Genomic DNA, 68,882 nt, shown 5'->3' with positions numbered 1-68,882 from the left:
GGGAGCTCCCAGCAGGGGGTGCTGGCTGGGGGGCAGGGAAGGAGGCATGCTGGCCCAGGGGGAGCCCCCAGCTGCTCACTATCGACCCAGCCATCAGGCAGCCGGCTCAGCCGGCCCTTTGCTCCGGGAGTCAGCTGCTTGCCCCGATGCTCTTTAAATTGCTTTCTGCCAGCCCAATTTAACCAGCGTGAGGAGACTGTAAAGAGGGGCTGGCCTGACAGCTCAGGGACCTGCCAGCTCCTTGGGAGCCCTTAATAAAGAGAAACCTCCCTGAACGGGGGTGGGGAAGCAAACGCAGAGCACGCCAGCAGAGCGCCAGGGCGAGTGGGCAGGAGTCGGGGCAGGGGAGCCCCTGGCACAGCGCGGACACTGCTAATTACCCCGGGCGCCTCTGGGGAGCCCCGGCTTCTGATCACCAATTAGGGGTTGCGCTTTAATTGATACTGAGCGGCCCAGGAGAGGCTGGAGCAGGGGACTGCCCAGGGGGCAAGGCGCGGACGGGAGTGTGCAGGGGCACACGCGTGGAGAGTGGGCACTAGTGGGGGGTGCTGGTGAAAGATGCAGAGGAGCGTGTTGGCGAAGGGATGGGGACTGGGTTGGGCCCGAAAGGGCCTGGCTGGACCTGGGGTTGAGAATCCAGCCCCATAGGGGCAGGGTGTGGGCAGGATGGGACGCAGTGAGCTGCCAGGCAGTGCCCAGCCCGGAGGGGCAGCTCCACCCCCACCTACCCACCCCTGGACAGCGCTAGCCAACTGGGGCGCACACACGGTGCACGCAGCTTGCACGCGCTCCCCCGTCAGCCTCCAGGTCGTTTTACGAGCCCTTACAACAACCAACCCCGCAGCTAGCCCCCCGGAGCCGCTCCCCTCGGCGGCCAGCACCCCTCTTTGCGCCTGGCCCCCAGCACGGGCAGCTCAGTGGCAGGCTGGTGGCGTTGTTGACGGCAGCCCCCGGGGGCCCGGTTTGTGATGTACGAGTGCACCCAGGCGTGACACTAACAGCTCCCAGCGCCGGGCTCGATTATGCTAACAAATCTATTACTCCCGGCTTGTTCCGGGCCACGCACCGTGAGCCCGACAATTGACTCAATTTTCATTTCAATACAGCCCAGGCTGCTCCCCCTTTGGGGGCCTGCCTTGTTTGCTCACCTCTGGCCGGGCGGAGGGCTTGCCGGGGGTCCCGAGGGAGGGCTGCCTCCCGCCCGGCCCTGGGCCCACCCTGGCCCCAGCCTCCCCCTGAGCCAGGCCCTACCCCCCGCCCCCGGCGCCCCCTTTAGTGGCGCTGCTCAAGGACAATTTTCATCCAATTTAGGCCCCGGCCCGGCAGTATTTGCTTTATTGCGAACATGCCCTGGATTACGTGGCGTGGCGGCCCGAGCGCCGCAGCCCATCTGTATTCATTTGCACCGTTCTCCTGCCAAGCCCACTCCAGCTGCCGCTGACAGGCCCATTTGTCTCCGGGTCCCGGCACAGCACAGTCACTGGGAGGGAATGGGTCGGGCTGGGCCCGGAGAGCAGGAGGGTCTGACATCCTCCCACCCCAGCAACTGGCTGGCTCAGGGGGCTGGGAACGGGACGTGGGGCCTGTCCCCACTGCATGAGCTGAGTTGGTGGGTTCTCAGCCCAGGGACTGGGCCTGTTGTCAGCAGCGAGACCAGCGAAGGGGCCCCAGGGCAGGGCCCCTAGGGGACCCTCTGGGACAGCTCTGGGCTCACCCGCCAGCCGGGAGCACCTGTGCCAATCCCCCTAGGCATAATACAAAGCAGGTAAGGATCAGACACGCAAGGAACATGCGTGTGCTCCATCCAGCACACAAGGGACACGTACGTGTGCTCCACTGGACAGGTGGATAGAAAGTTGGCTAGATTGTTGGGCTCAACGGGTAGTGCTCAATGGCTCCATGTCTAGTTGGCAGCCAGTATCAAGTGGAGTGCCCCAAGGGTCGGTCCTCGGGCTGGTTTTGTTCAATATCTTCATAAGTGATCTGGAGGATGGTGTGGACTGCACCCTGTGACAAAGTGGGACTGTTCTTAATGTTCCCTCTGAATAGTGTGGGGGTGCCTCAGTTTCCCCTATGCAGTTCTTAAGTGTCTAGGGGGTGGGATAAGGGTGTATGGTCCTTGCAGAGCCCTGGAGGGCAGGTGTGTGCAGGGGTCTGGACACAGAGAAGGGCTGACACCCTGTTTCCTGGCAACTGATGGCCTGGGCCCTTCCCCCCTGCAAGGTGAGAGCTAAAGGGTTGGAGAAAAAAGGAATCAGGTGACCTCCTGGCCCGGAAAGGGGAAAGCCCAGAGGAGGAGGGGCTGGAGGGAGTTTCAGTTTGGGGCTGGCTGGGACATGGAGTGAAGGGTAGACGGGGTTGTCTGGCTCACTGCCCCCCAAAATGGACCTGGCTGAGGGGTCCTGTTCTCTGCACCTACAAGCTCTGTGTTACACCATGTTCCTGTTGTCTAATAAACCTCTGTTTTACTGGCTGGCTGAGAGTCACGTCTCACTGCGGAGTTGGGGGGCAGGACCCTCGGGCTTCCCCAGGAGCCCGCCTGGGCGGACTCGCTGGGGGAAGCGCAGGGAGGGGCAGAGGAGGCTGAATGCTCCGAGGTCAGACCCAGGAAGGTGGAAGCCGGGTGAGCTGTGTGTCCTGCAGACAGGCTGCTCCCAGAGAGGAGACTCCCCAGAGTCCAGCCTGGCTTCGTGGGGAGCAGTTCCCGAGCATCTCCCAGGGATTCCATCACACACCCTCAGCAAGTTTGCAGATGACACTAAACTGGGAGGAGAGGTAGATACGCTGGAGGGTAGGGATAGGATACAGAGGGACCTAGACAAATTGGAGGATTGGGCCAAAAGAAATCTGATGAGGTTCAACAACGACAAGTGCAGAGTCCTGCACTTAGGACGGAAGAATCCCATGCACCGCTACAGACTAGGGACCAAATGGCTAGGCAGCAGTTCTGCAGAAAAGGACCTAGGGGTTACAGTGGACGAGAAGCTGGATATGAGTCAACAGTGTGCCCTTGTTGCCAAGAAGGCCAATGGCATTTTGGGATGTATACGTAGGGGCATTGCCAGCAGATCGAGGGACGTGATCGTTCCCCTCTATTCGACATTGGTGAGGCCTCATCTGGAGTAATGTGTCCAGGTTTGGGCCCCACACTACAAGAAAGATGTGGAAAAATTGGAGAGAGTCCAGCGGAGGGCAACAAAAATGATTAGGGGACTGAAACACATGACTTACGAGGAGAGGCTGAGGGAACTGGGGATGTTTAGTCTGCGGAAGAGAAGAATGAGCGGGGATTTGATAGCTGCTTTCAACTACCTGAAAGGGGGTTCCAAAGAGGATGGATTTAGACTGTTCTCAGTGATAGCAGATGACAGAACAAGGAGTAATGGTCTCAAGTTGCAGTGGAGGAAGTTTAGGTTGGATATTAGGAAAAACTTTGTCACTAGGAGGGTGGTGAAGCACTGGAATGGGTTCCCTAGGGAGGTGGTGGAATCTCCATTCTGAGAGGTTTTCAAGGCCCGGCTTGACAAAGCCCTGGCTGGGATGATTTAGTTGGGGATTGGTCCTGCTTTGAGCAGGGGGTTGGACTAGATGACCTCCTGAGGTCCCTTCCAACCCGGATAGTCTATGATTCTATGCCAGGAACCTGCACGCACACGCTCCATGCACCAGCCTTGGGCACCTTGCCCTGCCCTCGGTGGAGGCGGGCGGCTGGAAGCAGCAGGAACCCGCAGCTCAGCCCCCGCCCCCAGCACCAGCGCAGTGACGGAGATGAGAAGTGACCGGGTTCATTTGCAGGGCCAAGACACCCAGCGGAGCGGGGGCTGCAGCTCTCCTGCCCAGGGAAAGAATTGGCCTCAGCGGGGCCAGGGTAATAGGAAGTGACGGATACAGCAGGCAGGGCCGGGGGGGGAAGCGGGTCTGTTACTGGGAACACAGGAGCAGCTCTCTGGGTCCCCCCCATTTCCACAGGGCAGCCCAGGCCTCAGGCTCCTTTCAGGGCTACCAGCCTCCCTAGCTGCGAGTCCAGGGGAGCGGTTCCATTCCATGGGGAGGGAAGGCCAGAGAGCAGGGTGATGGGCACGTTAGCCCTGGCTCGAGGGGATGGTGAATGCTGTGCGAGCCTCTCGCTGCGTCTGTGCAGCACCTGGGCTCTCTGCTGGGGTCTCTCGCTGCTCCGGTAATCCACGTGGACGGATGGACGCTCCCAGGAGCAGGGCCTGGCCGGAGCGCAGGGCCTGCTGATGGGGGGGCCCTGACCCAGCTGCTAGGGAGGGGCAGGACCGGGGGAGCTGTGCACACTGGCCAAGGTCATAGAGGCAGGTACTGGATCCCTCCAAAGACAGCTTCCTGCTGGGGAGCTGGGGGGGGCAGCCCGCACAGAGGGAAGATTGAGTGGCCCCAGCACACTGCATCAGCAGGGGGGCGACCGGGGGGGGGCATCAACCCCCCCCCTTCAGATATTGCTGGATGGGAGGGGGGTTGTAGGGGCGGCCGGGGGGGGGGCGGGGGCTGGGATGGGAAAGGGGGCCCAGCTGAGGGGGACTGGGGACGCCGCACAGGGTGGTGAAGGAGCCCAGCTATACTGGGAACTATCGTTGGTGGCGATTCCCAGGGCCCCCCGCCCGGTGCCATCTTCGGTCCCCAGCCGTCTCCCCGCAACCCACACCAGAGCCGCAACCCACAGGGCCAGCATGCTCCGGGAAGGGAGCTTGCTGGGGAGCCGGCCCCCCTGGGCCAGCCCAGCCCGCTGCTCCCCACCCCCCCGGGGCGTGTGCTTCTCGCCCCAGCTTGCTGCCACACAATGCTGGCCGCAGAGGGGCACCAGGCCATGCCCGTTGCGGGGTGGATGGCGCAGGACCAACGGCCAGAGCGGGGGAGGGGAAAACCAGGATGCCTGGGTTCCATTCCCTGCCCTGACTCAGTGGTAACCCTGGCTGAGGACAGTCCATCCCCCGCTGCGAGACAGGGCAACGCCCACCTCGGGTGGGGGAGGCCGAGAGACTTAATTCAAGGGGGAGGAAGGTCTGGCTGGGGGCTGAGGCCCCAGCATTCATCACATGCTTGGCTGAGACACCCCAGAAAAGGGCAACATGCTGCAGCCTGCCCCCCATGGGCACTGACTAGGGCTCCCTACAGCTGGGGCTGCCCAGGCCTGCGTGCCCTCTGGGGCAGGGGCAGAGTGGGACTTTTGTCTCCAGCCCCTCTGGGGCAGGCTCAGAGCAAATCCCAGCCCCTCGGTCTGGGGAACTGGCCAGCAGGACCTCACTGAACAGGGAATAGAACCCAGAAGTCCCCGTTCCCAGCCCCCTGGTCTAACCCACTGGACCCCACTCCCCTCCCAGAGCTGGGGAGAGAACCCAGGAGCCCTGGCTCCCAATCCTAGGTCATATTCAGTGGCCCCGAATGCACCATGTAACCTACCCATAGCGTGAGTGGAGCCCAGGACTCAGCCCAGCTCCTATTCCACCCGCGGAGACCTTGGCCAAGCCTGGGGGACCCAACCCTGCAGCCCTGGGCCCCTTCCCCTCACTGCCTCTCAGCGCCCCTTTGGCGGAGAGGAGGGAGCCGAGCGACTCATTCATCTGGAGGGCAGAAGGGGGTAGATGCGGCATTATTGCTCAATCTATCTCCTGGGCAAGGGTGAACTGCCAAGGGAGGGGGCTGAAACCCGCCGCCCGGGGGGATCGAAGCATTTCACTCCCACGGCTGGGGGTCTGGCCCAGGCAGAGCCCAGAGGGGAAAGCAAAGCAGCCGATCACATCTTACTCACCTGGAAATAATAAAACCATTGCCAGAAAGATCAGAAAATTCAGCACAGTAACTCCCCCCCACCCCCAGTGAGTGGGGGACCCAGTGCCCCAGGCCAGCGAGCGAACTCCGGGTGTGACGCTGGGCAGCAGGCCAGGACACTAGTCACACCATCAATACAAATTCCCAGTCAAGGTCTCCATCACAATTCATCTTCTTGGAGGAGGGGTCGGGGGGGGGGGGGCTCTAGGAGCCGGCCAGGCGCTGGCTGGTGAATGCATAATTGGCAGCTGCCTGCCCCTGGGGGGCCTGTGATGGATGGCTCAGAAGCACCAGTGCAAAGGTTGCTCTGTGAGCGATTCCCTCCTTCCGAAATCCAGCCCCCCTTTGCCATGGGACAAGGGACATGCCTGGCTCCCTTTGCTGGGCACCTGGGGTGGGAAGCCAGGCCTGGGCGAGGGGCTGGGGAGATGGTAAAACTTCATGAATGTATTCATGCTCTGCTGGCAGGCCCCCCTGGGCTGGTGATCAAGAATCCAGCCCCCTCCCCCGCAGCTATGCTTCAGGGAGGGGCAGCCCACCTTTTCCTTCCGGGGTGGAGGGAGCCCCACACAGAACCAGAGAGAAGCGAGCAGCAAAGCAGGATTTGGACTCGCAGGCCCCTGTGCTGGGGGAAGGGGAGATCGGATGGGGGAGGGGTGCATAGGACTGCAGAGATTGGGGTTCAGCTCTCTGCCACAGACTCACTGCGGGCCCTGCACCCCTCCCCCCCCCAGGCCCCAGAACCCCCAATTGAAAAACTGGGACAAGGAGCCTTCCTTTGTGTGGTCACACAGAGCTCTCTGGGCCACGAACAGACCCCAGTGGGTTTGCATGGTGGGACGGGTTCCATCCCCCAAGGTGCCACCTGGAACTGGGGTACCACTGAGCCCCCCAGGTCCCCCAGCCTGGGCTCCCTCTCACACTGTACTTCTGTGACAAGCTGCAAAGCCTTCCAGCCTGCACTTTCACCAGCATTCACACACGTAGGGACACACCCAGCTGCAGTTACATGCAGGCTCTCTGACCAGCCCCTGCACGGGAAGGCTACAGCTCAGGCAACTCCCAGCTCCCCAGGCACGAACCCACACTGGAGTGTAAACCCCGAATTATACTGTCTTGCGCTCCACAGGGAACTGTACAGTGTAAGCTCATAAAATGCACCCCCTCCCTCAATGTGGAGAGGAATATGCAACAGCCTTTGCCCTGAGCTATGATTCCCACACACTTCAACTCACTGGTTTAACGCAAAACCAAGTTTATTCACTACAAACGATAGATTAAGTGATTCTAAGGGATAGCAAACAGGTCAAAGCAGATTACCTAGCAAATAAAGAAAAAACGCAAACTAAGCTTAATATACCAAATAGATTGGGTCTGAAGAGCAGATTCTCACCCTAAGAGATGATACAAGCTGGCTCCAGATCCTTAAGGGGCCAGCTGCACTTGCTTTACAGCTTGGAATCCCCAGGTGTGTCATTCACAGGCTAAAATCCCTTTAGCCTGGGTCCAGCACTTCCCCCAGGTCAGCCTTTGCTCCTCAGGTGTTTCCAGGAGTCTCCTTGGGGAGTGAAGAGCACCTGATGATGTCACTCCCCACCTTATACAGCTTTAGCATATGGGGGAACCCTGGTTCCCCGACTGGTCTGTGGAAAAATACAGACATCCCAAGATGGAGTCCATCATCCTGTGGCCTGGCCACATGTCCTTGCAGAGTCATGGCAGCCATCGCTCACAGGCTGGCTGCAGCGCTCTCAGGAAGGCTCCCCAGGTGGGGGATAAGCTTCCCCTGAGGTGTGTTGTTTACCCTGATGGCCCGTTGCCCTGAATAGGCCCTTCCCCACCCACTGTCTCGACTGGAAGCATCTTGGCTAGTGGGCATTCCCAGGTGCAACTGCATGTGAAATACAGATACAGAGTCAATATTCCTAACTTCAGAGAGAGGGCGACCTGCATACAAACCGGAGAATCCGATTCAGCAAGTCCTAACTTTCCCAGGGACACCTCACATGACTTATCTTGTACCAAATACATCGTGAGCATGTAATAAGAATATCACTGTGAAGAATATTGGGGTGCAGCATCACACGCAGCCCCTGGCATAACAGGGGCCCCAGTTGCAATCGAGGGGGGGCCCCCCGATCTCAGTCACGGCCATTAGGTGCTACTTGAATACAAATAATTCAGAACCCCAAGTTCCTCCCCGCCCAGCTCACCGTTAAGACCCATTCGTTCCGGGTCTTTGCGCCACGGCTGGAAGACGACAGCGCCCTGCTGTGGAAAGGTGGCTGGCGCTCCGAGAGGAGACCCCTCCGCTGGGCTATAGGGCTCCTCTCATCTGGGCGCCCAGGCCAGCATTGCCCCACACGGCAAGGCACAGTCTGCATCACCGCTCCCCAGGCCCCCCACTGACCCGCTGCCGTGGGGTCACCTTCCCAGCTGGGGAGCTGCGGGCCACAATCCTGTGCTGGGCCCAGCACCCCAAGCCTGCAGTTCTCCCAGGCCTGACTCCCACCTTGTTATTCTCTGCCCATGTGTCCAGCCTTGGCCGCCGTGCCCCTCGCGCACCAAGCGCGGATCTCCAGAGGCGAGTGGTGACGTGCATTCCTGCTACGAGCACCCCAGTGTGCCGGGAGAGACGGTCCCAGTCCCTGCCCCCCCAGAAGCTCACAGGATAAAACAGGACACACTCCGGGAGCAGCAACAGCATCCCCATTTCACAGAGGGGGAAACTGAGGCACAGAGCCACTTCAGAGCCAGATTGTCAAGAGCGCTCCCTGGAAACCTGGCCCCAGTTGCGGGTGCAGAGCCTTGAAAGTCCGCCCGTCCGGTGACTTGCTGAGGTCGCCCAGGGAGTCTGTGGCACAGCTGGGACTTTGCCAGCCCAGCGCCCCCAGCCACGTGGGGTTACATCCACCTGTCCATGTCTCTCAGTCTGACCGGGGGACAGCCACCGGCCCCGGGGAAAACTCCTCCCTTGAAGCTCAGGGTTAGTTTTGCCCAGAGCTCCCACAGGACTGGGTAGCTGTGCACTCGTACTGGGCCCACTGTGACCCCCAGCCTAGCCCGGCCCTTCTTCTCAGGGCTGAGCTGTGGATTGCAGCCCCAGTCTGTGGGGGCTAGCTGAGAGCTCTCTTCCGTTCCCACCTGGCCTTTTTTCCCTCCAGACATGTGATGCTTCTGCATGTGGCCAGCACCAGGAGCTGCCAGGTCTCCCCGCAGGGCAGCGGCTTGGCTGGGGTTTGTGAGCGACTCTGGTTCTTGGGAAGGCGGCCCTAGGGGATGGAGGCAGCCTAGGACAGGCCGTTTCAGCACACGAGTCTCACCCACCCCACGTGCATTTCACCCTGTGACCCGAAAGCACTTGGGAACCCACAGCCAGGTTCCTAGGGCTTGGAGGGCCAGGCCAGGTGCTGTGCCCTGCAAATGAGTCCATGCCCAGCTCTGTGCAGCCTGGGGCATCAGACGCAAACCAGTGGCTTTAGTTTGTGGCTGGGGCTGGCCACGGGCTCCCAGCCATCTCGGCAACGGCCACGAACATCCGTCCCCGCCCTGCTGCGGACCAAACCCTAGAATCCTAACCAGAGAACGTGGCTCCTAGAGCGGGCGGTGAAGTCCCACGCTGGGTGTTTTGAAGCCAATCTCCTGGCTCTGGGGTCTGGATTGTGATTTTTAGAGCACTTAGGGTGGCAGCAGCGTGGCCATGGCCCTGTCGAGCCAGGAGCCTTCGCACCCGTTGTACCGCAGATTAACTGATTGCCAGCGAGTGCCCCAGCACAGACCCCTCCTCATCCGTCCTGCAGCCTAAGATAAAACAGTTATTTTAACCCTCCAGAAGAACAATTCCCACCTCACTTCCTTTGTGCTCCCTGCCCCCAACCTGCACCCCCAGGGGAGAAAAAAAGGGGACACCCGCCAGCACCAGATGCTAGTCACAGCACTTAATGCACCTCTGGTAGAGCTCATATGTTAGGGGGCTTATTCCTTCACCCACCTACTTCCCTGGTTCTTCTCGCATGAACAGAGAGCAACAATACCCGAAGTCCAAAGGTGCAAACAATTCGATGTTTATTGGGGTGAACTTCCAGCAAGCATGATTCCAGTTTCCTTCCTTAGTATCCTCCTTCCCAGCTCTGACACCACAGAGCCTTACCTGTGTCCCTGTTCCCATTCCTTCCTTTAACCAAACAGGATTCCAGTTTCCTTACTCCCATTCCCTGTTCCCATTTCCCCCTTTAGCAAAACATGGTTCCAATTTCCTTACCCTCATTCCCTGTTCCCATTTCCCCCTTTACTTAACTTACTTACTTACTTACTTACTTACTTACTTACTCTCTCTCTCTCTCTCTCTCTCACACACACACACACACACACACACACACACACACACACGCCCCCTCACTTCCTCATTGACTACAGATTATATAGTAAAACCACACACACACACACACACACACACACACACACACACACACACACACACACACACACACACACACACACACTTCCTCATTGACTACAGATTATATAGTAAAACTTCAGTTCTGTTTAGCTATACCTTAACCAATCATTTTCCTGAAATTTAACTAACCAATCCTAACATATTGTAACATGATTGTGTAACCAATTATATCCCACCACCTTAATTAGTTTACACCCAGCAAAATTAATTATACAGCAGACAGGAACAATCACAGAACCAGACAGAGATTATACAGACAAACAATAGCAAAGTGGGAACTATAATGACAAAACAATACAGAAGTGAGGATTTCACATCCCAGCTATTGATAAGTGAGTTCTTGCCAGACAGGATGCTGTTTCCTTTTTACATTTTCTAGGCACTTCCCTTTCTCTGGAGGTGATAGGCATTATCAGGACAGGATTGTATCCTAACAGCCCAATAGCACCTTCTTTCAATGTGACTAGTTTGGAATGTGAGGATGTGACCAGTCACTTCCCAGCTTATGGCTGCCTCTGCTGCTTAGCCAAAGGCCTTAGCCTAAGCACAGGGCCTCAGACTGTCACAGTAAGAGAAGGCCCTTACACCGGCAGACAGTGATTTTGATTCTTTCTTTTATACTCACATCCTCACATTCCAAACTAGTCACACACACTCCATTCCTCTCCCCGCATGTCCCTTTTTATCGTGGAATTCCTTGCACAGCTGGATGGGTGTGGCCAAGGCAATGCATTCTGGGAGATGTAGTTTCCCAGTGAAGTGGGTGGGGCATGCATAGTGGGCGGGGTTAGATCTTTACTTTGTACCTCTTTTTGTCATCCAGTTTGGGGCGGGGGCCAGGTTACAAGAAGGGACTCCGGGCTCCTTGTGGGATTTGGGGTCCTGGATGCACTAGGGGCTGCTCCATCCCCTGCCCCGTGTACAGTGATTTCCTGCAGGGCGAATGGGGTGCGAAACGCTGCCATGCAGACAGGCTCGTTGCCCCAGGGTCAGGGACTACACAGGGCAAGGGAGAGCAGGCGTCAGCTCAGATCTCACCTTGGGGCTTCCCAAGGTGAAATAAAACCTTGTCCAAAACCTCAGATCCCATCCTCCCTGCTGTAAATCCAGAGTCGCTCCAGGAGAGGCCTGGGGGAAGTCTGGATTGACTCTGTAGGAGCTGAATGCAGAATCCGGCCCTGGCCCTACTGCAGCCAGTGGCTGACTGGATTTCCCCCCTGGTGACAGAGAGCAGAATCCAGCCCATGAGCACAAGCCCCAGCACTCAGCACCCCCATCTCCCCTCTGCCCTAGGCCCCTTTTTCCACACCCAGGGCCCTGTCCCTCTGATCTCATTGTTCTCTGCTCTGGTTTGAACTCCTTTTCACCAGATTTTCCTTTGCAGCTCTGACCTTGCTCTTCTCCTATGCCTCTGTTTTTACCTTCAGCATTTGCTGTCCCCTTCCTTCCCTCCCTCCCCTTCCACTCTCCATCCCCCGGTGTTCCCCTCCCCTGTCCCACCTCTGGGGTTAGAGCAGGGGGATTGAGAGTCAGGACTCCTGAGTTCTATCCCCAGCTCTGGGAGTGGGATCTAATGATGGGGGGAGGGGAGGGGAATCAGGACTCCTGGGTTCTCTACCTCGCTGTGTGATTTTAGGCAAGTCACATCCCCTTTCTGAGCCTCAGTTTCCCCATGCATTGGACAATCCCTTTGAGCACCGCCAGGGTCACTGGCTGGCGTTCTCTGCCATGGCCCCGTGCTCCTTCCTCTCAGTCAACATGCTCTGACCTTCCTGGATGGAAGGCAAAGGCTGGAGCTGATGGGGCCAGAGACCAGCCCCAGGGAAGCCAGGCTGCAGTCTCCTCCCTTCCTTGGCTTGGTGCCCCGAGTGCGGCAGCTCAGCAAACCCCTCCCCTGAGCCCCCTTGGGTCAGAGGAAAGCCCCCCCAGGGCAGCTGGGCAGGGATCGCCCTTCACTCCGGGGCACCAGGATCCTACCACGTCCCAGCCAGCCCTCCCTGTCCTGCTAATTAGCACATGGCTCCGCAGGGCTCCCCCTTGCTTTGCTTGCTAATTAATTCGCTGTTGCTGCTCATTAGGATCAGCCCCTGGAATAGTCTGGGGCAGCAGGTCCTCTGGGCTAGGAAGGCAGCAGCTCTGGTGGCCCACGGAGCAAGCACCTCCCCCCGACTAGGGGCAGCTGCTGCTAAGCCAAAGCCGATGGGGGTGGGGGGGCGCGGCCTCGGTCCAAGGTGGGGAGGAAAAGCAGCCCGTTGACTGGTGCACCCCCCCCGGATTCTTCTCCTCTCCCTGCCTAGGGGAGGGGGACATTCCCGCCGCTGTAATTTGTTGCACAAACATTGTTCGAATTTTTTTTTCCAGAATTGCATTGATCCCGGTGCACAAAGCGCCCATAAATCCGTCTAATATCCCGGCTGATTGATTATTGCCCTTTGGAAGGGGGCTGGCCCGGCCTGCAAATTAAAACCGATACGGCTAAATCGCAAGTGCTGGTACTGCAGGCCGCTCCGGGGCGCGGGAGAGGGCGGGGGCACTCAAACCGGGGCACGTCGCAGCAAGACAGACAGACACACAGATACCAACACACACACACGTGCAGATTTACACCAACGCACAGACAGACACAAGTTCACACCGTAACATAAACACACAAACACAGAGGGAAACGCGCTCAGAGACACACTGACAATCCCATTAACACGCACACGCATAAAGGCGAGACCCACGAACGTCTCACATTGAAACCCCCGTTAAAAGTGAGAGTCTGTTGCCAGCGGGGCAGGGCAAGGAGTGGACAAAGAGACGGAATCGCTATCGAGCGCCGGCCCAGTTCCCAGCCCGCCGGCTGATCTGAAAGGGGCCGGGTGTCAGGGAAAGCTGGAGGTCGCCACCCTGGAGAACCAGGCAGCCCTTTGCACAATATTCCTTTCTGTCCTAATTGCTCAGAAAATGCAGATTTGACTCTCTCTGGATGGCGAGTCTCCGGAATCAGCACAGCTCCCCGGAGCTCTGAGGGCAGGAGCTACATTTGCATCAAAGGAGCAAATTCAGTAAAGATTCGAAAAGAGCAACCATAAATCAGATCCCAAAGCGCAAAATGTCCCCTGCTCTTCTGCCAAGATGAATGTGGAAGCATGGGAGACGACTGCTAAGGGCCAGAGACTGGTAGCTATTGAGATGTATTGGAATAGCCAGACTCTGGCTCCGAGCTCGGCCTAAAAATTAACTACAATTCCCCCAGGTCCTGAGGGCGATCAAAGAAGGAACCTTTGCTGAGAAAGGTTTTACGTGTGCAAACAAACAACGGGAAAGCGCCACGGCACACGTACACACACGCACTAACTACACAAACTAACAGACAATAAGCAGAGAGAGACACTAACACACACACACAGAGTCTAGGGGCAATCCTAACACACACACACACGCTCACACACCATGGGGATTTTTAATCCTCTGTAACTTGATTTTGTTTCCAAGATTGCGCAGCCGGTGGAGACCAGACCCATCGTGACATTTCACTGGCTTAAAGTCACCGGAGGCCCCTCAAAATGCATTTTAATAAGGGGGGGGGGTTTGTCAGGGGAGCAGAATACGTGTCAAGCTCTAAAAAGCTGTCTGTGAAATTTCTAGTGCTACTAGCTCGAGATACCTGTCCAGGGGGGTTAGGAACCTGCCTAGACTAGCACAGAACGGGACCGTTGGCCATCCAGCTAGCCGAGTAGTGACATCCTGACAGAGGGCTGGCCAGGGGACCAGCTGTCTCTCTCTCACGCACCCCCCTCCCACACATGCAGAGCTCGCTCTGTCGATATACAGAATTTTTGCACCCTCCTAACCGTACAGCCATATTGCTCTTCGGCTGTCCCTCTGCATGTTACACGCCCCAGTCTCCTCGCACTCCCCAAATAGCCTCACCCCCCCACAGAACTGACACACACACATTGTGTATTTATTTGTCTGTGCAACAGCCGTAAGAATAGCAAGGTACCACCTCTCTACAGGGTGTATCTAATGAACCCCTCTACACAGACGTGCCCTGCAAAGAGGAGTGTGTATGTTAAATAGATTTATACTCACACTCACACACACACACACTTTGGCCAAGGTTTCCAGAAGGAACCTGCGAGTTCTAGGAGCTTTGATTTGGGGGTGCTCGGTTGAGGCTCAGTGCCTCCTGCTCTGAGAAACAGGCCCCTTGAAGGCCGATGAGTTGGGTACATCACTACGAACTCCCCCAGAATCATGCTGAAAGCCAGCGCCAGCTCGGGTAGCCAGAGGACGCAGCCCTGGCCAGGAGGTGAGGCTGTGTCACTGACAGTCCTGCCATGCCCTAGCTCGGCGATGGGGGAATTAGGGGCTAGGCCAGGCTGAGCTGAGCTGTGCATGTCACGGGGGCTGCGGCCTCTGCACCCCGCTGCCAGCTGAGACCCAGAGCATGGCCAGGGGTGTCACATCCCCGCATCCCTCATGTCTATGGATGCGTGGTGTAAACACGCCGGCCTGGCTCCTCTGCAAGGGTAGTTTAGTTTACACGCGCGCGCCTCCCTGCCCCTCACGCCGGCTACGGCATCTTGCAAGATGGAGCCTAGGATCCCTGGACGGGGTGCGGGGGTAATTGATTAATTAATTACTGTGATGCTTTGCAGCCCCTGTAGCCGATCTGTCAACTGTTAATCAGTCTCTGCAGAGAGAGGCGGGGAGGCGCCAAGGTAAAGCGCCTTAATTGCACAGGGGAACGGTACAAACCCAGCACATAAAACACAGCCTGAAACACGACTCCAGCTGGGGGGGGGCCCGCTGGAGTGGCAGGATTAGCAGCCCAGAACGGGGGCAGGGGGGTAAATAGCAGTAATAGGAACCAGGATAACACCAGGCCCCAGTGGGGCCAAGCAGCACGCGCACAGCGGGGTCACCCCCCCGCCGGCTCCGCGTCTTGTCGGAAGAGAGGTGACGCTTCCCTGCCTGAGCCGCGTCTCCTCCCCCGCGGCACTTGGGGACGATGCCCGCGGACCCCCGGCCCCGCCAGCCTGCCCCTCGCTCCTGCAAATGCCCAGGGAGCCCGGCTGCTCCGGACGGGATCCCACACGCCGCAGCTCCGGGCACCCGGGGCTGGGGCTGGGCCTCGCCTCCGCGCCTCCCTCCTGGGCCCCGAGGTGGCCCTGCTGGTCTTCGAGCGACCGTCGGCCTCTCCCGCCGCTCCGGCCGGCCTCCTCGCTCCCTCCCCGCTGAGCGCCGGGGGAGCTTGGGGTGGGGGCGCCAGGGAGGCGAAGGGGTGGGGGGACCGGAGGCTCCCGCTCGGGTCTTGCTGCGCAGAGATGATGCCCATCTGAGCTGGCACGAGGAGAAGCCTGGAGCTGCCGCGGTCACCAGCTGGGCTCTCCAGGAGACAAGAGGGGAAGACAAAACCTCTCTCAGGCTCTCCCCCCCCCCTCCTCCCAGCTCTCGCCGACCCCCCCCCCGCCGCCCGCTCCCGCTGCCGCTGCGTCCAGTGAAGCGCGAGCAATCCGGAGCGTCTCCCGGCAAGGAGAGCGCGTCTCCGGCGCGGTGCGGGGCGGCGGCGCGGGAGGCAGGGAACGCGGGCGCCCCGCTCCTGGGCAACTTGGTGGGAACTTTCCCGTCCCTCGGAGCCGAGTCAACAAGTGCGGCGGCCGGCTGCGGAGCGGAGCCAGCCCGGGGGCGCCGCAGGTCAGCCCCGTGGGCGCCGCGCCGGGGCCGCCTCTCCTCCACGGACTCGTCGGGGGGATCCGGATCCGCCCCGCCCGGGCCCCGTCCCTGGAGAAGCTGCCACCATTCCCTCCAAAAGCGAAGACGGCTTCCTAGCCCTGGCCGCGTCCAGGCTGAGCCGCAAGAAGAGGGTGGTCGGGGCGGCCATCGGGGTGGCCATGGTCCTGCTCCTGCTGGTGGCCATCCCGCTGCTGGTGCATCGCTCCAGGGCCGCCTCGCCCTACGACGTGCTGGGCAGCTGCCACATGGTCTGCGAGCCCCACACGCCCCAGACCCACGGGGCGGCCTCCGCCGAGGCCAGTCCGGAGCTGGCCGTCGTCTCCCCGCCCCCGGTCCTGCCGGGGGCAAAGGGGACCCAGGGAGGAGGGGCAAGTCCGGGATCCGGGGGCCGCCGGGCCCCCCGGGGCCGCCGGGGCCGCGCGGTCCCGCCGGGGAGCCGGGCAGGCCGGGGCCGCCGGGGCCAGGGCCGGGGGGCTACGTCCCCTCGCTCTACAGCCCCCGGATCGCCTTCTACGCCGGGCTGCGGAAGCCCCACGAGGGCTACGAGGTGCTGCGCTTCGACGACGTGGTGACCAACGTGGGGAACTACTACGAGCCGAGCCGCGGGAAGTTCACCTGCCCCCTGCCCGGCATCTACTTCTTCACCTACCACGTGCTGATGCGCGGCGGGGACGGGACCAGCATGTGGGCCGACCTCATGAAGAACGGGCAGGTAGGAGAACCCCCCCCCGCCCCTCCCCCGGGCCCCGCCCACCGCACCTGGACCCCGCCCCTCCCCCACTGGCTCCTCCCACCTCACCTGGACCCCGCCCCTCCCCCGGGCCCCGCCCACCGCACCTGGAACCCGCCCCTCCCCCACTGGCTCCTCCCACCTCACCTGGACCCCGCCCCTCCCCCGGGCCCCGCCCACCTCACCTGGACCCCGCCCCTCCCCCGGGCCCCGCCCACCGCACCTGGACCCCGCCCCACCCCCACGGGCTCCTCCCACCTCACCTGGACCCCGCCCCTCCCCCACGGGCCCCGCCCACCGCACCTGGAACCCGCCCCTCCCCCACTGGCTCCTCCCACCTCACCTGGACCCCGCCCCTCCCCCGGGCCCCGCCCACCGCACCTGGACCCCGCCCCTCCCCCGGGCCCCGCCCACCGCACCTGGAACCCGCCCCTCCCCCACTGGCTCCTCCCACCTCACCTGGAACCCGCCCCTCCCCCACGGGCCCCGCCCACCTCACCTGGACCCCGCCCCTCCCCCGGGGCCCCGCCCACCGCACCTGGACCCCGCCCCACCCCCACGGGCTCCTCCCACCTCACCTGGAACCCGCCCCTCCTCCGGTCTGCGGCCTCCCCCTCAGCTGGACCCCGCCCCTCCCCCGGGCCCCGCCCACCGCACCTGGAACCCGCCCCTCCCCCACTGGCTCCTCCCACCTCACCTGGAACCCGCCCCTCCCCCACGGGCCCCGCCCACCTCACCTGGAACCCGCCCCTCCCCCACTGGCTCCTCCCACCTCACCTGGAACCCGCCCCTCCCCCACAGGCCCCGCCCACCTCACCTGGAACCTGCCCCTCCTCCGCTCTGTGGCCTCCACCTCACCTGGAACCCGCCCCACCCCCACGGGCTCCTCCCACCTCACCTGGAACCCCGCCCCTCCCCCACGGGCTCCTCCCACCTCACCTGGAACCCGCCCCTCCTCCGGTCTGCGGCCTCCCCCTCACCTGGACCCCGCCCCTCCCCCACGGGCCCCGCCCACCTCACCTGGACCCCGCCCCTCCTCCGCTCTGTGGCCTCCACCTCACCTGGAACCCGCCCCACCCCCACGGGCTCCTCCCACCTCACCTGGAACCCGCCCCTCCCCCACAGGCTCCTCCCACCTCACCTGGAACCCGCCCCTCCCCCACAGGCCCCGCCCACCTCACCTGGAACCCGCCCCTCCTCCGGTCTGCGGCCTCCCCCTCACCTGGACCCCGCCCCTCCCCCACGGGCCCCGCCCACCTCACCTGGACCCCGCCCCTCCCCCACGGGCCCCGCCCACCTCGCCTGGAACCCGCCCCTCCCCCGCTCTGCGGCCTCCACCTCACCTGGAACCCGCCCCACCCCCACGGGCTCCTCCCACCTCACCTGGAACGCCCCTCCCCCACGGGCTCCTCCCACCTCACCTGGAACCCGCCCCTCCCCCACAGGCCCCGCCCACCTCACCTGGAACCTGCCCCTCCTCCGCTCTGTGGCCTCCACCTCACCTGGAACCCGCCCCACCCCCACGGGCTCCTCCCACCTCACCTGGAACCCGCCCCTCCCCCACAGGCTCCTCCCACCTCACCTGGAACCCGCCCCTCCCCCACAGGCCCCGCCCACCTCACCTGGAACCTGCCCCTCCTCCGCTCTGCGGCCTCCACCTCACCTGGAACCCGCCCCCCACGGGCCCCGCCCACGTCACCTGGACCCCGCCCCTCCCTCACTGGCTCCTCCCACCTCACCTGGAACCTGCCCCTCCCCCGCTCTGCGGCCTCCACCTCACCTGGAACCCACCCCCCACGGGCCCCGCCCACCTCACCTGGAACCTGCCTCTCCCCCGGTCTGCGGCCTCCACCTCACCTGGACCCCGCCCGCCCACGGGCCCCGCCCACCTCACCTGGAACCTGCCCCTCCCCCACTGGCCCCTCCCACCTCACCTGGAACCTGCCCCTCCCCCGCTCTGCGGCCTCCACCTCACCTGGAACCCGCCCCCCACGAGCCCCGCCTACCTCCCCTGCACCCCGCCCACCTCACCTGCACCCCGCCCCTCTCCCCCCTAGCTCCGCCCAGCCCACTTGCTCCTCCCCCTCACCTGCTAGCCACCCCCTCCCCATTGGCTCCACCCAGCCCTGGTCCACTCCCCCACTGGCTCCACCCACATCACCTGCAACTCCCATTGGCTCCTCTCACCTCACCTGCAGGTCCCAGCTCCTGCCAACCCACCCATGGAAGACAGTAGCTTTACCTGCAAATCAGCCAAACCTACCTCCAAGCATATGCTCCCCGGCTCCACCCTGCCAGTGTGCACACCTGCCCTCTCACCTGTGCCCAGCCTTGCCAGAGCTGTGTGTGTGTGATGGATGGAGGGGAAGGGCAGCAGCCAGGATCTGATTCCTCAGACCATCAGTCCATAAACCCCATGTGGGAAGGGCTGCCTAGACCCCTACAAACAGGGCACGTTCTAAAATCCAGCGACTTCCTATGACCCCTTTACACGCCCTGGGCTATAATCCTTCTGTTCATAATGGTATTTCATTATTAACATTGGTAATAGTAACGTTTATGTATGGCAATGCTCGGGGTATTGTTTAGAGAATGCTGACTGTACGGCGGGTTTTCAATTGTATAAATATATTTTAGATAGATAGATTAGATAGATAGAGGGGGTGTGTGGGGATAGATAGATAGAGGGGTGTATGGGGATAGATAGAGGGGATTTATGGAGGGGGGGGTATGGGGATAGATAGATGGGGTGTATGGGGATAGATAGAGGGGATTTATGGAGGGGGGTGTACGCAGAAAGATAGATAGATGGGGTGTATGGGGATAGATAGATAGAGGGGATTTATGGAGGGGGGTGTATGGGGATAGATAGATGGGGTGTATGGGGATAGATAGATAGAGGGGATTTATGGAGGGGGGTGTATGGGGATAGATAGATGGGGTGTATGGGGATAGATAGAGGGGATTTATGGAGGGGGGTGTACGCGGATAGATAGATAGATGGGGTGTATGGGGATAGATAGATAGAGGGGATTTATGGAGGGGGGTGTATGGGGATAGATAGAGGGGATTTATGGAGGGGGGTGTATGGGGATAGATAGATGGGGTGTATGCGGATAGATAGATAGATAGATGGGGTGTAGGGGGATAGATAGAGGAGATTTATGGAGGGGGTGTATGGGGATAGATAGATAGAGGGGATTTATGGAGGGGGCATATGGGAATAGATAGGTTCTTTTTTAAAGGACAAAATAAAGAGTTTAAAAAATTGAAATGCAAACAAGATTAATTTTGCTGGGAACCCTCCGGTTCAAGAAAGTCCCTTTAGGTTTGTGACCCAGTGTTGAGTTAGGATTAGTCGCCAACTCCTCATACCAGACACCTTAGCTTGGGAGCTGGCCGGTTTGTTTGTATTATTCCTAAAGTAAAATACAGAGAACAAGAAGGTCCGGGCAAAGCTATTCAGTTCTATTCAGTCCTTCAGAATACAGAGGGGCAGGGTTACCCGTTCCTTTAAAAAATGAAAGCAAACATCGGAGCATCTGGAATCCGAGAGGCATTTATTTTTAAGATAGCCATGGGCTATTTTATTTGTAAAATATTGTGTTATCAGAGTCCGGGCGTTATTGCAGCAATTGTTAGAAGAAAAATAGATTTCCCCCCTACCCCAAAAATAGCAAAGAATAAGATACATGCAACAATAAAAGCAACACACAAATACACACACTCCTTCAGAACACAGAGAGATGGGTTTGTAAAGTTTAATCAAATGTGGGGGGTTGTGGTGTGGGAGAGAAGTTGTTACATTTTTTCAGATTAGCAGGAGTCAGAATACCGGAGATGGGTTTTCAAAATGTGCTCTGTGTTGAGCCAAAAAATAAAATAAGATGAGACGTATCTGCACAGTCGTTGATCGTTCAAGAGGAGAGATGTTATAGAAGTGTAAGCAGGTCTTACGTGTGTGTGTGTGTGTGTGTGTGTAATAGATATTACATATGGCTGCTTGCATGTGTAACGTATGCTATAATATACTGAGAGTGCACAGGGGAATCTATACGTCTAGCGGGGATATTTATTAACTATACATTCAGTGTGTGTTTGTATAATATGTAATGCACATCAGCGGTTGAACAGTTTATATAGAATAGTCTATAGTCCAATATATGCTATTAAACTGCGATTCTGTGCGCCCTGTACAGGATATTATAAACACAACCCTACCGCCTGTGTGGGTGAGTGTGTATTATGGCTACATTTCAGTGTCTATAATATAAATACTTTACAGAATGTATGTACCCTATTTAATAGTTTAGTGGTGTGTAGACACGTAAGTAGAAAAGAAACATTTTATGTACACATATCCTGCACAGACTGTATGATACACAATACTTTGTACGTGTAGCTGAATAGTAAATCTATGTGCACATGATGGTTAATAGTTTATCTGCATTTCAAAGTGTCTCTAGAGCACTACATACTGTCACGCTCCTAGATTTACTATATTGCATATGTTTACCAAGGGTGTTTCTATAGAGAGATCGTCGGTGTCGATAGATACACACTCACCACGTTGACAGATTTACACTCTCAAAATTTCCTCTAAAATCCTCCCAAGTCTCCCCAACAGGGGGGATAAAAACCTGAGATTTTTCATCTCTGGAGAATCATTTGTCTTTTTCTCCCTTCCTCTTCTACTCCACTGTCAATAAACTCATATCAAATCTTCTCCTCACCTCCACATGCTTTATTAGCATTCGCTCCAAAGCGGGGTCGGGTGCTTTAAAATCCGCTGCATAGAACCTGGCCCAGAAACAAACAAAAATGCCCTGTTTCAGAGGGGCAGCCGCGTTAGTCTGTATCCGCAAAAAGAACAAGTCCTTGTGGCACCTTAGAGACTAACAAATGTATTTGGACATAAGCTTTTGTGGGCTAGAACCCACTTCATCGGATGCATGGAGTGAAAATACAGTTATCTTCCTATTGTATTTTCCACTGCATGCATCCGATGAAGTGGGTTTTAGCCCACGAAAGCTTACGCCCAAATAAATTGGTTAGTCTCTAAGGTGCCACAAGTCCTCCTCCTGCTTTTTTCAAAAATGCCCTGAGAAATATTGTTTATTTCCTATTTTATGGGGTTGATGTTCACATGCCCAGAGAACCACGCGAAGGCTGGGATTAAGATATTTAGTATCATGTGATTCTTTCTTTTCTTTTCTTTTCCTTTTTCAATAAAGAAAATAACTTGATGGTTGAGCTAAAATGACACCGTTTAAAAGCTCGACCTGGACACCCTCCATTTATTAAAGATAAATAAGCCATTGATCTCAAACTTTAAATGCATCCCCCTCCCCCTCCCACCGGCTGCCTGGACTAATGAAAGCAGCTCCTCGGAGAAGCCGTCTGTGTGTCTCTTGAGCGAATCAATAGACATATTTACATTTGGTCACCAAGCGTCTTTAGCCGTGGGATTAGTAGGCGCTAATGCCCAAACCCCACTGTTTTCCTTTCGCCGTGGGGCCCAATCCTGAGCTGGTGCCGACTGAAGCCCCTGGGCCTCCGTCACCGTGTGCGATCCTTTACATCCAGACCAAACGCAGCCAGAATTGAAACTTTTCACACCCACCGTGCATTGGTGTAAACCCGGGCGCAAGGTGCCGGGCAACAGAGAACAAGGCCCAGTGGTGCTGCAGCAATGTCGCCGGGGGGCCGTACAGTCCTTTGCCTGTGTCAGTTTCTCTCCTGTCACCTGCAGGCTTTCCTGTCCCGTGTCACAGCAGCGAGGTCTGTACTGGGGTGCTGGGACTGGCTTTCTTGCCAGCTACCACCTAAAATGAGTCTGGTGTGAAAAGTTCCCATTTGGCTCACCCTCTCCCCTTCAATCAGCAAAAGAACCTGGCCCTTACCATCACTCTTCTGTCCCCTGCCAGAGGATCAGTTCGTTATTCGGGGCTGTTTGGCCGGCACCTCGACTAGATCAAAGGCTATTGATAATGAATTCTGATCATCTCCAGGGGCCAGCATTGTAGCTGGTGTAAACTGACATGGTTCCGTCAACTTCAGTGCTGAGGGTCTGGCCTGTAATATATTAAAAAAAACATCCTAGCCCCCACCTTTATACTACAGCTTGGAAATCTGAGATCATTGTAGGTCTGGCCGGTTTAGTCCTAGTTTAGAATAAAAGCAGAGGCTGGAATAGCGCTGACCGGAAAACGGCCCCAAAGGTCAGGTTGATTTTTTTGAGAGAGAGATTAATAGGGATGCTTTGGGTGTATCTATGGGGCAGTCACATCTTGGGACACCCTCCTATCTCCCTCCGCTTGCAAACAGGAAGAATCGCCTGGTTATTAAATAATAAATATCAGGAGGGCTAGAAACAGACATCGCTGCTGGTGAGATCGGTTCATTCCATGAGTCCCCGGGGACCTGTTTGCAGTCAATTTGTCAGTGGGTTGTTTTTTTTTTAATTTTATTTTTAATACCAAAACACTCTCCTGTCAAACAAGATCAGACAGGAGACGTCCCCTCCCGCACAGACACCCCACCCGGCCTTTCCGTCTAGGTCTAATAAAGGCCCTCTGCACTTTTTATTTATGTAGCTTATTTTACCAGGGAATTAAAGCCTTGGTGGTATTTATGTCCTATTGGCAAGACAGTGACGGGCAGCTGTTGTAAATCTGCCCTCAGGCAGTCAGATTTGGGTGCTGATGGGCCCTTAGAGAGACTCACCATAAAATGTTTGTATCCATTGCCTTCCATCACTCCCCGCTGCCCAGCGCCACATCTCACAGGATCAGGCCCAGGGAGACCACGGGCTCTTACCAGCTAGGATTCCTTCACCTCTGCCAGCAAGACACGAACTCCCTTCCCCCTGAAAAGCCAGATGAAACTCTTCCTTTCCAATCCCCCCCCCACCGGAACCCACTATTTTCACTGCACCGTTTCACAGATTATGAACACGCAGGATGGGTCAGTGTGCCCCAGGAGTGGGAGACGGGTGGATTTCGGAGGCAATCGTACCATGCCAGAAATTGTTTGAAGTTGCTAGACACAAATACACTCACAGACACACACACCCGCAGGGTCGAGAAGCCACCTTGTCATGGCAGGGTCAGGTTTGGGGAGGGAATCTGGGCTCGGGGGGGATCCTGGAGCGAGCCCCAGTTGATCGGCCAGGCTCTCCCTTCCTGAGCCGACCAGACTAGAAATCGGAGCCCGGGCCCCAGTTTCCACATCTCCTCCACCAGCTCCCCAAGTGACAGCCGTTTGGCCCAGCGTGTCTCACATCCCAGAGCTGGTGCTGCCGAGCGGTGACAGTTTGAAGGAGTGAGATTTCAAAGTAATTACGAGCCAGCTCTGAGACATCGCATTGGGAGGGAGCAGGACACGGAGCCGGCCGCCCCATGGGTGCCAGCTCCCACCTGGTCCCTGTCTGACAGGCATGGAGATGAGTTTGCGGGGCCTCAGCTGAGCCCCTAGGAAGGGAGACAGCTGTCCAGGCCGGTGCTAATTGGCAGCTGCAGCGAGAGGCCAAGGATTAAATGGGCCGTGGAGATTTGACCCCAGTCCTGCCCCTTGCACGGGTCTCTCAAGGGCAGGGGTGCTGGCTGCAGGAACAGCTGTCCCCGGGGGCGAGTAAATAGGCACAGGTCTCTGCAGCTGTCAATCAAGTGCTCTCCACCAGCGTGAAACTCACAGCATCAGACCACTCCGCTCGCAGCAACGCCGCCGGCCCGGGGGAAGCTCTGCCAGAGGCCCTCAGCGTGGCCCCAGGACGGAGGCATCTGGCTCCTCAAGGCCACATGCTGCCCATGGGCGGAGGGTGCAGGGCACGTTTAAAGTAGCCCTGAACGATGACCCGGCTCCTTGCCAGGCTCGGTAGCGTTGGCCTGAATTTACACACGAGGAAGAAGAGATGGGCGGGGGGGGGCGGGAGGTGGCTTGTCTAAGGTCGCACATTGAGCCGCGGGCAAGGTCCTTGCTCAGCTCTAACCACTAGACACCACTCCCCACCAGAGCAAAGAGTAGGACCCAGGAGTCCTGACTCCTAACCCCTGCACTGAGAGCAAACGTCCTGCACCGGATTTAAGTCAGTCTCTAGCGATGCGGGATCAAGAAGAGACCTTCCTGGGGGCCAATTACCCTCCATCTGCTGTGGCAGGGGTCTCCCATCTCACCCCTTCGTCCGCCACAGGGTGCCAGCCACAGTCAGAGCCGGGACACTGGGTTCAGCGAACCTGGGGCCGGCTCTGGTCTGGCAAAGCCGCTCAGATCAGAGCCCTGAAATAAAGGAAAGATCCTTCTACTTTTGCAGAAGACAGGAAGCTACGATAGATATTTTCCCCTCCCTCCCCCCCCACAAGAGTTTCTGCCTCTAATGGAAATCTGCCCCAGGAGCGCGTCAAAGCTGCATTCCTCACCCTGGGGAGGTGAGAAAACGCTCGAGGAATTACAGTCCGTTCATCAACAGGCAGCAAATCCTCTTGACTTCTCTCCAGCGGCATTTTAAAAGCACATATTCACCCCCCCGCGCCGCTCACAGACACTGTCAGAAACTCCTCCAAGCCCTGCCAGCTCGGCTGTGATCCTGTCAGCTCAGCCAACCTCAGCCGGCTCGCTAGCTGGACGGGCGAGCGCGAGGGGAGAGCCGGTGAGTCAGCAGGAGGCCGCCCCAGTCTGCCTCCCTAAAATGCCTTTGCGGTTGCAAGGGGGCGAGTCCTTGTTCACAGCCTGTCCTAAGCCATCAGGCAGCCTTAAACATCTGCCGCGCTCCACCCCAGAGGTGGCTGCGTTTCAGAGCTGGCAAGCGCTCCCTGGGCATGCTGCTTGTTGCTGTTACAGAGCCGCTGCGCCCACCCTCGAGCAGCTGCAGATCAGTGCCGGCTGATCGGTTCCATCTCTCGATAGGTCTGCAAAGGGCTCCGGGCGGAAAGGGGCTCCGGGCAACTGCAGGCCTGGCCCTAGCAGCTCACTTCACGGGTAACACGGGTGTGAAAAGCAGAACAAGGGGCTATCTTTGCACACGTCACAACACGTAACGTGGCATTTCAGCCGACCACCGAGGTGCCTCCATCTTGGGGCGCTCAGCGTAGATTTGCCGGTGCTGAGCCCCAGAGCGAATCTCAGGCCTTGGGTGCGATCGCTCTCTAAGCCTCCCTCTGCCCAGGGCGTGCTGGATCCCCCTGCACCGTCGCAGTCTCTGGGCATCCCTGACGTGAAAACCGTCGCATCAGGCACCAGGGGCGGGGGGACCGAGGGGGTTTAGGGAGGCAGGCAGCAACTTACCAAGCTGCAATGACCCCAGCACTCCGGGGTCACGGGCCCAGCTCTGCCAGCCAGCACCTGGGCCGGAGGACTGACGCTAGTTCCCGCAGCACAGCGCCCCCTAGCACCACGCTGGGGCGGGGGGGGTCAGCGCTGGCCCAGGGGTCAGAGCACCTCTTGTGGAGCCCAGGCCTGGGCCGTGGAGGTCTCCTGTCCACGTCCTGACCCGGTCCGGCCCTGCGGCGTGCGAGCTCTGATGGGCTCCCAGCACAGGGAGCTGGGGGGTGGGGGTGGAGCCTGTAGGTTAGAACTGGGGAGTTGGAGCCAGGACGTCTGCCGTCTATTCCTGGCTCTGCAAGTCCCTTCCCGGCTCTGTGCCTCAGTGTCTCCATCTGTGCAATGGGGATAATTATATGGCCCAGCTTTAGCTGCAGGGTAATTCATTAAAATTGCCTCTTTGGGGGTGGAGGGGTTTTAGCCACATAAACCCAGCAGTGCAGAATGGGAAATAGCTCCCCAACTCCCAGCGGACCCAATGACCCTCTCCCAAGGACAAGCTCCCCCCCACTCCACCCCCCCGGCCACTCCAGTCTGCTCCTTTCTTGGGTTCTGGCTACTGAATCCCAGCACGAGGAAGAGGAAAGTGTCAGCTCCCAGCCAGCCAGAGGCGCCCCTGTGTGTGTGTTAGATGGGGTGTGAGCACGGGCATTAGTCTTGTGTCTCTACATTGGTGTGATTCCATGTGTGTGTGGCCAGGTGTGTAAAAGGGTCACCCACTCTGTTGCTTATGTATTAATATTAAGAACAACCAGCTCGCCTCTCGGTCTGTCCAGCAGGAGCGCTCAAAGTGCTTCACAAAGGTCAGGGTCATTATACAGATGGGGAAACTGAGGCACCGGAGGGCATGACTTTTGATGGTTACCCAGCAGGCCAGTAACAGAGCCAGGAACAGAAATCAGGTTTCCTGAGTCCCAGCCCAATACTCCGGCCACGGGGTCAAACTCTGGACCCCACCAGCGACCGTGGCATTTGAAACGGCTGCCTGTGACAGGTGTAGGCAGGAGATGGGGCGCTCGAGAGGCGCGTGGCACCAAACGGGCCCTTGGGGGTGGGGGGCGGAGTTTAGCGGAAAGGGGTTTTCCCGTTTTCCCCAGAATGACTCGGGTTCTGCTCACCGATGCCTGGAATAGCCCCTGAAATCTTGGACTGGCTCAAAACTTGCGGCATTCGTAAGTTATCCCGTTACCGACGGACGCCTGAGACAGGCCGTCGACCTGCGCCGAAGGCAAAGAGTTGAGTCACCGAAAAATGCAATTTCCTGACAAACTCAGCAAATAATTTTGCCCCTCCCCAAAAAGGGGGTGAAAAATTTCTAAACAGTCAAACAAACTAGTTTTCGCTTTGACATTTTCAAAACAAAACAGTTCGACGTGTTGTTTCCAAACCGCGGTATTCTGAAATTTCGCTGGATGTAACTAAAAATAAAAAGGTGAAAAAAACACCCAAAAACTGAGCAAAATATTCCACCTGAGACAAATTTATTTTTCGGATTTTTTTTTTTTGGCCGCCAGACCAAACCAATCAGTTATTTCCCCAGGTCTACGCCAGGCCGTGCAATGACTTTGGCGGGGGGGCGGGGGGGTCTGGCGAAGCGTAAACATCTGTGGATTTATGGGGATGTCTGGAATTGTGTTACTTGCTTCTTCCTGCCGCCGGTCACGATGTTACTCGCGGGGTGTCAAACCGTGTGTTGTTCAGCGTGTCAGCGTTTGTGTGACTGTGGGGCTGTTGTGTTATTCTCTGCGTGTGTGCGGTTATGCAGGTCTCTCTCCCTGGGGGCCGGAGCGCGCGTGTTGTGTTATTGGGTGTGTGGCTGGAGGTGACGGGAGGGGCAGAAGCACATTGTGTTATTCTGCATGGGAGGGGTGCAGGAGCCAGCGTGTTTGCCTGTTGAGCTCCGTGCGAGGCCGCATGCCAGGGACCCACCGGCGGGGTGGAGAAATTCCAGCGAAACAAGAAGAAATCTACCCCCTCCATGCAGTTTTAATGTGGAGAGCTCAGCGGGGGGAGCAGCAGGCTGTTAATCGCTCGTCTCCGCGGCGGACACTTCCATGGGCCCTGGCTGTTTTATTTTCAATTCTTCAGAGTGGGGGTGGGGAGAAAGACGCCAGGTTTGGGGTTTCCAGGGAGTTTTAGTGAATTTCACACTGAGGCCTGATTGAGCGACCCAGAGGCTGACCCCTCTGAGCCAGGACAGCAGCAGGATGAACTTTCCACAGGCCTTTCCCTGCACCCCAGCCTACCCTGACGTGGGAAAAGGAGAGCTCTGGGGGACACAGCAGATCTGCCACTGATTGGCTGTGTGTCCTTGAGCAGGTCACTGTGCCTGCTCTGTGCCTCAGTTTCCCCCAGTTGTAAAACGAGGCGCACTGGTGAGGCTAAATTCCTGGATGTTAAGCAAGGGCCTGGGCTTGCCAGGGTGGCAGGACCCACCCAAGCCTGGCTCGGTCCACAGAGGGTTGCTCCGTGGCCGACCTCCTGCGCAGCATTCGGACTGGCGACTGAGAGGGAGCCCGTGGGGGGAGCGGAGGAATCGAGGCAGAGACGGATTCAGAGAAAGGGACCTAAATCCACCCCATAAAGCCCTGGCCGTGCCCAGTGGAGGCTGGTTCCTGTTTACGGCTCTGCCATAAGCTGCCTGCTGGCAGTTTGATCCCTTTCTGCGGGATGACAGGCAGCCGCTGAGCAGAGCTTTATCCCCTGCTGTGGCAGCTTGATCCGCAGAAAAGCCTCGGCCCATTGTCAGAGATTTTCTAGCAGGGGCTCAGGGGACGCCCGGACAGCTGAAGCGAGGAGGCTGGGGGTGGGGGCAGGGCGTGGGGTGACTCGCAGGCACTAGTGAAGGCCCGGGGCCCGCTGCGCAGAGAGGGGCAGGCCGCAGGGGCCAGGGCCTGCAGTGCAGTGAGCTAGAGGACCGACCCCCTGCATTGCACAGGGCAGGTGCCCAGGTGCCAGCAGGATGCCAAGCATCCCCTGCTGCCCCTGGCGGAAGGGAAACCTCTGACCGAGCAAAGGAGCTGATTCCCCGGACGGCTCCGTCTCGGCCGGAGACCAGAGGGGGGCCGGTAGCTGCAGTGGTTTAAAGCAGGGTCACCCCTGCCTGCCCACAGCCACTCGTTCGACAGCACCCCAAACCCAACCACGTTAACGGGACGGGGGCTGGGCCGCACCCAGGCCAGTTCCCTTTGGCACTGGGATGCTTGGCACCAGAGCGACCCACACCCAGCCTGCACCATCCCCCAGCAGCCTCCCTCCGGCTTCTCGCCCGTCCACACCGTCAGTTTCGCTCTCTGTATCTAGTCATGGCAGCAGCAGGCGGGATGCGTTTGAGGGTCACGTGCACCCCAGGGAAAGGTGACAACAAGGAGAACAACCAAGCTACAACCCCCCTCCCCTCGGGTCAGATCCTGCAAACACCCGAGCACCAAGCCAGTGGGAGTTAGGTGCCTAAATCCCTTGGAGGATCAGAGCCAAGGAGGCGCGGGAGCATCTGCAAAACTCTGGCGTGTGCCCTTCCCCCCTCCCTACCCTGGTTAGGTTTTGTTTTACATTTCACGGGCTGTATTCGGATTGTGTGCAATCTATTACTGGGAGTGATTAATAATGAAAATATGACGATGATCAAATACAATTATCAACAGACCTTAATTATATTTCCTATTAATATCCTAATGGGAAAAAGTGACCACTGACCCCAGCGAATTCTTTGAAAAAAACCTTCCTCGTCGTCTCGGCTGGACTCGAGATTTGCCTCCCGGCCGTTCCCGGGCTCTGCGGCGTGGTTGTCGCCGGCTCGGTCCCTGGACATTAGCAAGGCCGGGTGGACGAGGTCACATCTTTACTGGTTTTGGCGAGAGCGGCTGAGCAGCGCTTGCTCCCGCCCGGCCAGACGCCCACGGATCCATTTCTTAAATGAGCTTTTTAAAATTCATTGTAACTCACGCAAATCCTTGAACCCCCCCCACCCCCAGCACCCGGGCTGCGGTTGGGGGCCGCCGCTCTGCCGCATGCTCCACACATAACAAAGAGAGCAAAGCCCGACGCATCCTTAAGCAGGGCGCGGAGACCGGCCCCTCCCTAGAAACCCACCTTCGTCGGAAAGGCCGGGCTCGTGCAACCATTTCGGTGGGTAAATCTGTGTCAGTCAGGGCTGCACAAGCTTAAAGCGGAGCAGGATCGGGCCCCATGGCATTAGTAATGGGCACATCAGCCGTATCGATTATTTCCACGGGCTCCGGCTGAGCTCACAACCCCTCATACCAGGGGCTGCAGGGAGTCAGTGAGAGATAGGCCCTGCCCGCAGAGCTCCCCATGCAAACAGAGGCAGGGCTGCGATCTGTCCCCTTTGGGTAAATGGGGCCGGAGAGATTCAAGGGACATGCCCAGATCTCCTGGGTCCCAGCCCAGGGCCTGTCATGGGCCTGCCCCATCTTCCAGCGTAGCCCTGCTCGGCTGCTGCTGCAAAGCACCAGGAGAGTGCGGCATTAGGGTTATCAGGACTTAACCCTCTGATCAAAACCAGGTAGGGTCCAAGTCCTGCCGTGCACGAGCCGTCCTAGGATCCACACACATTGCCGTGCAGAGATGCCCTCTGATCGCTAACACCCCGTGCATCATTAGCACCGACTCCGGCCCGTTCGGCACGCCGAACTAAGCTCCATTCGTAACGATCGTTCTGACGGCTGGATTCGGGAACAAGCGAGGCTGAAGAACCCGGCCCACGGGGAGGTGAAGGGAGCACTGATGTTCCTGGGACTGGAGGGCGGGTTCCTGAAAGCCCCAGCTCCTGGAGTCAGGAGATCCTGAATCTATCCCCATGCTGGTGAGGCTGCCTTTCTCTTCCTGCTAATTCTACTGTATGCTGACAAATACCTCGTATTAGCAACAGCCTCTGTCACCATCACTGACTGTGTGAGTGTCTGAATGTATGACACAGTTAATGATCATCTAGATTCATAAGGCAGTGGTTATATTAATTATATTTAACACACTATGCAATTAGTTCATAATTAATAATCAACAATAATATAGTGAGTCTATGATACTTATATGGAGCATTACATAATAATATAGTGATTATATTAATTATAGTTACATGGCGTCTCATACAGTAATACGATCCTGCATAAATATAATTACTATCCGCTATTAATTAAGAATTGATCTCTCAATTCAAAATATAGTTGTATGAATTCTGTGTGTAGATTACATAGAGATGAATTAGTAACCGTAACCCTATACTGACGGTCGATCATCAGGATCCCAAATGAATGGGGGGACTGGCCCCACACCCCAGATTCTGGGATGGTTTTAGTCTATTGAGCTTTGCCGACCCGCCCAGTCAGGGCGATGAGTCCGGCCCGCGCTGCAGGAGCTCTCAGCTTCTCCCCAGACCCCTAATGATTCAATTCAGCCCCCCCATGGCCCCACAACTGCCCCTCCCACAGCCCAGCAATTACTTATGCCCCCACATCAATTCTGCCCCCTCCCAGCCTCACCTCTGCTCCTGCAGCTGCTGGGGTCTTTACCCCCCTCTCCCAGGCCTGCGGGGGGGCAGGGATTCCCCCCCCCACAGGGAGGAAAGGGATGGGGGGGCAGACTGGCCCATTGTTCACAGGAGGGGGGGGAAGCAGAGCCACCCTGATCGGCTGGGCTCTTTCAGCTCCCTCCCCACAACCCAAAAGCCCCTCTTGGCTCCTGCGCGGGGAGGGGGGAGAGCTCTGCCAGCCTCCAGCAGCCATCCTGATTGGCTGCTCTTCCTCAGAGGGTGGGGCAGTGGGGAAGGCAGCCAGTCAGATGGGGGTCCCGCCCCCCCACAGCAGAGGTTCCCAAGGGGGCTGGAGTTCCCCAGTGCCGGGGCAGCTGCAGCTGGGGCGAACGCAGACGAGGAAACGGCTGCCCTGTTGCTGGGGGAGGGGATTAACCCCCAGACCCAGTGCCCCGGATGGGGGCGATTCAGCCCCCAGCCCGGGACGGGAAGGTTTGAACTCAGGGCGGGCCCCGCGTTAGTTCAGCCCCGGCTCTCGGCCCCTGGCCGGTGCTAGGCCGGGGTCGGACGAGAGGACCCCAGGGGTCCCCCTCCCCTTCCAGGCGCCGTCCCTGTGGCAGAGATGCCGAGGCCAGGCCCGCGGCCCTCAGGCCCCTGGGTTCACCGGGGCCAAGAGGCCAGGGGAGTGGATGGGTCCCTGCCGTGGGGCTGAACCACGCCCCGGGCGCGTCTTTGGCCAGCGCTGCCCCCCCATCAGTGGGGGGGGTGCCTCGGTGCCATGGGGGAGGAGTGGATCACCAGGGGCCTCCCACGCGTGAGCGGGTGCAGGACGGGGCCCATGATCTATTGCATGGGGAGCTGTGCTCTGGGCAGCGGGGCAGGGGCTCAGCAGCGGCCCCCCCCGTCTAACGCGCCCCCCCATCTCCCCCAGGTGCGGGCCAGCGCCATCGCCCAGGACGCGGACCAGAACTATGACTACGCCAGCAACAGCGTCATCCTGCACCTGGACGTGGGCGACGAGGTCTTCGTCAAGCTGGACGGGGGGAAGGTGCACGGGGGGAACACCAACAAATACAGCACCTTCTCCGGCTTCATCATCTACCCGGACTGAGCCCGTCCGCCCCCCAGCGTGGCCCCGGGGCCCCCGGACTGAGCCCGTCGGCCCCCCAGCGTGGCCCCGGGGCCCCCGGACTGAGCCCGTCGGCCCCCCAGCGTGGCCCCGGGGCCCCCGGACTGAGCCCGTCCGCCCCCCAGCGTGGCCCCGGGGCCCCCGGACTGAGCCCGTCGGCCCCCCAGCGTGGCCCCGGGGCCCCCGGACTGAGCCCGTCGGCCCCCCAGCGTGGCCCCGGGGCCCCCGGACTGAGCCCGTCGGCCCCCCAGCGTGGCCCCGGGCCCCCCGGACTGAGCCCGTCCGCCCCCCAGCGTGGCCCCGGGGCCCCCCCGGACTGAGCCCGTCCGCCCCCCAGCGTGGCCCCGGGGCCCCCGGACTGAGCCCGTCCGCCCCCCAGCGTGGCCCCCGGGGCCCCCCCGGACTGAGCCCGTCCGCCCCCCAGCGTGGCCCCCGGGGCCCCCCCGGACTGAGCCCGTCGGCCCCCCCAGCGTGGCCCCCGGGGCCCCCCCCGGACTGAGCCCGTCGGCCCCCCCAGCGTGGCCCCCGGGGCCCCCCCCGGACTGAGCCCGTCGGCCCCCCCAGCGTGGCCCCCGGGGCCCCCCCCGGACTGAGCCCGTCGGCCCCCCCAGCGTGGCCCCGGGGCTCTGCTCAGGGAAATGAACTGGGACAGACCCCCGGGGGGGCTGTGGGCAGCTGGGTCTAGGGGTGCAGGGGGACTAGGGGCTCAGGGCATCTGCTCTGGCACTCCCAGACGTTACCAGCCCCTGAAGACATGGGGGCGGGGGTGGCTGCGGAGCGGGGGGAGAAAACAGGCTGCGGTGGGGACCCAAACCCACCATCAGCTGGGGGGAGGTGCTAATGATCTCCTTGCTGGGTGGGGCCCAAGGGGGGGACCCTGGGAAGGGAGGGGTCGGGCACAGATGTGGCGTTGGGGTGGGGGGCTGCAGTTCTGAAGGGGCTGGTCTTTCCCACCCCAGGGGCCCTGCCCCTCCTGCCTGTCCCCCTGGGGGGAGGGGATGGCACTGGCAGGCTGGGCAGAAAATTCCCCCCCCCCCCCCGCCCTCCAAGCCTCTCAGTCTCCAGTGACTTGACCCTCATCCAGAACTGGGTGGATGTCAGGAGGGGGACCTGGGGAAACAGCCCCCAGATTCCTAACAGGTCTCGCCTCCTCCTCTGCTCAGATCCTACCCCCAGGGGCAGGAGAGAAGCCTGCCTTCCCCCTAGCATTGGGGTACGAATTGAGCATCCCAGCTCCCCCCACAGCTCACTACCCTTGTACAGAGGCCCCCCAGACCCCAAAGTGGGGAGAACCCCTCCTACTCCTCGTCTCTTCTCCCCAGATTATACTCTGCCACCATTTGCAACCCCACAAGTCTCTTGCATGAAGGGTTGTGGGGCAGCCCTAGATATTACGCTATATAGACTTCGGGGGGTTGCCCACTGGGTATTGCCCAAGGGATGGTCTCATGTCCTATCAACTGGCTGACATGCGCCTGTCTGTACATAATCTTGCCACTGCCCCCTGCTGGAGGCCATTGGAGCTGCTCGAGCGTGTGTCATAGACCCTGTATGGCTAAGGGCCTATGGAGAGTCCCCCTCCCAGCCAGCCTTCGGGAGCGGGAGGATCCGAGTCCCTCTGGAGTAATAGAGAGATGGGCCTGGCTGGGCCAGGGGTCTCCCCCATCACAGCTGCCTACTGCAGTGGGGGGCTTCCCCTGCCCCCATGGCTAGCTGGGGGTGTCACAGAGTCCCCGGGCGATGCTCTGGATCTGCTCCCCATGAAGCCAGGCAGGACTCTGCGGAGTCTCCTCTCTGGGAGCAGCCTGTCTGCAGGACACACAGCTCACCCGGCTTCCCCCTTCCTGGGTCTGACCTCGGAGCATTCAGCCTCCTCTGCCCCTCCGTGCGCTTCCCACAGCCAGTCCGCCCAGGCGGGGTCCTGGGGCAGCCAGAGGGTCCTGCCCCCCAACTCCGCAGTCAGACGGGACTCTCAGCCAGCCAGTAACACAGAAGGTTTATTAGACGACAGGAACATGGTCTAACACAGAGCTTGTAGGTGCAGAGAAGAGGACCCCTCAGCCGAGTCCATTTTGGGGGGCAGTGAGCCAAACCCCGTCTGCCCTTCACTCCTCGTCCCCAGCCAGCCCCAAACTGAAACTCCCTCCAGCCCCCTGCCCCCGCTTTGTCCCTGTCCTGGGCCAGGAGGTCACCGGATTCCTTTGTTCTCCAACCCTTTAGCTCTCACCTTGCAGGGGGGAAGGGCCCAGGCCATCAGTGGCCAGGAAACAGGGTGTCGGCCCTTCTCTGTGTCCAGACCCCTGCACACACCTGCCCTCTAGGGCTCTGCAACCATCATACACCCTTACCCCACCCCCTAGATACTTAAGAACTGCCTAGGGGAAACTGAGGCACCCCCACACCATTCAGAGGAAACATTAAGAACAGTCCCGCTTCGTCACAGGGGGTGGGGGCTGTATTGTGGGGGTGGGGCGGGGAGCCTGTGCCACAAGGGCGATGCCCAGACTCTGCCCCAGCATCTTCCTAGCGAGCAACGAAACAAGATGGTTGGGGCAGAGCCGGGCTGCGGCTGAGCCCCTGCGACACCCCCCCCACTGCCTTTCCCCTCCGCCATACACACAACACCCCCTGCCCCCCCACAGCCATTCCCCTCCCCCATACCCACAGCCCCCCACAGCCATTCCCCTCCCCCATACCCACAACACCCCCTGCCCCGCACAGCCCCCCACTGCCGTTCCCCCATCACACACAGAGCATCACTGCAAAACTCCACCGCACCCCACAACTGTTCCAGTGTACACCCCACATCCCCCGTCAGATCCTCCCAGACCCACACATACCCGCAGAAACACCCCCGATCGCTGCCCCACTCGCGCCCACCCACCAGCGAACCGCCAGGCCCAGCCACCCCCGTGGCTCTTCCCCGACAGAGAGACCTGGGCTGGCTCTTTCTGCCCCATGAGCGTGGCAGGGCGTGTGCGTATCACATGGGTGCTTTGCAGGCACGTGTCTGAGTGAGCACACGTGGATGTGCAGCAGGGGGATCTGCAGGTGTTTGCACGCACATGTGCAAGTATGTTTGCACCTGCACGGGGTGTTCTCCAATTCACCCGCCTCGATCCATCTTTCCCCTTCACCCCTCATCACCCCAGCCACCCCCCACTTCTGCGCACATGCACGCTGCCCCCTGCATGCAAGCCCCATGTGCTGGCCGCTCACCGCCCACAGGCCGCGGGAGGGGGCTGTACAGTGACCTGTTGGAACTGTCCAGGGGCCGGGGCACTTCGCTGCGATTAACCCGCCCGGGGCCGCTCACACCAGGGGCCCCTCGAACCCATGTCTCCGATCGCCAGGCTCTGTGTTTGATCCGCCATTAAAACACTCTGGTTTTGGACTCGCACTTTGGAGGGGTTTTCTCTGTTGCCACAATGCAGTCGTGCACGGGGCTCACTCACCCACCACTGATCTGCAGCCACCTCTGGGGTGAGGCACAGCGGCGGGTTAACAGCCACACTGCAATGCTGCCGGGAAGCGAAGGAGGATCCCGCCTCCAGCTGGAGCCCCGAAGGGAGGGATGATCACCTGAGCTGCGATGCTGGGTCCCAGCCCCGCCTGTGGGCACCAGCTCCCTTGCCGCGCACGGGGCCAGCCGGTTCTCTGGGCAGTAACAGAAGCCAGCGCCCAGGATGCAGCGGGTTGGAGGGTGCCAGAGCCCCAGGCTGAGGCCAAGGGGGTTCTGGGCCTGGGTGTGACCCCTCTCGTTAACCCCTTCCTTGCTGCAGGCCTGCCCTCCCTTCCCCCGCGGATGCATTTAACATGTGTCACCAAGTCCCTGCTCCAGGATCCTGGCTCCTTCCCTGGCCCGCGAATGCTCATGGCCCCTCCACCCCCACAGAGGTGGCTGCCGGCACTTTAACGCCTTCCTTGCCAGCCCCAGCCGGGGGCTTCTCCTGGCTTCTCTGTCTCCCCAGGGTCTGGGGCGCCTCACCTCCCCTTCTCTGACCACTAGGAGTCCTCGCCAAGGAGCGACACATCTGCGGAGAAGGGCACACACAGGGCACTGCTGTTGGGAAGCTTACCACACTGAGGTCCTGGGCACTGCTGTCAGGAAGCTTGCAACACTGGAGTCCTGAGTCCAGGACACTGCTGTGGGGAAGTTCACAGTGCTGGGCTCCCACCAGGGCACTGCTGTCAGGGTGATCACAGCTGTAGGAAATCTTTTCCCAACCTCATCTCCAATTCCAGCCCCTTTGCTTGGCCAATTAGTGTTAATTAACCACATTGGCCAGTGCACGTGTCTGTGGGTGTGAGTGTGACCCTGCATGTGGGGTAGGGGTGCCATACAGCTATGGTGCATCACAGCACAGGGCTCACCCACCCAGGGCGGAAATGCAGCCACTGCTGGGGTGGGGCAAGGCAGCTGAGCACCAGCTACATTGCACAGGGATGGGCGTGCATCTCACTGGGGTGTTTTTCACAAGATCCCCCCTCGATCCCACCCTGGCCAGATGAGGGGGCACCCATGGGGAGGGGACCGGGGGCTTTGATGGTGGTGAAAGAGGAGAGGCATAGATGGGGCACTCAGGCACGGCTCTCCCCAGACTCCCCCCCCAATACTGTCTGACGCACCCCAAATCCTGCACTGAGCACCCCTGGGCTTTGGCAGCTCTGAGCCCTGCCGTTTCTCCTGCTCACCCTGCAAACTGCCCCAAGAGAGACAAAGTAACCCCCACCCCCACTGCCACCCAGCCTGGGGGGTGCAGTGCCCCCCCTGTGCCGGTTATAGGGAGGCAGTGTCCTGCTAGGAGAGTTCGGGCCACACACCAGCAGCTGGGCCCCTTGTGCGACCCCCATGCACTGTATGCAACCCTGCGTCTGGGTGTGGGGTGGGGGGGAGTAGTGTGGCCACCCCCAGCCTGCCCTGAACGGGGAGCATGCCTGCCCGCACGCGTTTGTCTGCATGCACGTAGCATGACCTGGCCATCCGTGCTCCAGTCGCGTTACACACATGTCGTGTCTGTATCCCAGCCCCGCCCGTGCACCCCCCCTGCCAGCGGGCCCTGCCTAGTGGCCGTGACAGCCCCACGCACACGTGGTGCCCCAGCGGGACATGCCTGCCCCCCCCCGTGTCTGCAGCATGTCAGCAAAGACACCGCTGGCTGTGTGCTACCTGCAGCCCGTCGGGCCCCCCCGGGCAGTGACGCTCTCGGTGCACATGCGTGTGCAGGCAGACAGGCCGCGTGCACACACGGGCCCAGTACCGTGTCCCGTCCCCCCCCCGTCTGTGCCGGCTCGCCCTGTCCCCATGCTGATGGCTGCCCCGCGGTGCCCGCCTGTAATGAGCTCCCCGCCCGCTGCCCCGGGACGCCGGTAATCGGCAAATCAGGCTGGGAAGGCAGCGCTGAGACAGGCCCCGGGCCCCGCCATTCAACGGGAGTTCACTTTTCAGGTGTCCGTTTCCTCCCCCCAAACCAGCTCCCACCCCCCATCAACCACCCACTCCTGGGCGAGGGGAGGCAGAATGGATAAATGGGGGGGCACGTGCCCACCAGCCCATGTTACAGGGCTGGGACTGGAGGCGGTTTGGGCCAGGGCCACGCTCTGCTCTGCGTTCGGGTCCTGGTCCCGATCTGGGGTCCCTGGGTGCTGCCCCAGGAGCTCCCTGCAGTCCCCCAACCCCTCCCACCATGCGGCCCAGGGTCAGCACGCTCCCAGCCCGCTCCATTTCAGGGACACCCTGCAACCCTCATCTCTCCCCTGCCAGAGGCTGTGTCCCCCCTTCTCCTTTCTCTCACCCAGCCCAGGGTCTCCCTTTCTCCTCCCGTGCCGGGATGCTGGGTCTGACCCCCCATTTCTCCTTCCCTGTGCTGGCAGGGTGGCCCCTGGGCAAACCTGGGTTGGGACAGCAGGACCCCCCTCCGTGGGTTGTGGAGGAGCTGGGGGGTTGCACAGGAAAGTTTCTGAAAGCTCTCGGCCCTGCCTGCTTGGGCAGTCCCGGGGTTGCAGATGTGAGGGAGCCTGGCAGGGACCAGAGCGGGGGCAGGAGGATGCATGGGGGTGTTCAGGGCAGCCCCTAGGCACACACTGACCCCCCATTCCTGGTGAACAATGCTCTCAGAGCCCAGCCCCCTCCCTTCCCAGGCAGGCGCGGGGTTGTGGAGGTGAGGGAGCCCGGCAGGGACCAGAGCGGGGGCAGGAGGATGCATGGGGGTGTTCAGGGCAGCCCCTAGGGACACACTGACCCCCCATTCCTGGTGAACAATGGTCTCAGAGCCCAGCCCCCTCCCTTCCCAGGCAGGCGCGGGGTGGAGGAGGGGGCACCACGCCACACAAACTGAGACGGACTGTGGCTCTCCTGTGGACTCAGACAACTCACAGTGTGTCTCTGCCTCAGTTTCCCCTTTGGGCACAGGGAGGGTATTCCCGCACCTCCTGTGGCTGCTCTGATGAGCCGGGGTTCATTATTCCCCCAGGATGGGGTTGGGATCCTCCCGGTTTTACAGGTGGGGAAAGTGAGGCAGAGGGGGGCAGGGAGGAGAAGAGATGAGAATGGAACCCAGGAGTCCTAGGCCCAGCTCTCCCAGTGCCATGCTCATGCTCTCTGCCTCGCCCAGCCCAGACAGCTGGCTGCCAGGCCCACCCTTTGCCTGAGACACCCCCAGGGAGCTCTGCCAGCACAGACCCCCCCAGGTTGCTGCCCCTCATCCCCGGCAGTAACTTACCCCGCTAAACGCCCAGCCAGGGGCTGCTACAGCAGCTTCCCCTCGACAGGCGAGATCTGCCAAAACCCAGGCCCTGCTAAGTGCAGCCAGCTCTGGGCAGAGGCAGGAGCCTGCCCTTACCAGGCACTTTCCCTGGACCCAGCAGGGGGATCAGATGCCCTCCCACTTCCCTCACCCCTGCTCTTAGCTCTGGGAGGCTGTTGAACAGCAGCTGTGCTCCACCCCAGAAGCAGCTGCTGCAGCCCCGTTGCTCCAGGGGCCGGGCTGTTATGGAAGGGACACAGCTCCGAAGGCACGGGAAGTGTAACCACCTGTGACAAAGCGGGACTGTTCTTAATGTTTCCTCTGAATAGTGTGGGGGCGCCTCAGTTTCCCCTAGGCAGTACTTAAGTATCTAGGGGGTGGGGTAAGGGTGTATGATCCTTGCAGAGCCCTAGAGGGCAGGTGTGTGCAGGGGTCTGGACACAGACAATGGCCAACACCCTGTTTCCTGGTGACTGATGGCCTGGGCCCTTCCCCCCTGCAAGGTGAGAGCTAAAGGGTTGGAGAAAAAAGGAATCAGGTGACCTCCTGGCCCGGGACAGGGACAAAGCCCAAAGGAGGGGGGGCTGGAGACAGTTTCAGTTTGGGGCTGGCTGGGTCATGGAGTGAAGTGGAGACGGGGTTGTCTGGCTCACTGCCCCCCATAATGGACCCAGCTGAGGGGTCCTGTTCTCTGCACCTACAAGCTCTGCTTTAGACCATGTTCCTGTCATCTAATAAACCTCTGTTTTACTGGCTGGCTGAGAGTCACGTCTGACTGCGGAGTTGGGGGGCAGGACCCTCTGGCTGCCCCAAGACCCCGCCTGGGCGGACTCGCTGTAGGAAGCGCACGGAGGGGCAGAGGAGGCTGAATGCTCCGGGGTCAGACCCAGGAAGGTGGAAGCTGTGTGAGCTGCGTGTCCCGAAGACAGGCTGCTCACAGAAAGGAGACTCCCCCAGAGTCCTGCCTGGGTTTGTAGGGAAGCAGTGCCAGAGCATCGCGCGGGGACTCCGTGACAGCTGGTGGCAGCGGTGGGATGTACTGCACCACACAGATAGTGCTTCCTGCAGTAAGTGACAGGGGAGCAGTAAAACGAAGGGGGATTGATAAGGACCAGGCGTGCTGAAGGCTCAGAGAGGAGCCGTTTTGGGGGGTGGTTAACCCCTGGGAGCATGTGACCAGCAAGAAGGACTGTGCAGTAACGGGGTCCCCCTGGGGACTGCGGTGAGCAGTCTCAGGGCAGAGGAGCCTGCGGCTTGGCCCTGGGAGAGAGAAGGGTGCCTCAGTTTCCCCTATGCAGTTCTTAAGTATCTAGGTGGTGGGATAAGGGTGCAGGGTTGTTGCACAGCTTGTAGGGCCTAGAGCAGAACAGGAGACCCTACAACAGCAGCCAAGTGTAAACGATACTTTATTAGGGTGCCATAGTAACAGACAGCTCCTCATTCAAAACGAGTTTGCTGCTTCCCAGCCCCCCGGGCTTTGGGCTGGTAATAAATAGAGAGAGGGGCCGAGGGGGGCTAGGCCCAGGGAGGTCCTAGAGACTCTGCAGGGGTCACTGACGTGCCTGCAGATCACACGGGAAGGCGCAGAGGCCCAGAGGCTGCGATCCAGGCCAGCGGCAGCTGGCGGGTCTGGGAGCTCCGGCGGGCAGGTGATGTGACAGGCCCGGCCTGAGCAGCAGCTGGGCAGACGCCAGTAGGGGGCACCAGAGGCTGCCTTGCTCGCCCCCCAGCGCTCAAGGTGGCGTCTCCAGCAAGGGGTCCGGGGGGGCTGGCTAGAGAAGCCACCCTCAGGTCAGGAGTCCTGGACAGGCCAGGGTGACGTGGGGCCCGCCCGGTGCCACCGATGTGCCCCTGGAACGAAGAAAGGGAGGTGCCCACCCGGCCCATCCATTGGCATGGGACACAGGTGGGGGGCATGCCAGACCCCACCTGTGCTGAGGGGGGAGCCCCTGCCATGACTGCCAGTGGGGAGCAGATCTGTGGCAGGACCTGGGCAGGCACCGGCTCAAGTGGGTCTGGTTCCCCGTCGTCATCTCAAGGGCTGGAGCGGCAGGGCTGCCTGTAGGGAACTCCTGGCTTCCCCTGCGGGGCCACCAGGTGCCGGCTGCACGATGGGGATAAAGTGCTGGAGGGGAGAGACTGAGGCTGGGATCTCATCTCATGACATACGCTGCCCCCCCCACCCCTCCCAGTGCCCACAGCTGGGACCCAGGAGTTCTGGGCTCTATGCCCAGCGTGGGGAGGAGAGGGCACTGGAAAGCAGGAGTCCTGGCTCCCAGCATCCACCTCACTAAACCACTAGCTCCTTCTTCCAGGGCCAGGCAGAGAACCCAGGAGTCCTGGCCCCCCCCCCCCCCCCCCACAAACCCACTAGAGTCTGGGAGAGAACCCAGGAGTCCTGACTCAGTTCTTCTTTCCCCAGGGACCAGTTGGTTTGGCACCAGGGCTCAGCCCCCACCCCTCAAATGCCGGAAATCCCAGGGAACAGACACTGAGGGGAAGGGCCAGCGACTCACTGTGGTTTCCTGCGCCTCCAGCAGCGTGGCCACAGGGTCCGTGCAGCAGCGGGGGGCCGGGGCCTGGCTGCCGGGGGGTCGGCCCATGTAGAAGGCACACTCGTCGTCCAGGCAGGCCTCTTGGAAGCGCTGGGGGGCGCTGAGCAGGTCCCTGAACCGCTGCTTCACCAGGGCCACGCGGGAGGGGGATGTTGCAGGGGCAGCCCTGGCCCCTGCAGGTGAGAGGGAACGTGAGCCACCTGGGGGGCCTGGAGCCCGCAGTCCGTCCATCCGTCCTGTTCCCCCCGGGTCCGGCCAGCCACAGGGGCTGCAGAAATGGAGACCTGAACACCCCGGGGCTGGATTGGAGCCAGCGCCCCCTATTGGCCATTTCCCATCAGCTCAGTGGCCAGGTAGCTGGCAGACGGGGACGGGGACAGGGGGGTCCAAAGAAGCCCTGTAGCCCCCGGGGGCACTTGGCGACGGGGTGAAGGAGCCATGTCCTACCTGCAGCACCCCCGCTGGCGGTGGGGGACCTCAGGGAGTGGATGAGAGGGTGGGAGCAGACGGGCCGCTGGGAGGAGAAGGTGAGCGTGGTGCCCGCCGCAGGGAAGGCTGCAGAGCTGGCCGGGGGCATCGTCCTGCTGGCAGGGCCCTGCCCAGGGTCCTGGCACGAAGAGGGGGAGGGGAGTTGCTTCAGCCTGCTGCCGGCTGCTGGCAGGGGAGGGGGCGTGCGGGGGGGCCTGGGCGACGGGGTGCAGGCAGCCAGCAGGCTCTGGAGCTCATCCAGGCTGGAGGAGCCACCCGCCCCCTCCACCTCCTTCCGCAGGAGCCGGGCCAGGAACTCGATGCACTGCCGGGAGGAGAGAGAGTCAGAACAGGACCCCCCAGCCCACCCCCCCAGTATCCGAGGGAGGCCACCCCATCCTCACCACCACGCTGGCCTCTCAGGCCATGCTGCCCCCGGGAGACTGGGGGCTCCCGCCCGTGCCTGCAGGACCGAGCCAGGCCCCCCTCCTACCTGCATCTTGCTGCCCCCCTCGCCGGGCCGGGCGAGCGCTTTCCTCACTGACGCTTCCGTGGCCGCCTGGCTCTCCCCGTCCCCGAAGAGCCGCACCACGATCTTCTCCTGGGGGGAGGCACCATCAGGGGCGTGGGACCAGACCCAGCACAGAACCCCCTCCCCGCTTGCAGGGCCCCCGCCTGAGCTCAGCCCAGGCCCTTCCCGGGGGTTGGGGGGGGCACGGAATGATCTTCCCCACAGAAGCTGCAGAATGGTCCAATTCCAACCCCCACTCAGCACCCCCCCCATGCTCTTTGCCATGGGGGGGGGCCCAAATTCAGCTAGGATAGAGGATCCTGGAGGGGGGAAGTCACACAGCCCCCAATACACCGGTCAGACCCCACGGCAGCCCCCTTCCAGGGCTGGTGTCCCAGAGTGGGATGGGCTCAGCTGGCATTTGGCCAAAGGAAGGGAATCCCCCGGCTGGGTCTCCTCACGTCCCCGCAGCCCCAGGGCACTCACCAATGGCAAGGCTGACTCATCGGGGTCAGGGCTTCTGGGCTCCGGGGAGAGGCCGCCAGCCCACCTGGCTGGGGTCTAGAAATGGGAACACAGGGTCAGCGAAGGCTTACAGGCAATGGGATGTGGCCACCGCCACCACCCCTGCAGACAGGAACCCGGCTTGTTCTGGGGCTCGGACAACCGGGCTTGGCTCAGTTCTGGGGAGGCAAGGGCTGGCAGAGCCCTGAGCCTGCCTGTCAGCAAGGGGGCACCCCACCCCTCAGACCCTGAGCAGGGCCACTGCTCCCCAACAGCCCAGGAGCCGGACCCCTCCCCCATCCAGGCACAGCACCCTGGGACCAAGTTGATCTGTCCCTGCCCCCCAAAGCCCCATCCCCACCCACCTGCAGCACTCCCTGTGCCGGGCGCTTGTCCAGGGCCCCCCCGGTGCGGGGTGTGCGGGGGAAGACGGCCAGGCGGCGGGTGGAGAAGCAGGTACGGTGCTGCGAGGGGAGAAGGTTTCATGTGGACAGCGCCCAGCGCATGGGGCTGGGTCTGACTGGGGCTGCCCCAGGGAACAGACCCTGCACGGACTGGCCAGGGTCTCCTTCGGCTCCCCTGGCTGGAGAGCCAGGCGCTGCAGTGAGTCCATCCTAGGACACGTGGACACGGCCCCAGGCCGGGCTGAACAGGGCCCAGCCTGGCAGCCCCCTGCCTCACGGACGGGGGAGGGACCAGTGAGTGCAGCACAGCCAAGGAGAGAACCCAGGAGTCCTGGCTCCCAGCCCCGCCCAACCCACTAGATTCCCCTCCCCGAGCGGGGGACAGAACCCAGGAGTCCTGGCTCCCAGGCCCCCGGCTGTAACTCCTAGGCAGACCCCAGGGGACGCCTGGGTCCCATCTATGGGTCATGTTTGGTGAGGGAGGGGACCTGCTGAGCAGAGGGCATGTCCGGGTGACAGGAGCTGCTCAGACCAACCCCCTCCCTGAGGGGATTCCCACCCCCTGCCCCGCCCAAGGGTACAAACCAGGGACTGGGGCTGTGTGACGGGCACCCTCCTGGCGGAGCCAAAGGGCGAAGAGCGGCTGATCTCCCGGGTCCTGGGCGTGCCAGCCAGCTGGGCTGCTTGGAGGCCATCCGGGGCCTCAGCACCTGGAGAGAAGGGGAGGCCGAAGGCAGTGAACCCTGGCACCAATTCTCCCCCACCCCCGGGACTTGTGGCTCGTGCATAGGAAGGAGCCCCCAGAGCCCAAGCACAAACAGACCCTCCCCCATCTGCTCCCACCCCCCACGCTGGATCCCAGGAACAGGGGAGGGGTCTGTACCTTTAAGTCCCTGTGTGGAGTAGCAGGAGGCACGGCCGAAGTCGCCCTTTGGGGGGACGCTGATCTGAGGTCTCAGCAGCGAGGTCCTGCTGCCCTGAGGGGGAGAGAAAAGGCCACCTCAGCCCCCTCTGCTCTGAAGATGGCAAGGGCAGGGTGCTGAGCCCCTGTGGGCCAGAGGCCAGAGCCAGGCACACCTCAAACCCCTGTGTTGGGCTGCTGCTACCCTGCCCACCTCTCAGCAGCTGGGGCTGCACCTAACCCCATCACCGCAGGCGCTGGCTGGGCCAAGCTACGGCTGGAGGGGCCAGCCCAGCTGCTGCAATCCCCTCCTCCTGCCCCACTGGTGCCAGCCCCCCAGGTGTGGATCCCACAAAGCGCTGGGCAGAGGAAGTGCCCCCAGCACCGGCTGCCCCAGATAGGAGACATGATCCCAACAAGGACCAAGCCACAAGGCCAGGCTTCGAGACCCCTGAACAGCTCACCGTGGGGCTCCCCTGAGTGGAGGGCGGGACGCCCCGCAGCCCCTTCACTGGCACCCTCCGAGCCAGACTGAGCTTCCCCGTGGGCCCCAGGGCAGCGTGGCTCAGTCCCACGTTGGAGAGGACGCTGGCCAGGGCATCTAGGTCCGGCACGAACTCCTCTGCAGGGACGGGGGAGAGGAGACTGTCAGCAACTGGCTCGGTAGGAGTCCGGTTTGGTTTACATTTCTGATGGCTAATGTCAATGTTTTTAAGCGTTTTTCCCTATTTCCAGCGATTTAAATGGTCTGACCCTGCAGCTCTGAAAATAGCAGAGCGGAGACAGTACACGTTGAGATTCAAAACGTCTATAACGCTTAACACACAAACTATGGACATCACACGCCCAGCCCTGCCAAGGAAGGGCCGGACGGCGGCTCTGGCTGGCCGTGCTTCCAATGGGTGGCGTGTTCGTGGATTCCAGTGAAATACACGTCCTGACACTGACTGATATCAATCTAACCCCTCCAAGCCTGGTCATCAGCCATGGGGGGCAGGGACCGGGGGGGCACGACAAGGGCATCACGGTGGCCTGTGGAAGTGCCCGACATTGCATCACTCATGAGACGAGATGGAATTTGGGCTGGGCTGGGCAGGGGAGTCAGGACTCCTAGGTTCTATCCCAGCTCTGGGAGGTGAGTGGGGTCTGGTGGGTTAGAGCAGGGGGTGCTGGGAGTCAGGACTCCTGGGATCTATTCCAGGCTTACGGGACATGGGCTCTTACCTGTCTCTGATGCTCCCACGGGATCCGTCCTTGAGGGTGAGCTGCTGCTGAAGCAGAGAAAACAGGGGCTGCTCATTCCCCACCCTTGCCGACTAGGGCAGGTGCAGGGCACTGTTTGCCACCCGAGTCCCAGGCTCCCCTGCCCCTTGGGTCTGAACCCCCGGCTCAGGATCCCAGCAGGGGGCAGAGGTCTGTGTGTAGAGAGTTGGCCGGGTGTCAGCACAGGGCCCCCCTGTATAATCCATCATAACCTGGCTCCAGACGAGGCGACGGGGCCAGTGTTGGCTGCAGATACTCCTTGGGAATGCCAGGTACATGCTGTGCACCCCCAGCTGATCACGGAGCCACGAGAGCTGCGATGGGCGGTTAATGGTATGTTCCTCCCCCGTACCCGTTAATGGCGCGCTCCCCTGTCACCTGTGGGCTGCACTCTGCCCCCCAGTGCCAGCCTTGCCCCTTTTGCCATCGCTCAAGGACCCCGGCCTGCCATTGCTGGACTGGTCCCTGGTTCCACCGGCTTCCTGGCTCTTGGCTGGTTCACTCTGCATCGCCATGGCAATGGGATGCGGGTGCCCCCGACACGCCTCCTTCGCCCCTGCGCCCAGTCTCTGCAGAGCGGGGTGCCCCTGGCGCCGAGAGAAACCTGGTTCAAGGGGGGCTGGGCAGGCACATGGTACCCACAGCGCCCTGCCCCCAACTGAAGGAACTGGAGCATCCGAGCCACCCTGGAGACGGGCACCCCATCACCCACGGAACGCATCCAGCCCCATGGTGACCCACCCTGAGGGGCCACGGGAGCGGCAGGCACCAGTCGCTGGCGGGGAGGCAGCTGGCCCAGGCCAGGTGTGAACTAGAGCGGGTTCTGGAGCAGAGGAACCCAGTGCCGTGGGCTGCGCAGGGAACGAGGCTAATATGAGGAGTCCCCTGCACCCTTCCACCCCCCCCCCCCCCGAGTCCCCTCCCAGCTGTCAGCCCCAGGGTGTCTCCTTAAGCACTGGAGGCAGACAGCCCCCTCCAGCATCGGCCCCTCTGCAGCGGGGCATTGCCAGCTGGAGCTGGGACTTAGTGCAGCCCCTCCAAACCCTGTGGGTGCCCCACTGCCCTCTGATGGGTGCCCAGCCAGGCAGAGAGGAAGGTTGGAGCCAGCCAGCACTCACCGCGGGCTGGGCACGGGACCCCAGGTCCCTCAGTGTCACTGACAGGGCCTGGATCTGCTGAGATTTAAGGAGCAGGCCACGGTGCTGAGCAGGATCCTGTGTGGCTCGACGAGCTGCATCTGGGGGCCGGAGCAGAGAGGGCAGGAGTCAGGCGGCGAGCCGAGAGTGGGCCCGGGGAGCAATCAACGCTATATTAATGACGCCAAAGCGCCCAGGATCAGCAGATGCTGCCAGGCTCCCTTCCCTTCTCCCCCACGCAGGCAGCTTCCTGCAGCAAGAGGTCACCTTCTGGGGAAGCTACTCCTGCATTGCACCATCCACCCTACCCAGGGCCACCCGGGCCCCCAGCTGCAGGAGCCAGGGGGCTGTACCTTTAGCTGCCAGCCGGGAGAAGCAGGAGGTGCGGGCTGGATCCGGGCACAAGGCAGGGGTCCCCGAGGCCACGTACAGGGAACCACACCCAGTCTGGGGGAAAGAGAGAAGCAGCCAGGGAGGCCAGTTAGGAAAGTGGGTCCCAGACCCACCCCTTACTAAAGCCCTAGTGCGAGGGGGCTGCAAGCTCGCTGTGTTCAGGAGAAAAGCAGAGAAGTCAGAACTTCCTCGAGACATCAAAGCAATTTACAGACAAAGGAGCTCAGACCTCAGCCCACCGTAGAAAGGAGGCCATCATCTCCCTCTTACACATGGGGAAACTGAGACAACGTAGCCAGTTAGGAATAGAACCCAGGACTCCCACCTCCACGACCCCACTCTGCGCCCAGAACCGGGGGTAGTACCCAGGAGTCCTAGTGTCCAGGCCCTTCCTCGCCCTAGCCCACTGGACCCTGCTCTCCTCCCAGAGCTGGGGTAGAACCCAGGAGTCCTGGCACCAAGCCCCCCACTCCACCACCCCCGCTTACAAGGAGGACAATTTGTTAATAGTTTTCATCATAACACTGTCCCTTTAAAAGAAGAGTCCCCTCCCTCCATGGCCCATCAGCACGAGCTGATGAGGTACCTCAGGACCTGTGCTGACCCTACTGTGTGCCGGCCCCGGGGCTCAGAGCGAGCCAGGTGGATCCACAACAGGGCGGGCCAGCCAGCCACAGCGTAAGCAGGGAGCTGGTTCCACAGCTGGGCCCGGGATGACAGGACTTACCCGTGCAGACCCGCTGGCGTGGACCGAGTTGCCCCTGCTCCCCCTCAGAAGGACCCGCCGGGCCAGGCTGGGTTTCCTGGCCACACCCAGCGTGCTGTTTGCCAGCCCCACATTGGAGAGGATGCTGGCCAAAGCCGCCGGGTCAGCCACGAACTCCACTGGGTCAACTTCTGCAAGAGATACCACGGTGGTCAAGGGGCCGAAACGGAACCACTAAGCCACAGGTAGCTTGGCCCCCCACATCCTGTGATCTTAGCCCGTCCTTCATCCTGAAGGACCCCAAAATGCTTTACAAGATCACCTCGCTCTGAAATGCGGCCACCTCTGGGGCAGAGTGGTGCCGCCAGGTCACAGTGCAGAGCAACACTGCAGGACTAGACAGCAAAGAATCCCAAAGGCAGCCGACATTGCCAGGGCAACGAATGCACTTACCGGAGCTGGGCTAGGACACGTGGCCCAACGCCCAATGAAACGCCAGGGTTCTGGACCTGGGCACTTGGGAAATGTGCCGTGGCACCTGGCAGAGGTAGCCAGACCCTGGGCCTCACCACTCGTCAGAAAGATGGTACTCCAACTCCACCGCGCCCCAGGGGACTGTGCTCAGCAGCCCCCTACCCTGTTCCTGCAGCCGAGCACCCCAGGCCCACACTGGGGGACCAGGGCCAGCACTGACTCAGTGGGAAGAGCCCCAAGTACAAGTTGCCAGGAGAGTTTCCTGCAGCAACCAGTTGTCTCTCTAGGTCTCCCATCCACACGGTGTCCAGGCTCAGTCCTGCTTAGCTTGTGAGATGTGAGAGCATCACAGCAGGAGACAGATGTCAGGAAAGGAGCCTGGGGCCCCCTGCTGGCAGAGGCTGGGACTGCACAAGCACTGGTTTTCAGCACGAGAGCCGGTACCTTTGCCCCTGGGGAGGCTGGTGCCTGGTGTGGTCTTCTGGGCTGCTGCCCCCAGGTGTATCTCCTCCAGGGGGCCTCTGGGCTGGCTTCTGCTCAGCGGCTCCGGGGATCCCGCCGGCGGCTCCGTGGCTGCAGCCATATCAACGTGGAACTTGTCCCCTTTGCAGGTCAGGTTAAAGGGACAGGTCTGCGGACAGGGCTTCTTACCAGTAGTCTTCCCCTGGCAGGACAGAAAGACAGTCACCTGGGAGATGAAGACATGCAGAGTGCGAACGCTGCACACCCCACGAGCACGGCAGCACAGACAGTGAGACCCAGCTGAGGCGAGTGCCATCCACACCTGATCCCCCGGGGACACCCCCACACGGCTTTGTGCACCCAAGCAGCATCTCCCATGTCTATGCTGCTATTGAGTGTCGCACCCTGCTGACTCCCCGCTGCCAGAGCCCTTCCCCAGGGCCGGAGCCTTTCGCTGCCAGGCGTACCTACACCGCAGCGACAAGCATGGACGCGGCATGGGGCACCGTGTGTCGTGCCTGTCCTCTACCAACTGCCATAAGCGTAAGGAGCAAGAGACGCATCCCCATTAGAGAGGGAAACTGAGGCACTAGGCGGGGAAGCATCTTGCCTGACATCACACATCAGTCACAGAGGTGGGAATGGAACCCAGGAGGCCTGACTCCCAGCCAATGTCTAACCACTACACCACACTCCCTGCCCCAAAGACAGCTACGGAACCCCCGGCCTTGTCTCCCCTGCTCTTATCCACTACTTTCTCCACACACCCCTTTTCTCGTTTTAATAAAGATTTTGGTCCCATACTAGTGTCAAACCATGGGCACGCCCCCACAGCCTATGATCACCTTGTTGCTCCAGGGCTATAATCACCCGAAGCTGCAGCACAAGAAATGTGGGCTATTTTGTGCCTTGGAGCACAGCATCCCAGTGGAAGCGGGGCTCGGAGCACCCTGCCAGCTGACCCCAGCTCTTCTCAGTGATGCTCCCAGTGGATCACAGCCGTGGCCATATGACCCGGAGAGGGGGCATCAGCTAGAACATTGGACCAGCCAGGATCAGATGCACCAGAGTCAGATTATCTGCTAACAATGTGCTGGGCAGTTAAGGCACTTCACGCCGCGCTCCCGGGGGCTTGGGGCACCAGAGTTTGCCCTGCCCCTGTTAAAGGGGGCTGTGGATCAGCAGGAGCACACAGGCACCAGCACCTTGTTTCGGAAGCGAGCACATTCCAAGCGAGCCGAGCGTACCAGCTCCCACGCCCAAGAGGGGTAAATAGGGGTCTAGACTCCACAGTGGCACAGGCCCCTGCTGTGTGTCTCGGCCGTGCCCCAGCTCTCTCCTCCTCTCTCCAGCTCTTTCCATGCAGCTCTCTCCCGAGCACAGGGACCAGCCAACAAATGGTGCTTCGAGGCCGGCCCCTCACCCTCCATTCACCTTCTGGAACTGGCTCTCCCAGGCCTGGTGCAACTGCTGGAAGTCCGGGGGCAGGCGGCTTTTGGACAGGACAGGGATCTTGCTGCGGCTCCGCGTGTCTGACCCGTCCCAGGCAGAGGGCTCGTTCTCCTTTCCCAGCTGCGGTTCGCTCCTGTTCAGGGAGCAGCTCTCTTTCCATTTGCCCCGAGGTGGGTGGGCAAAGGAAGCCCATTCCGGACTCTTCCCGACCTGGGCCATTTTTGACAGCTGCACCAAGCAAAGTCACCGCAGCGCCTTTCCTGGCATTTGCACCTGGAGGAAGAGAAAAAAAGAACAGGAAGACTTGTGGCACCTTAGAGACTAACAAATTTATTTGAGCATAAGCTTTCGTGAGCTACAGCTCACTTCATCGGAAGAGAAGCTCCCAGGAGCTGAAGAGGGTGTAACATGCAGAGCGTGTAACCACCTCCCCACCACACCAGAGGAGACCCACTGCTGGGCTCTTCAAGTCCAGCCCCCTGGCTGGACCTGAGCTGGCAGCACTAGCCCATGGGGAATTCTCTCCCGAGCCGGCTGGGGACTGGCTACAGGCCCAGAGCAATGACCCCATGTGGCTGGATCCTGGCCACTGCAGAGTCTGCCCCAGTTCACTCGCCCATTTCATGCTGCAGCGCACGGAGCCCATCCCCGCTGGGCCAGCCAGGGAGCTACACGGCTAGTGAAGGGTCAACACTAGCCACAGGCTCTCTGCCCCGCGCATAATGCCACCAGCCCTGGCCCCAGGGGAGGCTCACCCACACCCCAAGGGCCGAGGCCAACAAGTCCCTGCCGTTCGCACCCACTTGCAACCTCTGCCCGACAGTCTCCTCCGTGCTGCCCACCACATTGTCCCCTGCCCCAGCTCTGCACAATCCACTACTGCCCCCCACCCATACCCCCCCTTGCTGGTCCCCAGGGGGCCCCCCCCTTGCTGGTCCCCAGGGGGCCCCCTACTGGGCAACAGCCCAGAGAATCCCCCACCCCACTGCTCTCAGGGAACCCCACCTCCCCCCACAGGGAAACCCCTCCAGAGACGCATCCAACCACGACAGCCCCCAGAAACCCCCCTCCCAACTACCCTCCGAGGCCCCCGCCCCCACCCCAGGGCCCCCCCCATGGACACCTCATCCCCAAACGCCCCCCATGCCAGGAACCCCCAGGGGGTCCCCCCGCTACTGCCCCCGCCTCGGGAGCCTCAGGCCAGGGACCCCCCCTTGCCCCCCAACCCAGGCCCCCCGAGGCAGGGAGCCCCCCCATAAGCCCAGGGCCCCGCCCCCGCGGACTCCCCCACCCCACCTGCTCCCGGTTGATTCGGTTGCGTCCGCCCCGCTCCGCTCAGCGGCTCGGGGCCAGGCGGCAGCTCCCCGCCGGTTTGTAAAATACCAAGGGCGCTGATTGGCCACCTGCCTCCGCCTGAGGGGCGGGGTCGATCGTAGAGCGAGCCAATCGGGAGCAAGGGAGGCGGGGCCTGGGCGACGCAAGGCGTAGGGCGGAGCTGCGGTGACTGATTGGTCGGCGCTATCCGCCCCTCCCACCGCCCACCTCCCGTTCCGGCCTATCAGGCGCGCGGGGGGCGGGACAAGGTCGCCCAGCGGAAGTCGACGATCTCGCGAGATCAGAGCTGAAGGGAGCTGGGGTGTATAGACCATAGAGAAGAGCTAGACCATAGAGAAGGGCATGGGTAGAGCGGCGGGCGGATGCGCCGGGTGGGTGGGAGAAGAGCTGAGGCCCCCCCCCCCGTCTTGGGGCCCGGGTCCAGGTCATGCCAAGGGGCCACAGGGGGTCACGGGGTCCCCGGGCGATGCTCTGGATCTGCTCCCCATGAAGCCAGGCAGGACTCTGGGGAGTCTCCTCTCTGGGAGCAGCCTGTCTGCAGGACACACAGCTCACCCGGCTCCACCTTCCTGGCTCTGACCTCGGAGCATTCAGCCTCCTCTGCCCCTCCCTGCGCTTCCCACAGCCAGTCCGCCCAGGCAGGGTCCTGGGGGGGCCAGAGGGTCCTGCCCCCCAACTCCGCAGTCAGACGGGACTCTCAGCCAGCCAGTAAAACAGAAGATTTATTAGACGACAGGAACATGGTCTAACACAGAGCTTGTAGGTGCAGAGAACAGGACCCCTCAGCCGGGTCCATTTTGGGGGGCAGTGAGCCAGACAACCACATCTGCACTTCACTCCTCGTCCCCAGCCAGCCCCAAACTGAAACTCCCTCCAGCCCCTCCTCCTCTGGGCTTTGTCCCTTTCCCGGGCCAGGAGGTCACCGGATTCCTTTGTTCTCCAACCCTTCAGCTCTCACCTTGCAGGGGGGAAGGGCCCAGGCCACCAGTTGCGAGGAAACAGGGAGTCGACCCTTCTCTGTGTCCAGACCCCTGCACCCACCTGCCCTATAGGACTCCGCAACGATCATACACCCTTATCCCACCCCCTAGATACTCAAGAACTGCATAGGGGAAACCGAGGCACCCCCACACTATTCAGGGGAAACATTAAGAACAGTCCCAGTTCGTCACACAGGGGTCACGGCCCGGCTCCAGGTCACACCAAGGGGTCACAGCCCAGCTCCAGGTCACGCCAAGGGGCCACAGGGGTCAGGGCCCGGCTCCTGATCACATTGCAGCATCATGCCAGTGGGCCAGGCCCTGGCACTGGGCCATGCCAGACACTCCCTATGGTTCTCAGTCACTGGCTGGTGCCCATTCTGCTGTGAGGTCGCCCCTCGGCTAGCTCCACCAGGTCAGACGGCAGCGTCGTGCCATAGTGCCAGGTCATACCATGGTGCGAGGTCTTGGCAACCAGGCACAGCTTGACACAGCGCCAAGGACACCCCTGTGGCACTGCTGTTCCCACAGATCATCCCTGTGCGCCTGGATCTCACTGTGCAGCATGGTCACAGCTTACTCCGCGGTCCGCCTGGATTCCTACATGACATCCTCTCCCTGGAAGCGGGGAGCTGGCCAGGGCCGAGAGCTGCAGTGGAAGGGGTGAACAGGCACTAGTGCCTGTGGGGCCCTACCCTGAATCCAGCCTCTCGCCACCCCCCCAGCAGACACAGCATGGGCGAGTTCCCCCTCACCCATCGCCACCACCACGCCTCATACTGCCCTAAAGGGACAGGCAGGGAGCTTGGCCCCCCCAGAGTGGCTGCCAACACAGGAGGTCTGCTAAGTCCAAGTGGGGTGAGGTTATTTTGGGATGGCACCACTTGCCCACTAGGCCAAAGAGCTGACAACTCACCTCAGACAGGGGCCCTTTGGTGGGCACTGCCTGAAGGGGTCAAACCTGAGGCCTCTCCCCCCTGCCCCTGCCCCTGCCCCTGGGTGGAGATACCAGACACTGGGACAAGGAGGAACAGACGAGAGGCAGACGCAGAGATTCCTTATGATGATCTTTAGTGGCCAGTAAAGCAAGACAGGGCACGTTCAACACCAAGGCCGAGCACTGGGCAACCCTCGTTGTTCAGGCAGATCAGGGAGCACCAAAGCAACTAGCCTGCAGCTACTCAGAGTCTCCAGCGTGTCTCGTTCTGGCAGGGTGAGGGGTTCCTACCCCAGCCCCCTGGTTAAAGGCAGAGCTAGGGCAAGGGAGGTGGATCTGAGTCAGGCACGGCGTGTGTGTGCGTGTGGCCAGAGCACAGACATGTGGGGAGGGCTGTGGGATAAAGCATTTTGGGACTGCATATTTAGCAGCAGTCAGGCTCAGGAAGATGCTGCGGGACTCACTCATGGGAGCAGAATCGGAAAAGCACAGCAGGGCTTGGTGGCAGCAGCAGGTATCGGGCTCAGGAATCGCTACTGCGATGGGAGAGCGGCACATTTCGGCAGCAGGAAACCTCGTTCCACGCATCTGTTCAAGTATTCCAGCCAGGGCCGAAAATCGGGAGAAGAAACTCTCCCGTAGCAGGACCTGAGAACTAAGAACGTGTCTGAAATCCCAGAGAGGCACGAGCACTACCAGGCAGACAGGGATCCGTTCAAAAGGAGAACGGAGACTCAGTACCACAGCAGGGCTCCTTGGGGAAGGAATCACAATTGGGGACTGCACTGGACAGTCAGTAGTGTCGGTTGTGGCCCAGGATACTAAAGACACAAGGTGGATGAGCTAATCGGTTTTCTTGGACCAACTGCTGTTGTCTCTTTCACCCAGAGAAGCTGGTCCCGTAACAGGCATTAGCTCACCCACCTGGTCTCACTCGGCACGGTTGTGGAGCAGCGCGTGGCAGTTATCCCTTTCAGCGCTGGGATTTGGGGTCAAAGCAGAAATCAGAGCCAGGAGCTGGCAGCAGGCATCAATCAGTACTGGGTGGTGAACATGGCCTTAGCCCTGGGAAAGGGATCACGCCCAGCTGCTCCTCAGCAGCACAAAGGAGAGTCGACTCAGAGATTCAGCAGCAATGAGAAGAGTCAGTAGTGGGACGAGGAACTGTGTCAACATCAGCCATTTGTATTGGGACTTTACCTGGGGAGCAGGAATCCAGGCTGAGCGCGCTGGGGCTAGAAGTCCAGCCGCGGTGAGTAGTCCCTGCCATTGGTTTCTTCTGTCCTAAAACGCAGTTTCTGGACTGATCAGGGTCAGAATTTGGGGCCTGGCCACACTCTACCCTGGGAACGGGCACCGTGTCAGACAGCAGTAGCAGCCGTAAGAATTGCAATCAGACATTGGGATCACACTCAGAAACGGAGGCTCTGGTACAGCACTGACCCTAGTGCTCTGTTAGCAGGAACCCTGTCAGCACTGGGAAGAGCTGGCGGGAGGCACCCCCCCCGCAGTCCAGGGTCGAGAGTGGAACCAGGACAACGCCTCTCTGGAACCAGCTTCAGCATCACGCCTCTTTGGTACCAAACTTGGTCAGGGCCTCTGCCCCGGGAGCGGGAATCGTGGTGGGATGGAGCAGCAGGCCCGGATCTGGGGACTAGTCTCAGCAGTCGCTCCAGAGACTGGGTAGTGGTCTCGAGGTTTGTATGGGCAGATCACAGGCAGTGGCCGGAGGGGGAGCTGGATCCTGCTGAGGGTGACCAGATGTCCCGATTTTCTAGGGACAGTCCCGATTTGGGGGCTCTCTCTTATATAGGCTCCTATTACCCCCCACCCCGATTTTTTTACACTTGCTGTTGGGTCACCCTAATCCTGCTCTACCGGCTCAGAAGAGCTAGTCTGGGAAGGTCAGTTACCTTCCCAAGGTAGAGCTGGAGCAGAAAAGCAGCCAGGTCAGATCCAAGGGCCCAGGACAGGGGTGGGACAGAGGAAACAGCATGTGGTGAGAGGGGCAAAGGCGTGGGGGAGCAGGAGGCAGGGCCCCCTGGCTCCTTTCCCTGCAGGAGCCCCTGTCCCTGGGCTGTGAGGGGGTATTGCTGTGCTCACCCCTCCGGGTGCACTGTGGGGGCAGACAGGCTGGGAGGATGGGGCAGTGCGGCAGGGCTGTCAGAGGTATCAGTAGTAATAAGGCCAGTGTGGCTGGGAGCAGGTGGGGGGCTGCAGCAGGGGTCTCGCAGTGGCTTCTGCATGTCAGTTTCACACCATCGCCTCGGTCCAGGGCAGAGGCCTGGCGTCGGGATCATTTGTCCAGCTCGCTTCTCTGCTCCTTCCTCGACTCAGTCACCACCTGCCGCGTGCGGGCAGGGGCAGGATGGAACAGAGACCGCAGGATTAGACCCCACCCCGCCATCCCCTCAGCCCCAGCGCCTGGCTACGTCCCCTGCCACCAAGGATCCTGGAGCCCTTCCAACAGGCCCCGCCCCCAGAGCCCCCTGCCCCAGCACTACCCCCAGCACAGAGAGGGGGAATCGATTAGCCCAAGAGAGGCAGAGCTAGGAACAGAACCCAGGAGTCCTAGGGATCCCTGCTGTAGCCACTACACCATGCTCCCCAATAGCTTTGTACAGAACCCAGGAGTCCTGGGTCCCATCCCCTGCTCCAGCCACTAGCTCACTCCACCCTCAGCTGGTCATAGAACCCAGGAGTCCTGCCTCCCTGCTCTAACCACTAGACACTGCTACTTCTCCTTGCATGTGCCTGTAATGCTGGGATTTGAATGACAGCTGAACCCACAGGGAACCTCTGCCCTGACCTCATCCCCCAACACCCCGATACCCTTGGCTTGGCACATTGCACCCCGACAGCTCCCCATCCTCCTCTCCTGACCGGGGCTTCCCCGCACCGAGGGGTGGAGACTCACCTCTCCATTCCGGGTCTCAATGGTTTTGATCAGAACCATTTTCCTGGTGTGGCTCTCCATGATCTGCTCCGGCTCGGGCACTGGGCAGGGGGTGCAGGGCGGCCATGAGAGAGGAAGGGGCTGCAGCCACTGAACCCACTCCCCCAGAGTGAGGCCTCCAAGCCCTGGGCTGGGTGTGCACCAGGACAGCAGACTCTGGCCATGACTGGGGAAGATCCCGCAACGGGCAGGTGCTGCCTTAACGATACTGCTCAGCAACACCAAAGTTGTTTCCCAGGCTCCCCAGCGAGAGCAGCTGGACGCAGCTGACCCCACGCAATTGGCAGAGGCCAGTGACACCCCAGACACCTGGGGAAGGATGCAGGGAGCCCCCAAAACACTGGCTGGGGAGGGGCGGAGATTCCTGGGGGAGGCAGGGACAGACACCCCCACGTGGCTGTTCACTTACCCGAAGTTTTCATGCTGAGGGAGGCCAGCGAGTGGATGGGGATCGTGATCCTGAGGGAGGGGTCAAAGAGCGCAATGAGTGGCAGAAGGCCCCTGCTTATCCTTCACCCCACCCGGCCCCCTTGGAGACGAAGGGGAACAGGAGAGCTTGGACAGCAGCCCCCTCCCTTGCAATACCCCACCCCTTGCGACAGAGGCACCCTCCTGGCATCCGGAGAGCCGTGCCGCCCCCCTCTCCCCATGGCACTTGCCAGCCGGGCTCTCCGGTGCCACGCCCACCTGTTCTCCTCGCCCTCCAGCAGCTTGCGGTAGGTGGCGATCTCGATGTCCAGCGCCATCTTGACATTGAGCAGGTCCTGGTACTCGCGCAGGTGCCGTGCCATCTCCTCCTTCAGGTGCTGGATCTCCTGCTCCAGCCGCCCCACCGTGTCCTGGTAACTGCCGACCTCCGCCCCGTACTGGTCCTCCAGCTGCTGCATCTGGCGCAGCAGCGCCTCGTTCTGGCCACGGGCGGGAGGGCAGGCGTCGGACTCCTGGTCCAAAGGGGTCCGGTCTCTCCCCGCTCCCCCTACATCCCATCTGGAGGCAACTGCTCCCCGCCGCCCCGCCCCAAGCTGGACTGCGATTCCCTGTTCAAGCGCAGGGGATACAACCAGCTGCTGCAGGGAGCTCCACCAGGAGGCGCTCTTCCCTCAGAGCAGTGCTACGGGGCGCTGGGGTCCCCCCACCCCTCTGAACGGTACTCACGGTTCCCTTCAGCCCATCCACCTCGCAGGTCAGGCTCTGGATCTGCCTCCGGGACTCGTTCATCTCCTGCTTGGCCTGGCGCAGCGCCTCGTGGTTCCGGTTGGCTGCGTCCGACAGGTCAGCAAACTGTGAGAGGGAGGGAGTGTCGGGGAGGGGGTGTTAGGACCCCCCCAAAATGCTACCCCAGCGAGGTGCAGGGGGAGCTTCCTGCAGGTGAGGTTGTTCCCCCAGCAGCAGGAGCAGCCGTGCCCCACGTGCCCGCCCCCTCCGTCCCCGGCTCCCCCTGCGGGCACAGAGAGCGTATGGGGCACGCTCCACCCAGGGCCAGGACTGGGGCCAGTACCTTGGACTTGTACCACTCCTCGGCCTCCTGCAGGTTCTTCACCGCGATGCTCTCGTACTGGGTGCGGATGTCGCGCAGCGCGGCCGTCAGGTCTGGCTTGACCGGCTCCATCTCCACCTGCACCTGCTGGCTGTGAATGCTCACCTGCATGTCACGCAGCTCCTGCACACGCCAGCCACACGCACAGACACGCCAGCCACACGCACGGGGACAAGAGAGACCATGAGACGCCCTGAAATCTGACTCGTGGGGCCCCAGCTGCACCCAGAAGTTTAATTGTGAGCCTAGTACTGGGGTCCCGTCTGTGCCACCGCCTCCCCCCGCCGGCCCTTCACCCAGGCGCGCGGCAGCCTGGCGCAGGGTGGGGCCGTACTGCAGTTCTGCTCTTCACCACGAGATGGCGGAAAGGTACCTCGGCCACTGGCAAGCCCAGGGAACAGCTGGCTACTGCTGAGTCGTCCCCCCCCAAATCCCCTCCCACTCCCACACCCCCCTCCTTTGCCTCCCCTCTGTGCCCCCCACCTTCCCCCTACCTCCTCGTGCAGCTTCTTCAGGAACTCTATCTCGTCCATCAGCGACTCGATCTTGCGTTCCAGCTCCAGGCGGGAGAGGGTGGCGTCGTCCACATCCTGTGGAGGGGGAGGCAGGGGGCCGAGTGCCAGGGACAGGCCCACCGTGGGGTGGGGGGGTCACTGAGGGCAGTCCGGCCCACAGGTCCCCGCCCTCTCCCTGCACGGAGGACATTTTTTGGAGGTGGGGGGGAGGGGGACTCTGTGTGTGTGTGTACACGTGCACACATATGGGGGTGTTTTTGCACATGTATGTCTGTACGCAAGTGCCTGTGTGACCACTCGTGGGCCATACGTGTCTCCCCCAATGCAGGTGTGTACGTGGAGGTGCACAGGCCTGGGTGTGTGCGCTAAGCATGTGGACACCATCGCATGGGTGATGTTCTTGGGTGCACGTGCCCACAGGGCTGCATGACTTCTGGTGCGTGCATTGCACTGGGGCAGGTGTAGATCCAGTCACAACCCTCTGCCCCATTCCTACAGTCCGTGGCAGCTCAGGGCTGCTAAGAGCAAGGCCAGGGCAGAGCTGGGCTCTGGATCACACGGATTTGCACACGCGGCCTGGACAGGGAGACTCTCGGCTCCACGTGTCCCCTCAATGCGCGGGGCTGGCTCGGTGTCATTTGAATGACAACGAGAGCCCATCGATTCCAGGGCTTGCTGCATGGGAGCGTGTGAGCAGACACATGGGTGTGCAGTGCACCTGCAAGGACACGTTTGTACAGGAACGTGCAGAAGTGTATGTGATCAGGTACACATGTGCACAAGCACGTGAACAAGAGTGCATGCACAAGTATGAGTGTGTGCAAGTGTGCATACAAGAGGGGGGCAGGTGAACACACTCCAGAGCCCCTCAGCCCACCCTCCCTCCCCAACACACACTCACCTTCCGGAACAGCACCAGGTTGTTCTCTGCATCCTCACGCCTGTGTATCTCCTCCTCCAGCCTGGGGGAGGGGGCACAGCAAGAGGGTCAGAGGCAGGCAGGACACACCCACACTCTGCTCCCTCCTGCCACGCCCACCCCCTCCTGCCAGCACCCCCCATGCGCACGCTCCCTGAACACCCCGTGATCCACCCCCCACCACGTCCTCCCCTCCCGGGATGCTACCTGCCCCTCACCCCTCGGGACTAACACTGCCAGCGATCAGAGGGGCCTCTCTGCCCCCACCGCTTCCTGGGATGGCTGAATTCAGTCCCCTGAAGTGCCCCACCTCGGAGCCCCACCTGAACGGAGCTGGGGGAGTGGGGCTCCGCATTGGTCCACCCCCACCCCCCCAAACCAGGGGTATGGGCCCTGTGGTGTATTGGAGGAGGGTGGGGCAGTGCTGGGGAGGGAATCCTGCACGGTGAACAGCCCCCACCCCATCCTCTCCCCTGGAGGATAAAGACCCCCCCATCACAGTGGGGCAGGGGATTTCCCAGCTGCAGAGGGCGGCAGCTGTGAAGCCCCCCCAACCCCAGCTTCTCCAGCAAGGGGCCAGCAGCCCGGCCCTGCAGTCATCTGCCGGGACCATGTGGGTAGGGGGGACGCCACACCCTGCAGCACCCCCCACCCATGGGCCCAGAGGGGCAGCAGGGCCCCCCTCCCTCCCTCCCCCGCACCCATGGTGCTGTGGTTCAAGATGCAGCAGCTCAGCGCCCCACCCGCTGCCGACCCCGCCCTGTGCTCGGGCTTGGGGGACGCTGCTCTGGGGGTGCCCAGACTGCAGACCTCCCCCGCCCCAGGGGCTGCTGGGATATCCCCTCCCCCAAGGCAGACAGGGTCCCCTCCAGGCCATAGGCCCACACTATAATGGAGGTGGCCAGCCCCACCCAGGGGGGCTGGAACAATTTTTTGGGGGGGCGGGGGGGAGGAGGAGGGGCTGAGAGCCATTGAACTGAACTGTGAAGCATGTATACAATGGAAACCACTTCAAGCCTGGGGGTGCAGCAGCCCCCCTATTTCCAGCACCTATGGCCCCACCCATCCCTGCCTCAGTTGCCCTCTAATCCTCCCACCCCTGCTCCTCCCTTCTCCCCTCCAACCCACCCACCACCCTTCCCCATTTCCCTTCTCTGGCCCCAGCTCTGCCCCCAAACCTCACATTGCGCCCCCCACAGCCCACTGGCCCTCAGAGCTGCTCTGCCTGCATGGGGGGGGGGGGGGCTGGGCTGGGCTGCAGCTGGGTGGGGCCCAGAGTCTGCCCCGAACATCGGCCAAACAGAGCCAGTGCTGCTGCACTTTCCACCCCCCCCCCCGTGTGCCCCATGGCCTCTTCCCTGCACCCTCAAGCAACCCCCGTGCCCCACACAACCTGCTTGTACCTTGTCCCCCACATCCCCCCCAGCCTCACCCCCTCCACCCCAAACCATGCCCCCCCTTTCCACTGCAGCCCTTCACCCCCCTTGCACCCCTTTCTCATCAGCCAGCCAGCGAGCTCCCCCACCCTGGAAGAGTACAGGGGGAGGAGCTCAGCAGAGACCCCACCCTACACCCCCTTGCCTACTGCACTCAGCGCCCGGCATCCTCATCCCCTCCCCCCTCTGCTGACACAGCCCCCTAGATCCCTGCACCCCATTCACCTGTAACCCTTCCTCCATCACCCCCTCCCCATCCAGCCCCCTGCACCCCTCCTCTCCCATCTTCCTGTGCCCCATTCCCACCCACACCCCTACTGCCCCTCCCATGCACCCCCTCCCCATAACCCACCCCCCACTCCCCTGCACCCCCCCACCCATCCCTACAGCCCTTCCCTGCGCCCCCTCCCCATAACCCACCCCCACTCCCCTGCTCCCCTCCCCATCCCTACAGCCCCTCCCCATAACCCACTCCCCAGCCCATCCCTACAGCCCCACCCCAGCGCCCCTTCCCCATAACCCACCCCCCACTCCCCTGCACCCCCTCTCCCGCCCCTCCCTACAGCCCCTCCCCTGCACCCACTCCCCTCCCCATCCCTACCGCCCCTCCCCTGCGCCCCCTCCCCATAACCCACCCCCCACTCCCCTCCCCATCCCTACCGCCCCTCCCCTGCGCCCCCTCCCCATAACCCACTCCCCTCCCCCTCCCCATCCCTACCGCCCCTCCCCTGCGCCCCCTCCCCATAACCCACCCCCCACTCCCCTCCCCATCCCTACCGCCCCTCCCCTGCGCCCCCTCCCCATAACCCACCCCCCACTCCCCTCCCCATCCCTACCGCCCCTCCCCTGCGCCCCCTCCCCATAACTCACCCCATCCCTACCGCCCCTCCCCTGCGCCCCCTCCCCATAACCCACCCCCCACTCCCCTCCCCATCCCTACCGCCCCTCCCCTGCGCCCCCTCCCCATAACCCACCCCCCACTCCCCTCCCCATCCCTACCGCCCCTCCCCTGCGCCCCCTCCCCATAACCCACCCCCACTCCCCTCCCCATCCCTGCGTCCCCTCCCCATAACCCACCCCCCACTCCCCTCCCCATCCCTACCGCCCCTCCCCTGCGTCCCCTCCCCATAACCCACCCCCCACTCCCCTCCCCATCCCTACCGCCCCTCCCCTGCGTCCCCTCCCCATAACCCACTCCCCTCCCCCTCCCCATCCCCATCCCTACCGCCCCTCCCCTGCGCCCCCTCCCCATAACCCACCCCCCACTCCCCTCCCCATCCCCATCCCTACCGCCCCTCCCCTGCGCCCCCTCCCCATAACCCACCCCCCACTCCCCTCCCCATCCCTACCACCCCTCCCCTGCGCCCCCTCCCCATAACCCACCCCATCCCTACCGCCCCTCCCCTGCGCCCCCTCCCCATAACTCACCCCATCCCTACCGCCCCTCCCCTGCGCCCCCTCCCCATAACCCACCCCCCACTCCCCTCCCCATCCCTACCGCCCCTCCCCTGCACCCCCTCCCCATAACCCACCCCCCACTCCCCTCCCCATCCCTACCGCCCCTCCCCTGCGCCCCCTCCCCATAACTCACCCCATCCCTACCGCCCCTCCCCTGCGCCCCCTCCCCATAACCCACCCCCCACTCCCCTCCCCATCCCTACCGCCCCTCCCCTGCGCCCCCTCCCCATAACCCACCCCCACTCCCCTCCCCATCCCTGCGTCCCCTCCCCATAACCCACCCCCCACTCCCCTCCCCATCCCTACCGCCCCTCCCCTGCGTCCCCTCCCCATAACCCACCCCCACTCCCCTCCCCATCCCTACCGCCCCTCCCCTGCGTCCCCTCCCCATAACCCACTCCCCTCCCCCTCCCCATCCCCATCCCTACCGCCCCTCCCCTGCGCCCCCTCCCCATAACCCACCCCCCACTCCCCTCCCCATCCCCATCCCTACCGCCCCTCCCCTGCGCCCCCTCCCCATAACCCACCCCCCACTCCCCTCCCCATCCCTACCACCCCTCCCCTGCGCCCCCTCCCCATAACCCACCCCATCCCTACCGCCCCTCCCCTGCGCCCCCTCCCCGCACTCCGGCCCCCTCACCTCTGCTTGAGCGCGGCCAGGTCCTCGGCCAGGTTGTCCCGCTCCACCTGCGCGCGGTCCCGCTCCTGGCCCAGCTGCTCCAGCTGGCGCCGCAGGTCGCGCAGCTCGCCCTGGCACAGGTCGGCGGCGCGCGCGGGCTCGCGGGCCTGCGCCTGGCCCAGCTGGGCGCGCAGCGCCGCGTTGTGCGCCTCCAGGGCGCGCACCCTCTCGATGAAGCTGGCGAAGCGGTCGTTGAGCTCCTGCAGCGCCGCCTTCTCGCTGCCGCGCGTGGCCAGGAACTCGCGGTTCAGCGCCTCGGCCAGCGCCCAGTCCAGCCGCGCGGCGCCCGGGGCCAGGCGGGCCGGCTGCGCGGCGCGCAACGAGCCGCGCGCCCACTGCGCGGAGCGCGCAGGGCCCGGCGAGCCCAGCAGGCGCGCGGCGGAGGAGCCCGAGCCCGAGCCCGAGCCCGGCGAGAGCAGCGGCGGCCCGAAGACGCGGCGGTACGAGGTGGCCCGGGCGCTCATGGCTGCTGCGCGGCGGCCCCGATCCGGATCCTGGCCCGGCCCCGCGGCTGGCGATGGAAAGAGCCGCCGGCTCCGGGCTGCTGCTTTATAGCGCACGGGGGGGCAGGCTCCGCCCCCCCCGGCCGCCGGCCAGAGCCCCGGGAGCCCAGCCCCCCCCCCGAATCCCCCCTCCCAGCGCACGGTGGGGGGGGGGGTGTCAGCTATTGGATCCCGGGGCGGAGAAGTGGGGCTGGCGGAGGAGCTGGGTGAGTTTTGCTGCGGGGCTCAGGGACCTCCCAGGTGGGAATAGACCCCGGAGGGGCTGGCAACCCCACTTCCCCCTCTAACCACCGCGCCCCACGGACCTGCACATAGAACCCAGGAGCCCTGGCACCCACCGTCCCCCCTCTAACCACCGCGCCCCACTGCCCCACGGACCTGCAAATAGAACCCAGGAGTCCTGGCACCCACCGTCCCCCCTCTAACCACTGCGCCCCACTGCCCCACGGACCTGCAAATAGAACCCAGGAGTCCTGGCACCCACCATCCCCCCTCTAACCACCGCGCCCCACGGACCTGCACATAGAACCCAGGAGTCCTGGCACCCACCATCCCCCCTCTAACCACCGCGCCCCACGGACCTGCACATAGAACCCAGGAGCCCTGGCACCCACCATCCCCCCTCTAACCACCGCGCCCCACTGCCCCACGGACCTGCAAATAGAACCCAGGAGTCCGGGCACCCACCATCCCCCCCCTCCCTAACCACCGTGCCCCACTTCCCTCCCAGAGCTGGCAACAGAAGCCAGGGCTCTTAGCACCCCCCCCATAGCCACTAGACCCCGCTCCACTTCCAGAGCAAGCGGGGGGGGGTGTGTGGAGAACCCAGCGGTCCTGCCCCCCTCTCCCCAGCTACAGCAGAGAGCAGCCTGGCATCAGCGGTGTTTAAACTCCCTGCATGACTGGCAGGGTGTTGGCTCCTTCCCCTGGGGGTGGGTCCGTGTCCAGGAGCCGGGGGGTCTCATGCTAGGGTCACACACACAGGGCCAGAGCTGGCTGAGGACAGCACAACGTGGATGGAGCCTGGGGGTGCCCTGGGGGGCTTTGGTGAACGGGAACCCGCCCCCCCCGGGGTCAGGACTTCAGTGCTGTTACTGCCTCGCCCAGCCCAGCCAGACACCTCCCCACCGGCAGGGGCAGCTGGGTGGGTCCAGTCCCCGCAGAGCTGGGCTCACGCGTGCACACACTCCACGCCTCCAGCTCGCTTGCACACGCATCCCCCCACCTCCGCCATCTCCGTTTGTGAGCCCCCTGCAGCTGCTGTCCCAGCCCCCGGTGGGTCTCCTCCCGCGGGGCGGGGCGGGCTGTTGTTTGGGGAGCAGGCGGCCCTGCCCCAGACAAGATACAGCCTGGCGCTGCCAACCTGCCCTGCCTCAGCCAGCCGTCTCTGTCTGAGCCAGGCCCATCGCTGACAGCCAGACCCTCTCACATGCCAGGGAGCCAGGGGAGCTGGGCAGGGATCTGCCCCCCTCTTCCGCACCCAACCAGAGGGCACTGGGCAGAGCCATGCCCTGCAGCCCCAGAGCAGGACATGGCGTCTTTCACCTGCACTGTGACCCCTGGAGGGGGCGCGGCTCCAGCTCTCAGATGCTTGTGTTGGGGGGGGCTGGTCGAACAGCAAGCCCCCCACCCCTCCACACACACAGGCTGCAGAGGGGTTGAGCAGCTCCAGGTCCTGTTCCGGATACAGCAGGACTCTTCCCTCTCCAGCCATGCAGCGCCCCCAGGATCAAGCAAAGCGGGGAGCTGAAGCTGTGGTGACCCTCCAGCCCCCCGACTCTGCCTGTGGCCAACGAGTGGGAGTGGAGGCTGCAAACAGCCCCCCCCCGCATGCCATAAACCCCCCCATCAGCTCCCTCTGCTGCACCCCCACCCACCTGGGGCAGGGGCAGAGCGGGGTGGCTGCGAGGTGCTGGGGAGGCGGATGTGGAGCAGCTGGGCCTGCCTGGCTCCGGGCTGTTGGGGGTAATGGAGCTGGATCTGCCTGATGGATCCTTCCCCTGCAGAGAGCTCCCAGCCCAGCCCACAGAGCCAGCCTGAAACAGCCCTGTCCCCCTACCGCCTCTGTGTCCCCGCTACCCACTGGCTCTCCCACCCCCCCGACGCCTCCGGCCTCACCGTTCCACCAGTCAGTGCTCTGCTTCTGACCCACCCGGCCAGCCCCACTGCAGGGCCCAGCCCCCCCCAGACACCCGGCCAGCCCCACTGCAGGGCCCAGGCCTCCCCAGACACCCACTCAGCCCCACTGCAGGGCCCAGGCCTCCCCAGACACCCGGCCAGCCCCACTGCAGGGCCCAGGCCTCCCCAGACACCCACCCAGCCCCACTGCAGGGCCCAGGCCTCCCCAGACACCCACCCAGCCCCACTGCAGGGCCCAGGCCTCCCCAGACACCCACCCAGCCCTACTGCAGGGCCCAGGCCTCCCCAGACACCCACCCAGCCCCACTGCAGGGCCCAGGCCTCCCCAGACACCCGGCCAGCCCCACTGCAGGGTGCAGCCTCTGCTCAGCCCTGTGTGGCGGGGGAGGGGATTTTGTCCTTGGCTGGGGCCCATCCACACCTCGCTTGCCCCTAGCTCCTTAGGGGATGAGGGGCGGTCCTGACTGAGGACCAAATTCTGGCCCCACCCCACAAGAGCCAATCAGTGTAGCTTCAAGCTATTAACATTGGCATAATGGAGCAGGCCCTGGGCAGGGAGCCAGGACTCCTGGGTTCTATTTCCAGCTCTGCCACCAACCTACTGTGTGACCTTGGTGATGTCCCTTCCCTCCCATCCTTTGTCTGTCTAGCCTGTGCGTGGCCTGGGGCAGGGACTGTCTCACACCTTGTCTGTGCAGCACCCAGCCCGCTGGGGCTTCGCTCCCCGCTCCCCCGTGCAGGCACGGCCGTGCTACGGATAATCACTGTGGCCTGGGAACACAGCCCCCCATTGTGCCCCCTTTAACCCCAAGCACCGACTCCCAATGTGTGTGTGTGTGGGGGGCATAGTCTCATGTGCCCTGAGCAACATCCGGCAGCCCCTAGTCTTGACACGGACCCCCTCCCCTTCCTGGCCTTCCTTCTCCCCACCTGTCTTGTGCAGGTGATCAAGAAGTCGGTTTTCCCATGGGGCGGGGCCAGCGCTCACCCCCAGTGACTAGTTCTCCTGCATCCCTGACCGTGAGCCACAGGGCAGGGGAGTGAAAAGCTTTTCTTGGCCCAGTCCCTGCTGGGGAGGGAGACGAGCTTTGGAGCCGCTCAGCGGGCTGCGCAGACAGACGATACTGGGCTAATGGCCTTTAAATGGCCCCTGAGCGCCCGACTGGTTTCTTCTTGATGAGCATTTCCCCGCCAGGCCGTGGTCACTGGGCTGTTTCCCCTCCCCCACGGCTGAAGATTTATCGGGGGGGGGGGGCGGTGCAGCAGCTTACGGGAAGCATAAACTGTTTTGTGTCTGTGCCCAGGGACCTCGAGGCCTCGTGAAGAGGAGAGTGAGGGAGACGTCAGCCAGTGGCGTTGGATTTCCAGTCTCAGCAGATCCAGCACTTGGCTGCAGCCCGACCCGCGCGGGGAGGGGAGGGGAGGGGCTCCTTGGCGAGGCAGCTCTGACTTGAACCCCATTTCCGAAGGACAAGGCTCTGCTTTGGAGGTAGCCAGAGAGAGATCTCAGCTCAAAGGGATTCCTGGCAAAACGGAGCCGGGCGGATGGGGCTCTTGGCCCCATTGGGGTCAATCTGGTGCAATCTCTGGTCTCACCCTGGCTTCATGTCAGGACCAGGGAAGCATCTGGCCCCATTTGTATCTCTCTCCTTCCCTAGGTTATTAATGTCACCTGAGCTGATTAGAAGGAGAACATTTTCCTAAGAGGTTTAGGAGCTAGGGCCAGATTTCTAAAGATCTTTAGGTGTCTAAGGCGCCCATTGGGACTCACAGAACACCTAGGAGAGTTAGGAACCTAACTGCCATCAACTTTCAATGAGACTCAGGCTCCTAAGTGCCTCAGTGACTTTTGTAAAGGGGACTTAGGCACTTTTGGAAATTTCACCCAGCAGGACTTTCCAGCATCGTCCTCGTCTGCACCAAACTTTCCAAAACCAGCTGTTGGCTTGGCTGCGGCATCAGGCTTCACAAGCCCGGCCTCCAAACTTCAGGAGATCAGCTTCAAACCCCTGAGATTTAAAATATCATAAAGGTGCGGCTCTGCTCGTTGGCCGCCTGGTTCCTAAGAGTCCTGTTTTCCCCTTTCTCCACCCCACAGACGTGAGGACTTGCAAGTTGCTTTTATTAAATCATCGTAATGAGGAAAGGAGAGGTTCTCGCAGGAGGCCATGACCCTGGCAGGTGGGGCTTCAGGAGAAACCTCCAGTATCACAAGTTAAAATCGTGAGAGTTGGTGACACTGATTTTGGGAGGTTTCAGAGTAGCAGCCGTGTTAGTCTGTATCTGCAAAAAGAAAAGGAGGACTTGTGGCACCTTAGAGACTAAGCTCTCTGGGGTGGGGCCTGCCGCTTTGTTCTGTGTTTAGCAGTGCCTGGGGCCATGGGCGGGGGCTGGGCTTAGGGTTAGGGTTAGACAGCCGTACAGCTTGATAACTTGAGATGGCTGGGGCCAGGCGCCTGCAGCCCCATTGATTCTTCCCCGCCCCCGGCGCTCAGCACCACTTAAAACCAGCCCCCATTCTGCAGGGAGCTCCTCGGGGGGGTGCGCTTGGGCTGCATGGAGCATCCTTCAGGATCAGCATCCTATTTGGGCACCAAAATATTGATTTAGATGCCCAGCTTCGGCCAGGGATTTCTCTGCCCCAAGGAGCCCGGATTGGTCAGTTTTGTGTTATGGCTCTGGTCAGTTTCCCCTTCTCCTGCAGGGCTGCTCCCAGCATGGGAGGGGATGTCTGACCTGCAGGGTAGGGAGGTGCTGGCTGGGACAGGGTAGCTAAGGGTTGAACCCAAAGCTCCTGAAAATTGTTCTGTACAAGGGAAAGTTTGTTAAAACTCGATTAGATCGGGCAGGGTGGGGGGGTGGTGGATGG

At 61.5% G+C, this 68,882-nt stretch overlaps 3 protein-coding genes across 3 annotated transcripts; 1 reads left to right on the top strand and 2 right to left on the bottom strand.

Annotated features, from left to right (window-relative positions):
• The first annotated feature begins 16,101 nt into the window (after positions 1 to 16,101).
• Positions 16,102 to 32,645, top strand: C1QL4 (complement C1q like 4). The gene is given in 3 exon segments (XM_074935288.1): positions 16,102 to 16,312; positions 16,315 to 16,688; positions 32,447 to 32,645. Coding segments are annotated over 3 exon segments (732 nt in total). The 5' UTR covers positions 16,102 to 16,134; the 3' UTR covers positions 32,627 to 32,645.
• Positions 32,646 to 40,807: 8,162 nt separating this feature from the next.
• On the bottom strand, positions 40,808 to 52,034 carry TROAP (trophinin associated protein). The gene is made up of 17 exons (XM_074935792.1): positions 51,916 to 52,034; positions 50,602 to 50,892; positions 49,150 to 49,369; positions 48,253 to 48,422; positions 47,486 to 47,579; positions 47,115 to 47,233; positions 46,375 to 46,583; positions 45,958 to 46,004; positions 45,198 to 45,355; positions 44,716 to 44,809; positions 44,418 to 44,542; positions 43,794 to 43,892; positions 43,411 to 43,485; positions 42,907 to 43,014; positions 42,399 to 42,552; positions 41,907 to 42,124; positions 40,808 to 41,515 (listed from the first exon to the last, which is right to left on the bottom strand). The coding sequence occupies exons 2-17, from the start codon at positions 50,836 to 50,838 to the stop codon at positions 41,420 to 41,422; spliced, it is 2,223 nt and encodes a 740-aa protein (XP_074791893.1). The 5' UTR covers positions 50,839 to 50,892; positions 51,916 to 52,034; the 3' UTR covers positions 40,808 to 41,419.
• A 1,954-nt stretch (positions 52,035 to 53,988) lies between these two features.
• Positions 53,989 to 63,835, bottom strand: PRPH (peripherin). The gene is made up of 9 exons (XM_074935536.1): positions 63,333 to 63,835; positions 59,781 to 59,841; positions 58,859 to 58,954; positions 58,326 to 58,487; positions 57,983 to 58,108; positions 57,515 to 57,735; positions 57,237 to 57,286; positions 56,789 to 56,868; positions 53,989 to 56,215 (listed from the first exon to the last, which is right to left on the bottom strand). The coding sequence occupies exons 1-9, from the start codon at positions 63,833 to 63,835 to the stop codon at positions 56,168 to 56,170; spliced, it is 1,347 nt and encodes a 448-aa protein (XP_074791637.1). The 3' UTR covers positions 53,989 to 56,167.
• Between the last annotated feature and the right edge of the window lie 5,047 nt (positions 63,836 to 68,882).

The sequence above is a fragment of the Natator depressus genome, chromosome 20 (genome assembly GCF_965152275.1).
Source record: "Natator depressus isolate rNatDep1 chromosome 20, rNatDep2.hap1, whole genome shotgun sequence".
Classification (NCBI taxonomy): Eukaryota; Metazoa; Chordata; order Testudines; family Cheloniidae; genus Natator; species Natator depressus.
The sequence above is the reverse complement of the archived record's forward strand: the minus strand, read 5'-3'. Positions and strand labels throughout refer to the sequence as shown.

Coding starts and splice junctions, on each gene's coding strand:
- TROAP (XM_074935792.1), bottom strand. CDS start 50,838: ATGGCCCAGGTCGGGAAGAGTCCGGAATGGGCTTCCTTTGCCCACCCA. Junction 48,423..49,149: donor CAGCCTCCCCAGGGGCAAAG/GTACCGGCTCTC, acceptor TATCTCTTGCAG/AAGTTGACCCAGTGGAGTTC. Junction 43,893..44,417: donor TCACACAGCCCCAGTCCCTG/GTTTGTACCCTT, acceptor CTCCCCTCGCAG/CACCGTACCTGCTTCTCCAC.
- PRPH (XM_074935536.1), bottom strand. CDS start 63,835: ATGAGCGCCCGGGCCACCTCGTACCGCCGCGTCTTCGGGCCGCCGCTG. Junction 58,955..59,780: donor ACCTGGTGCTGTTCCGGAAG/GTGAGTGTGTGT, acceptor CCCCCTCCACAG/GATGTGGACGACGCCACCCT. Junction 57,736..57,982: donor TGGATGGGCTGAAGGGAACC/GTGAGTACCGTT, acceptor GCCCGTGGCCAG/AACGAGGCGCTGCTGCGCCA.